Consider the following 72,089-nt stretch of genomic DNA (forward strand, 5'->3'; position numbering starts at 1 on the left):
AGAACGCGCTGGCTACAATTAGTGCAGTCAACGACCAGTCATACAGCAAATATCACTCCTTGTAATAACGATGCAAGTCTCCTGTCCTACATCTGTCATAGAACTATATATATATATTTATACACACACACACACCCACGTTGAAAGCCTTGAAACAACTCTTCTGAGCTTTTCCCCCTTTACTTTCTGCTTCTCTGCTATGAGTCCCAGTGAAACAGTACTGGACTGTTAAGTCTTTGAAGTGCTTCATTCCTTCTCTCCAATACCAAGTAGGTTTTTCTTCTCTGCGTTCAGTGTTTCCTCCAATGCACACACATACACACACAGAGGTACATCCTGCCCCCAGTCAAACATTCCAGAGCTAACTTCAAGAAAGGCACAACAGCAACTGCAAAAGGTACATTAGTTCACATTCCACTGCTACCTTTAGCTTTTTTTCCCCCCCAGTTTAAGTTACAAGTTTTTAAGGCGTTTATCAGACATGGGCTCAAGAGCTATCATTGTAGAATTCAATGCATTTCACAGCACGCTATAGATTCAAACATGCAAAGATGTGGAGTAGGAGAGCACTCTATTTTAGCACGCTCACAAAACAGCAAAATTGCTTCTCTGTGTACGAGGAAATGCAAACTCAAAGGCATCTCAAGCTATTATCAGTCAGAAAACAGATGCTGAGACTTGTAACAAGGAACTACAACGTGCCCTTTGCTTAGCAGTAACAGAGAAAAGCATTAGGAGGTATTCAAGAAGGACAAGGAACAAACCAGCAAATCTCTGTACTACTTTATAGACTCACATTGTGCCAGCCTTTTCAACACCACATGCAGTTCTAATTCCTCCACTTAACAAAAAGACAGAGAAGAGGAAGCTGCATAGAAAAGCATAACAAGGATGCTCAAGAGGTGGATTGCACTGACTAAATTGACTAGGGATCTTCAACATGGCCAAGAGACAAATCAAGGAACAATGCAGTACTACAAAGCCAGAAGCATCGTGGAGAGAACTGGGGAATAGCTGTTCACCCCTTCTTCTAACTGGACCAGATGGACCTGGCAAATAACAAGCTCAGAAGAGCTATTTCTGCACACACGTAGCTACAGCGGGGAGTTCAGTGTCACATGAAATTGCAGCTATCAAGTTTGTAGCTGAACAGAAGAAATTCCCATCTAAAATTATTATAATGCAAAGATCACTCTAATTTAAATTCTGCAGCAACATTCAGTAGTGTAGGCTGTGAGAGCACACCAAAAGTACCATCATACCCATGCATGCCCCGATTTTGCCTATTTCCCTTTGCAAATGCCCACTGCCAGAGACTGAATATTGCTCACAGCTCTTCAGTCACACTGTACAGATACTGTGCCACTGCAACGTGCTGGACATGCAGTTGCTCAGCAGTTCCTTTCATCCCAAACCCTCCCCGCTTCTTGCAGAACTGTACAAGCCAATGTTCCTCTTCCTCCAGATTCCCTCTAATCACATATTCCTCATCCCACTACAGATTTAATGAACTACAGATCTCTTATACAAATAGCTCATAAGCTTATAAAGGGTGAGGGAGCTATGGGAACCAACCACCCAAACTGAAGAAAAGCATTGCTTTACTATTGCTGTGGGTACAAAAATGAGTTTGACTACAACTGCTTTTTTGGTCCTCTTTCTCTTACCTGCCACCTGGTGCTTTAAGGCATCAGATGTTACCTCTGGGTCAGTATCTGGCAAAGCTTCAAGAGAAAACAACATGCAAAGTGAAAGCATTTGCCCCCTCCACTCCAGTATCATTCAAATTAGAACAGGGGGGCTGAAGAAAAGAGATTCCATCCCAACCAAGTACTCTTTGCCTTACAAGGACTTAAGAGTCATGCAGGCAGCATTCCTCCTAAGTATCTGAATCGAAGCATCTTGAAGTCACTGCAGGACAGCAGTGCTGTCCTGTTCACTCATGCAGAGGGAGGCAGCCAAGTGCTGAAGCTGCAATTTGTGAAGTAGAGCCATAAGCTGCGTCAATGCAGAATCAACGGCTTAATGTAGGTCTTCCTCCACTCTAAGTACTGCTCAGACCTGCCTATTACCTCCCTGTACAGTAGCATCCAAACATCCCTGGCCTGGGCTAGCAGTTGTAAGGCTTCCAATATTTGGCACACACTAAAAAAATACACGACTGAATGGAGAAACAACAGGACAGAGATGACTGGGATCATCTAAGGTTACTGTGAACAGCACAGCTTGGCTCCCATAGCTCAGTTCTCATTTACATCAACCTCCAAGCCATGCCCAAATATTCCAGGTGAGTGCTAGCTGGCCCAGGCGCTACATTAACCCTCCAGTGGCACTGATGGTCAGATGTCAGTGTCTGGACTCATGCAGCAGTGCTATTTGACTAGCAAGGACATTGTTGATCACCTAAGAGGGAAAGTGCCTGATGCAGCAGTTGCAACACAGCTTTCAGGTTAAGTGTTCCATACTATTTAATAAGTAAGCAAACAACCTAAAAACCCTTTCAAGCATGGGTGAGCCCAAATAACTTTGCATCTTCAAGAACCCTGTAAGACTTGGCTTTTCTTCTTTACGCTCCTTGCGTACAAGGCATAAGTGACTATATAAACACAGTAAATACTATCAGGACCCGAGGTTCTGCTTGCTGCTTTCCAGTAGTCTTTTGGAAGACTTAATCTGTGCTGGTGAAATACTGAGTTGGCCCTTATTTTGGCTGGCAGACATAACCAAGCTTAATCTTTCCAGCTCATGCAGAGCAGACCAGGTATTTCTTCATAGTTTTACACAGGGAAGTGCAGACAACATAACCTGTTCTCAAACCTGAACAAATCTTGTAATTTAATATGGGAATAACTATTAGCTCTGCATTATGCTGCTAGAGGTAAGCAGTGCTCTAGTTATTTAGGTAAGCCTTAATTTTGCTCAGCAACTGGGCATTAGAAAAATTAAAAGTGCTGTTTAAAGTTTTCAGCCCTCTTTGATCTGCAGGGGATGTGAGGAATATTATTCTTCCAGTCTACCTCCAGAAAATAAACTTTAGAAGTCTCTTTGATCCTGCAATAATATAATTCTGGTGGGTATCTTAGTTGAGATCTTAAAAGGTAGCAGCAAATAGAAACAACTACAGTGAAGTTTCATTTTTAAAACTTAAATCTACAAGGGTCAGTTAGAAATAAAAGTCATACTAGATTATCACTACTTGAATAGCTAACTGATAAAGTAGACTTGTTTGCATTCCAGTAACACCAATACACTTCCAGCATCTCTAGGGTTCTCTTCCTTGAGTTCTGTACCGGAGGACAGCAATGCTCAGATATACATACAGGAATCAACGCGATTGTGAAAATATACATTCATACTGCTAATAGATTAACTCTTAGTTCCTGCAGGATCAATACAATGCATCCACAAAAACAGCTGTTAGAATTACTGATGATAGTTAAATGGAGGAACCTCTTGAATTCTCATAACCTCCCAGTGTAGGTGTTTTCAGTTTACTGCCACATCCACTGTAGTGGTTTGTTTCCATCCCAGGGATACATTATTTATATTAGCAGGTAAATGCCTGCAATTTAGCACCAACATTTCCCCCCCAACCTGTTTAAATGTCTATTGAAAGACTAGTCTAACTTAAGTGCACAGAAGTCGCTTACCAATTTCAGACTACCAGTATTGATACAGACCTGCTGGGGCCAGAAGAGGCTGTAAGCAATGTGCACAAGAATCTTTTAGTTGGAAAAGATTATGCAACTCTCCTAGTCCAAGGACACAATGGAAAAAAACAAAACAAAACAGAGTGCTACTGAAGAGGAAACATATTTACATTCAATGCACATTTGATGTAAATACCTACCCAAGCCAAATGTGAGACGCTCCAGCTTAGCTGTTCACCCGCTTTCTATAGCTCAGAAGAGACCACAGAATCATTGAGGTTAGAAACAACCTTTAAGATCACCAGGTCCAGTGGTTAACCCACCCCCACCATGCTCACTACCCACATCCCTCAGCACCACATCCACACCTCCAAGGATAGCGACTCCACTTCTCTGGACAGCCTGTGCCACTGCCTCACTACTCTTTCTGAGAAGAAATGTCCTCCCGATGTCCAACCTGAATCTCCCTAGCACAGCTAAAGCCTATTGTCCTATCTCTAGATACCAGATAGTTTCTTCTACCCTCTGTCTGAGTTATCAGGGTTGATAACACACTAGTTTTTCCTCTTGGGCTCTTTCTCACTCCCCAGTAGCTAGCCAGATCTCTTATGCAAGCAGTCCATCCTCTCCAGTAAGAAGACTAGGTTAACATAAAGATTTCCACTCCCCTCCCCCATACAAAAAGGAAGGCAGTCTCAGACAACCACAAAAAGCAAATTAATTTCATGGATAACTTTCTGCAGTTTGGCCCAAAACAGAAAATCTTCCACATTGTTATTTTCTCTTAATGGCCAACTTTCTGAGAGAAGTTTGATAGGAAATAAAGACAGCTGAGGAAATGTTTTTAAACCTCTTCATCATAATGCTAATGGACGCTCAAGCTGAAGCTCAGAGTGCTTGCTTTCAGGCGAGATGCCAGTTCTCTCCTGATAGCTATTTTGCTGCTGGAGCAGTATCTTCACAGATCATTTCTGCTTTTCCAATAATCCCGAGGTGCCTCCTTTACCCGGCCAGACCGCAGAACATTCCAGGTGAAAAGTGCCAAATTCAGAGCCTAGTTGTAGAGAACTGAGTTTTTTTTCTGAACCAGAACAAAGTGAGAATACTATACAGATTACAGTTAATATTTTGCCTTCTAATACCCCAAGTAGAAGGTTTTTAAATAAAACTCACTTTTACCTTTTCTGGCTACTTCATTGCCTGGAACTTTCACATATGGGGAGCCCAATATCAATCCCAAAATGGAAATGTTTCTATTCTGCACCTGAAGTCCAAACAGCTCTCATTCTTCACAGATTTGCAGTTTACCAAATCAGCAACTTATCTGTAGGCTCTGTTCATGACTTCTGGAGAGCAAATCACAGCTGTCATGTCAAATCAGTTAGAGGAACTGGTTGTGTTTCACAGCCCAACAGGTGTTAGAGTATTATTAATTTCTCTTTGTTACAGACAAAAACAAATTCCTAGTGACCTTTCTTTCCTTCAATAGAGACTCACACTGGAGGCTCATGTAATTACCTTTCATAATTTTATATTTTCACCTTGATTCTTAGTACATAATATCCGGGAAGAGCAATATGGGACAGATTAACATGGGATAAAATAAAAGGGGGAAAAGAACCTTGAGTTAGCATCCAATACTTTTGGACACCAAGGACCCAGTTTTGGCCAAGAGTAAGAAAGCTCACACTGAGAGAGAGCTCCAAACCTTCAATAATCTACTGCAATATCTAAGAACTATAGATTCAGGTAAGAACAGATATACAGATACCTTCTGTCTGCTTCAGTGCCCTACTTGAGAATCAACACATTTTCATGTTTCCTGACCACAGTTTAGCAGTAAGGTGTTAACTGGAACATACAAACTGATCCCTTATGTAAAGCAGCATTTCTTTTAGAAGGAGAAGACACTTCCAGGAGTGCTATCTCAGAGAAACATTAAACCTCTTTGTAGACTGTTTTCTTCTCATTACGGGTAGGTGAAGATTCAAGTCTCGTGATGAGCAGTGATCCCAGGCACTGACAAGTTTCCTCAGCTTGAAACTGAAGCTAACGGGCTTTTTTCTTTCAAAGCTGGTCAGGTAAAAGACATCACAAAGTCAATGGTCCTCACACAACAGCTCACCGGTAATGTACTGCTCATAAGAACCTTCTAACTGTGTCTAGAGGCAATTAAAACTTGAAACCAAAAGGGCCAAAGAAGGGCATCAGCACAGTATAATTCAGAATTGCTGCCCTAAGGCTGCAAGCGCTACCTGGCATCTCATTTATTAAATGAGAGTAGAAAGTTAAGCTAGTCTTACTGCTTAAGGCATAGTAGTATGGAGTATGAAATCCTGATTGACAAGACCATCTTTTTGATTCCTTTGGTGAAAAATCTTCATTTAGTATTGCACATTCTGCTTCTCCAATATTAGACTTGAGAGTTTTAGAACACCTACATCCTGTAGTCTTACAAGCAAAAGCTACCTTTCTCTCCAATACACTGTGTCACTACAGGTTGCCACATTCAGACAGATCTAAGAGGTTTAAATGTACTTACCGGTGCTGGAATTGTTCTGTCTTTTCCAGTTAAAAACTACTAACTCATAGATGGAAGTCATTCTATTTCTACCCATCATGGCAACTTTTTCACAAGGCAAAAAACACAGCAAAAATCAACGCTGCCTAAAAGTCTTTACACAAAGACTCTCTTACGCAGAAAAGAACCTGTTTTCAGTGGCCCTATTGCCTGCAATCCCAACTAGCAGAAACTACAATCGGTACCAGCTTAACAGAAAGCAGAAGTTCAAGGGCACAGAAACCCAAATGAACTACTTTTGACATCTGTAGAAGTAATTCAAGAACACTTTTGTTTTCCAAAAGCCCAGGTACTGTTACTTCTCATCAAGTTTCTGTAGGAACATCCTCAGCACTGTGATGCCCTAACAGAAATACTACCTTAAGACGTTAGGAAGGTAACCCCTATTCTTGCTGCTCAACTTTTTACGCTGCGGTTAATACTGTTGAACAGGAAGATGGGGGAGCATCAGTTCCCACAAACCAAACCATGTTAGTAAGAGCCAATTGGTAACTTAAATCAAGTACACTGTAGCTGCGTATTCTTCCTCTCCAATGACCTTTAGATGATCTAAAAATACAATCTTTTCACTCAGCCTACCAGCTTCAAAAATAAGGTCTAAGCATTTGAGTATTAATCTGCTAGCTTCTTTTCGCATACACAAAATAACTCAGGTTTACTTCAGGTCAGTCTGTAATAATTCTCTATCTACCATCCATAAACTAGTACTGTCACTGCTAAGACAACGTTCCTACAGTTACAGGGAGCTTCAGTCCTAAGTAAAAATAGTACTGACTTGTTACAAGCCTGAAGTATGGCTCGGGGCTACTGAAGGCGAGAACACACATCAGTAGGCTGAATTTTCATCTGCACTGTAGTTCAAACAGTAATGCTGACCAGGAGCAACGCTGCCTTAGCCAGTCTCCTGTTATTGCACTTTTCACATCTTTTTAAATGGAGATGGGCCAGAATTGCCAAGTAACACTCACATACAATGAATATCTCTTTAGCAACTTCCCAAGCAAATCACTAGAAAAAATCTCTATCCTCCTGTTTCTTATACTGATCACCCTCAGACAGAATACTGAGCAAAGCAGATTTTCTCTTACTCCCTATAGTCATTCTTCTGAGAGAAGAGACTGGTTAGCTTGATAGAATACGTTTCTGTTGGCTTGTTTTTAACTCACTGCATGGGTACCTTGCAAAAGTAACTGCAGCTCACTTGGAACTGTTTATGATCTACCGTCTCCACAGGCAAGACAAATCCTCCAGACAAAACGTTCTGCCTTAAGCATGGCTTCTCACTTAAATGTTAGCAAAGCATTTATGCACAGCCACTCTTCTGCTTCACTGAAGCTCCAAGACACTCATCTAAACACAACACTCACTTAACTCAGGAGAATGCTGATCTTTTGCCCAATTACTAAGACCAACATAGCTAAGACCAATACTCCAGAGCAAAGTTTGTCTAACCCCTGATTTTGGGAATCACAGCCCATGTTATAAATTGAACACTAATGACAGCGCAAGATTTTAATAACTACTTCAAATACAAATGGCAAAAGGGCTTCCATGCTATTTACTGCTACATCTGAAACCAAAGCTTTACATCTAGCAAGTGATTTTATACAACTGAACTTTAACATACCTTCCAAATTCATTACATGCCAACTTCACAATTGTGTAGAAGTATCACACACAAAAAAAACACCATACAAAAACTGAATCCACACATGGTTCTCAACATTACCCCCTGCCACCGATTTGTGATGTTAGCTTCCAACACCGTAACCATCCATCTCATTCTCAAGACTGTAAGGCAGTCTCAGGGTTAAAAACTTGTTTGGACTTTGGACACATTTTTCTCTGGTTACCCATATTCTGCATCCCAGTGAGCATTAACGTCAAAAGATTCACAGTTAACAGGCTCATCGCTGGCCATGTCTTTTTTCAGAGCTTAGTGAGAGTCACACACGTTTTCATGACAGAATAGCTTCTGGAAACAGACTTCTACCATCCCAAGCACAAACGTAATACAGTTCTTTGGCCTCTTTTATCTATTACTGCCAATTCAAGATTAGATCACCCCCAGTAGTTTAGATTAAGATTGAAGTACTTTGAGTAGTCAAGTACCATTTAGAATCCTGAAACTATCTCCAGCCTTTTGATGTCAGAAATTAGAAGAGCAGCTCATCCTCACCAGTTTTACCAGATGCCCACGTACTTGGAGCTCTTCAAAAGCTTCAGATGCTGTGTATTAGCTTCAGCCAAAACACATTGTTACAGTAAAAACATATCACAAATAAAATCTTGCCTTGTACTGTTATATAAGCTACATAAAAATCCCTTCAGAATAGCTAATACACTACTTACCAAACATTGCTGCCCTATTACCCTTTTCTGGTTTTCAACATGCTTCTTCCCCTCCAGAAGACACGTTGACTGTCCTAAGACTGTCAACTTTGGACTCACCATCTGAACAGCTTCACTCAACATTGCCAATAGAAAACAGAATAGTAGGGGCAGAAAGGGACCTCCAGGGAACAATTAAGACCAACATGCCTCTGTTTAAGCAGGTTCCCTACAGTAAGTTGCACAGGCAGATCTTGATAAACTCTAGAGTCCACAGTCTCTGTGGGCAGCCTGTTGCAGTGCTGTCGCTTTCACAGTAGAGTTCTTCCTGAAGTCCATATAGAACTTCCTGCATTCCCATTTCTGTCACCCCTTGTTCAGAGGTGTGCACACCACTGAGAAGGGCTGAAAATGCAATGGACTTAAGATGGGACACTGATCCCTCTGCATTTCTGAATTATATAACTGCCAGCGGAGCTTACACTGTCCAGGAGCCAGTCAAGCAGTGTGTGGAATGTCACATGTTCAGCATGCCCTGTACCAGTACAATAAGGCCACATTGCCTCTGCAGCCCTTGCAAAACATGAGCTGTCAAGAAACACCTTAAGTGACTACAGAACTAATGTTCAACAGCAAGTTAAGTTTTCCACATCCTCATCTTTATTCAAGAAAGAGCATGTACAAAACACAACAAAGAAATACCTACCCTTCTCAGCAACATTAATGGATAATAAATACTGATGAAAGCCATCAAGGGAAAGTTTTCTGTAGTAAAATTCTGCAGCATCTGATGATATATTCAGTAGACCAGTTCACATAGCTAACTCACTGAGAAGCAGCCTCTGACCAGCCAAAGCAGATGGTTATTACTGAATAACCAAAGCAGAGGTTATGCAGTAAGCCAAGTCACTCCTGGACTTCAGTCACATCACTGATGTATGTTTTTTGCAGTCAGACACTTATTTCTGACCTTCTCACTGCTTCAGATGCTGCTGTGTTCTGCACTACTACAGTACTGCACCAATAGGAAAACGGGCCTTTCAGATATCTGTTGTTTAGAAATAAGTGTAGTTCATTTAGTTCTTTCAGATCCCTAAAGGAAGTAAACTGCTAGCATCTGATGCTGTCACTTTTGGCTGCAAGCTACAGAGTTGTTTCTGTCTTTTGGTACATTCCAAAACCATTCAGCAACCACAGCACTACCGATCATTGGTCACCATGCACTTGTCACATTCCCTCCTTTAAAAAGCATTTCTGAGAACACAGTACAAGAGCCACACCTTAAGGTGGACTGTATCTTCTGTGCATAATTTGTCTTTAAAGGCAACTTCTTCAGGCAACCAATTTACGATCCCTCTTTTCCTCAGTGGAAGAGAGATGATCTGCTTAATACAACAAACACGATGTTAACATATTACCGTGTGGTTAGTGACTGCTGCAAGCAAAAGTTCCAGTGTTTATACTCCTTTTTCTGCCACAATGCAAACAGATAACACTGCCAATGTCTTCTTCAGTGAGCACAGTTCCAGCTCCGATACCCGTCTTTTCATTCTAAATTGGCAGCTCATGAAAACTCCCCTTTCCTTCTCTCCCCAACCAGATGCAGAAGAAAATGAAAGCTTTAGTCCACGCCTTTTCTGTAACCACAACTTCCCTCATGCCACCTGAAATTTCAAGTGTTTCTTTTTGCAAGCGCTTCATGTTGGTGCTTCCACTCCACCTCATTTACTTCCTTCAATCTCCCACGTGACATCTTCAAGAAGCACTCAGTAGTTTGAATTTATGTATCAATGCTGCATGGCCTACCTGAAAATTCCACTGTTTTAATTACAGATGTTCAGTATCAAAAAGTCTGCATAGCTTTACATTTCCTAAGGGTCAATATTCTGGTTCTTTTTTATACATTGAAGCTCACCACTCATTTCTCTATTGCTACCGTTATCCTTCCCAAAGGCAGTTTGAGGTTTTGGGAAAAGCATTATTTTAAATACACAGAGACAGTCATTTTGGTTCACGTGCAGTTTTTGATCACAGCATCTGCTAAACCATTTCAACAACTGTTTCAGCAGGATTTTAAAAGCACAGTCCCACTCCAAGCGAGAACATCTCTCCAGGTGTTACACTTTCTTCCAGTTACAGATCATCCACATTTGTCAAGCAGCACTGACAAAAACGTTCCAACTCACTGGAAAAAGGAGAACAAGGTCTAAATATAATGGTTCATTTGAGGAAGAAAGTTAGACTTGCAAATAAGCACAGAATGGTATATTTTCTACTTTTTTTTTTTTTTGCAAAAGCCCCCCAAACTGCACAGAAAATGTAATACTTTTTAGTAAGTTTAAATCTAATCTTCTGATCTCATCTCAGATGCCGGATCCGTAGTAGGTTTTTCAACAGAGAATTCAGGTTCGGGATAGGATCATCATAGATGAGATGCAGAAACTGTACCACAGAAGTAAATCTAATACATGATGCACTTTGCTTTTCTGATAGCGTTGCTGACTGCAATGAAAAAACTGAACATTCTTCATCCTTCCACACATAAATAAGTATTAAAACTTCACAGATAGATTTTAAGGTTAACAAAAGCTAGGCACAACTACTGACACATGCAATCCCTTGGGTAGTAAGTGACCTTATACTTAGTACATATACACAGTAAGTTACCATGCAAACCTACTGTATCGGTTACTAAAGCATATTAGCAACAGTCATGGTACTAACAATTTCTAACTTGCAAATACAGACATTAATTCAGATTTGATCGTAAGATGCTCAAAAGCTTTTCAATTACATACCTGAACAAATTAAAAGCATTTGTTCGTACAGTTGTGAGCATTTTCCTGTTGGAAAAGAGACATTTATTAGCTCAGAAACATTTTCTTCCATCACTCAAAACACAACTTACTCTTTGGTCTCTCATTCCACAGCACGCTTAGTAATGTATAACATCAGTACTTATTAAGCTCCACAAAACTTAACCTACAAGTTTTCTCACATCAAAGTAAAATTTTTCTTTGACACGTGTTGCCTGGACACTACTTAACTTTGCTATAAGTGACAGACTAATCTGTTGAAGTCTAAGTCTCCCTCTACCATAATCAAACGCTTAATTTCTGAAAATGATAGTGAGAATGTGGTTCTCAGCTCGTATCAAAACATTAAAAGCTAAAATCTATCAACAAGCATTATATTAAAAAACTATTCTTCTGTGCAGGACAACTGAAGCAACAGGAAAAATAAGCATGGTGTTTTGAGCTGGAACTGATAAAACTTACAACTAAAGCCAATATAGATGAAACACTTCAGCACTCTCCACAATGCACACAAGCATCAACTCCACAATTTCAGATATGCCATCTGCAGTAATTGTTTACATGTCACCTCATACTTTCAGATGTGTTTGACATAATAATGCAGTTTGAAGTAGTCATTCAAACCTAGTTTGCCAAGTTTTCAAGGTCTGAAAGAACTACAAAGTGTATCATCTTTCATAGTACAATAATCTATTTTCAAAAGTCAAGCTACATGCATTTTTACAACTTAATTCTATTGTTAGTGAAGTCATACCTTTAAGAAGCAGCCTTCAAGCATCCCTGCAAAGACAAAAATTACACCAAATAGTTTTATTAACAAGCTTTGCTACTTTCAGCTTTCCTCTGGACTCCTGTCTAAACAAGACACTGTTTTACAGGTAGCACTTCCACACAAAAAGCTTCACTTCTCTGATTAAACTTCACATACTAGAACAAACCTCATTCGCTAAAAGAAACTAAAAGCCTTTCTTTAGGAAGGAGTGAAATAAAATTATAGCTGGGTAGTTGGACAGCAAAATTAGAACCTCACATTTCTAAATTTTGACTTTTTCAATCTGAATTTGCACGGAAATTGTACTTCAAAACCCACATTTCATTGAAGAAAGATTAAATTCAGAAAAATGAGAAGAATGAAGATCTTGAGGAAAACAGCTACCAATACTACATGAGTTCCTGTGCACACTTTTTGCCTGCTGCAGGTAAATTCAGACTAGCCCTCCTGAATTAGTTTAACACTAGAGCTGAAACAGCTTTAAGTCATTACAATTCACTTCTGATCATTAACTTCAGCAATCCTTAATGCCCGCATCAGAATGCATCCTAACTTAACAGTGCTTTCTGAGTCATAGTGCTAAGTGCCATCAGCTAACTCAAAACCCAGCAATGCTTCATTTTCTTACAAGGGCACTTACAATACTTGCTGTGTTCCTTATTTGTAATCTCCAAGATAAGATACCTCAAACTACAGGGATCTAAGCTTGTCCTCTCTCTTGTCTTTAAAGGTGCTACCATTTGCTGAGCAACAGGATGCCCATAAGCCAATTTTCAGTAGTGCACCAAAACCCTTATTCACAATATTGAGCTTGTATATGGGGACAGCATAGAACTAACTGGGAGAGTGACAGAAAGATTAAATGACTTTTGAAAGAAAAGTGGTTTTGTCTCAGAAGCCAGATCCGTATGACATTTTTCATCAACAAATCAGGTATGGCAACTTCATCACAATCCACCACTTAAATAATTGTACTGGAAAGAGAATACACATAGCTTTAATAGGGAACACATCAACAAAAAGTTTCAGCAGTTTAACAGTAAGCATTACCTCTATCTGTTGTAGCAAGTTGCCAGGACATCTTTCATCACAATGATCACCTTTTCCAACATCAAAACCTGTTCATACGTCATCCTAGATAGGAATAAAGCAAGCAATTAGAATATGTTCATTCAGTAACACAACCCACTTGGGATGACTAAATTTTAGTCTTGTGAAACGTCCTTCCTCCCCATTTTTACTTTCCAGACACAGCTGCTGGTTGTAGGCATTTGAGTTTGACAAGTTAAACTGAACAGATCCTAATATTGTTTCTTAGCATTTCCAGAAAGTGAGAATATGGACTATACTCTTAAAAAATGAGTAATACATTTCAATAGGAAACTTGGAACTAGATTTGTCTGTTTATACTGACAAGGAACTTCCAGCTGTCAACTTCATTTTCTTCACCTCAACTCCTATACTAATTTTCCAATGAAGTGTACACTGACAGATCATTATATCACCTTGAGGTAATCTGTCACATTTACGATGTAAATCTTAGACATATTTTACCAGCTCCTTCACAAGCAGTTTGAAATAACTGAAACTATTCACCCGCCTTCCTAGCCTACACATTTCAACACACATCATGTCAAATAACATGCCCGAAATACACTAATATCTCATTTTAAAGCTAATGACAATGTCACTAATTTCATTACAAGCACATTGCTAAGCCGTTTAACAAGATCCCCACAGATCATTCAAAACATACACATCTTTCAGGAAAATCCACTTGTGTGTACCAAATACTCTTCTAGTTCCGACGGTGCTTCCATGATGGGCTAAAATCAAAATTAAACAAGAATTAGTTCAAGCAGAAAACCTGTTACGATGTTCTAAGCACCACCTCACACAGCACCACTTCACATGTTAAGAAGTGATCAGCAGGAACTGAACTTTCTTTTCATACAAAGAAGAATAAATCAATTTGTCTACAATTGTCTGCCAAGAACTTGCAGTTTAAATTCTATACACAGTAGAAAAACATGGCCTGAAATCATTTTAGGATGAAGAACCAAGTCATTTAAGCTTCTGTTTTATCTTGCACATTTATTCACAATGTTATTCCTATTTTTTGTAGATTTCTTCCAACTGAACTAGTTTATACAGGACCAGTAGTTAAACTCAAATATGACCACGTACAAGGGTTCACATTAGCTCCAATACATGCCTAATGCATGACTGTTGACTTGTAGTAAGTTACACTGATGTCAAAGATGGTGCAAGTTAATCAAGTGATCCATCATGCAGGCCCTCATGCTCAATGCAGTGGTACAGAAAAGATGATAATTAAAAACATATGACCTCAGCACTGGTTTTAACTTATGTAATTCCTCATCAGTTTAAAGGTGACCACGAAAATGCAATGTCCTGCAGCTGTTTTGTTCCACTCAAAAGCCATAATAAGACAGCAATCTGTGGCACCTTACACATTCTATACTTACAGCAGACAGAAGCATGGAAACTGAAATGGAAACATTTACATGCAGACCTATTCCTATAGCAAAAAAAAACAACAAACCATTACCTTAATGCTTGTGTACAACATACTGGACACCACTGAAAGTTTCTGCTTCATACCTAAAAATAAACAGCAAACAAGCTTATCACTTGAAACAAGCAGATACTTAGTACTAGGCCCCTTAATAACAAACTTTAAGGCTTTCTGAAGTCACAGAAGCAACGATATGTTGTGTACTCAAGCCTCAGTTTGCAGTTTTTTCAGAAGGCAGCAAGAACAGCCATTTAAGCACCAAGGAAACAGCAAGCTATATTCATTCACAGGCAAAGAAAATATTTGTTTTGTTATATACATTTCAAACATGTAGCTTTGTCTAACAAAAATGTTTATTACTACACACCGTGCAGACGAAATAAAGGCCGCACTCTGTGACAGATGGTACCAAGCTTGGCTTTGTTTCAGATCAAAGCAATAAAGTATATTTATTGCACCCAATAACCATGGTGCACTAACAGTAAAGATACAAAACCTTCACTGCTCAGTAACCCAACACCTGACTCGGGATATCACTAGATGAGCCATCTCAAGGCAGTGATTGCGTCTTACGTGAGTACAGCCACCACCTAATTGCTGCTTACAGATAAGCCTACAACTTCGCTACTCTTTTCCTTACCATTCCTGCTCTTCCAGAACAACCACTGCTCCGTGACAACAGCATTCCCACAGAGAAAGGAGTGTCTCAGGCTAAACGTTTTAAAAGAATATGTATTTCCATAAAGCTTCTTTTATCCTGCTTTCATTACCTTGCAAGGAATGCATACCTCAATGGTTAAAGCGTTAAGCTGGCGATTCACAAGGCACAAAACCCTATGCAGAAGTAAAAGGGCCACTGCTTTCTTCATAGACTCCCTAACTCCATGTTAGAATACGTCTCTCCCGTCGTTATTATATGTGTCGGCGTGAGAATTAGTAATGTCACTGACAACTAAGTGCAACGAAGGAGCGCTCTGTTCTAGGAAGGGGCTGTTTCTAACCCTAATGACTCACAGCTGCCGGCGCAGACGTGCAGCGCTCGCCCAGCAGCCCTCGAGCGCAGCGCCACGGCCGCCGGCCTCAGCTCAAAATGGCGCGGGCCACACGGAGCCCCGCCGGGCACCGCCCGCACCAGGGCAAAATGGGACCCCGCCGCCCACGCGGCCGCCTCGTTCACAAACTACACCTCCCAGAGTGCCCCGCGCCGCTTCCGGCGGAGAGCCGGGCCCATCGCTTTCCCGCCTGTCGGCGCGGGGCAGGCCGGGACCTGCAGTTCGCTCCTCCGTCCCTTCGCCCTGCGTGACCCCCGGGCCGCGGCCTCACGGCGGCTGCCGCCCCGCAGCACCCACGCCGTGTGTGAACGGCCCCACGGAGCCAGCCTCGCCGCCCGCTCCAGCTCCCAGCAAACACGCAGCATCGCAGCGCGGTGCCCCCCGGACGCCCAAGCGCGAACCAACAAGCCTACGCGCCCCTCAGCTCCATTCGCACCGCGCCGCGTTCACCCGTCCTACCGCCCCCTTACCGCCGCCGCCACCGCTCCACAGGAAAAGAGGGGGCGGGGGGCGCTGGCGGCCTTTATATGGACTTAGCGGGGCGGGAACGAGGCTGGCCCCGCCCCGCGAGCCGGTGGGTGGGCGCTGCGAGGGCCGGGCTCAGGAATGCGCTCTGCCTGCCCAGCGCGCGCCCGCGCTCGAAGGGGCCGGCGGTTGTTGGCCCGCCCCGGGGCCGGCCCTCAGACACAGGGCGGGGTGCGGGCGGTACCGCGCGTCCGTCGGCGTGCGTGCGTCAGCGCCACGCTTGGGGGACGGGGAAGGAGGAAGGAAGGTGGGGTGGGAGATGGGGGGGTTTCGTGTGATCGCGGGTCGCTGTTGGGATCTCGCCTCACAGGGGTTTTGCGTGAAACGCTGAACGAATAGAGGCAGCAACCAAACACGGCCGCACCTCAGGAGCTCATTGCAAATGCGTCTGCTGAATTCTCGTTTGGTTTTGTCTACGTTCTGCTAGCGTTTCCCAGGCCTTCAGCTAGCTGTTCCATAGCTCCGCCTAAAGCCTTTCAGCTTTCCTTTGTCTCTAATTAGCTGTTCCCGGAATCGCCCCGCTCGCACGCCCTTTCCCTTTATGGACATGGCACTCGCTGCTTTACCACGTACCGCATTCCGAGTCGGCGGGGCTGACAAATCGCCTCGTGCTCGCAGCGGGTTGGAACGCTTTCTGGCACGGCTATTGCTTCCTGCTGCACTTCGTGGCTGGAGGGTCGGATCGCTGCTCCGCGGTGAACCCGAGGGTGGGCTTGTTCCGATTGCAAACAGAAAGCTGCTTGCTTTGCAGCTGGGTGACACCCTGCGCTGGTGTGGCGGTGCTAGCAAAGAGAAATACAGCCCGTAGACAACCTTCTGTGTCAAGGCAAGTGCAGTTGAATGGAGATGAGCAGTTATTACAATTACGAGGCTGAAAAACGTTAACGACAACAAGAAGCCTGCAATTCTACATCGTATTTTAAGATAACCTCTTTTGAGGCTCACACAAATGTGTGCCTGCCTGAAAGGCAGGTGGTAAAGCTACTGCTAGGGATTTTCAGCTCCAGGTACCTTTTCATACTTTAGATGATTTACTTTTCTTGTTATATCTTCCCCCACTTCCTTTATGTTCCTATTTTGAATCTGGCTTCCTTGATGTTCTCCTGTAGCTTTTCAACTTCAATGACTCACATCTCTCGGTTTAGTTTGGGGTTGTTACCAGCGCATCCTTTGGGATACTGAGTTTCCCTCTCAGCTTCCCAGCAGGAAGTCTATTGTGCACAGCTTTAATTTCTCCCTTCTCAGAACTGATAATACCCACTGTGAAGTCCTGAGCTGACTTTACCTTCTTTTGCACTGTGCACCATAAAATGTGTGAGTTGTGAAAATGTCATTTGGCTTATGATTTTGGCCCTGTTATATTTTTTTACAGAGAGAAGAATTCTTCATATAAATTTCTCAGTGGTCTCTCTTCAAAATTCTAGTCACCTTACTGTAACAGAAAATTGAGTACGTTTTGCTCATAGCTGAGATATAAGAATGTTAGAGTGGCTGCGCAGAGTCAGATCACAGGGCCACCCCCCATGTATCCTTCCTCCAACTGTACTCAGAAGTAAATTCCTAGGGAGGGGAATAGGGACAGAACAAGCACATAGGAATCCTTTCCTGAACACGTGCCCAGCTTATGGGAATACCAAACTTAGACTCCTCCCAGAGGATGGTGGTTTTATGTGTGTGTGAATGTAACAATTGTCCAATCCTCAATACATTTGTCTACCAGAAACTTGTCAAACCTTCCATGGGGCTTCGATACAATTTTAGCATCCACATTATCAATGGCAAAGAGTACCACAGCTTGATTACAAAATCACAGAATTGCAGGGGTTGGAAAGAACCTCAAGAGCTCAATGAGTCCAACCCCCTTACTGAAGAAGGTCACATAGATGGATCTTGAGTGTCTTCATGATAGGAGACTACCAATTGGTGTTATGAGAAACTGCACATCCTTTAGTTTGCTTTGGACCTGCTATCTATTACCTGACTGCCCAGTTGTAGAAGAAGCCCTGAGCAACCCATCCACGTGCAGCCATCCCCTTTTATTAGTGACTGTATAAAACTCCATGAGGAACACCTCTACACAGAGCAAGTCTTATCACAGAGGGTGCAGAAACCTCATTTGCTTACTCATTCCTGATATGGAAATCAATTCCAACCTTTGACTTTACTCTTGTTGTTCTTTTCCAGTATTTTTTCTCATATCATTTAGAGGTTGTGATCTGAAAGTGCATTAAAGAAGCAAGCACAATATGGGCTTATGCTGTGCGTGTTGATCATCATCACAGAATGGCCTGGGTAGAAAAGGAACAAAACCATTATTCAGTTCCAACCCCCTGCTATGTGCAGGGTCAGCAGCCACCAGACCAGGCTGCCCAGAGCCACTTATAGACTGGCTTTGAGTGCCTTCAGGGATGGGGCATCCACAGCCTCCTTGGGCAACCTGTTCCAGTGTGTCACCACCCTCTGTGTGAAAAACTCCTTCCTAATATCTAACCTGAACCTCCCCTGTCTCAGTTTAAAACCATTCCCCCTTGTCCTATCACTATCCACCTCGTAAACAGCCATTCCCCCTCCTGTTTATATGCTTTCTTCAAGTACTAGAAGGCCACAGTGAGGTCTCCCCAGAGACTTCTTTTTTCCAGGTTAAACAAGCCCAATTCCCTCAACCTTTCCTCATAGCAGAGGTGCTCCAGCCCTCTGATCATCTTAGTGGCCCTCCTCTGTACCTGCTCCAAGAGCTCCATGTCGTTCCTATATTGGGGGCCCCAGGCCTGGACGCAGTACTGCAGATGGGGCCACACAAGAGCTGAGTAGAGGGGGACAATCACCTCCCTCTCCCTGCTGGCCACCCCTTTTTTAATGCAGCCCAGAACACAGTCGGCCTTCTGGGCTGCAAGTGCACACTGCTGGCTCATGTCCAGCTTCTCATCCACCAAGACCCCCAAGTCCTTCTCTGCAGGGCTGCTCTCAAGGAGATCTTCCCCCAGTTTGTATAAATACTGGGACTGCCTCAACCCAAGTGCAGCACCACACTTATTGAAACCTATTAGGTTTTCATGGGCCCACTTGACCCCAAGTGCTTCTCAAACTTTGGCTTTTTATTTTTTTATTTTATTTTAATTTTGTATTTTGCTATTAGTGTTCATGCAGATGGCAGTTTCACTGAGCTCTCTGTCATCATTGCAGCATCTTTAATACCAAAGCAGTTTCAAGAGAGGGTTCACACACTGCAGTCCATCAGTAAGTCAATTAGCATTTCATCTGGGCGCCTCTACAACACTACCTGATCACGTTGCAACCGCAACATCTTTAAGAATCTTGAAGCAACTTCTGTGATGAATGCCTCATAAGTGATAAGTGGTTGGGAGTGGGGAATTCCCCCAAACTTTCAGCTCTGAATACAGAAGAGAAAAATGAATGAAATTGCCTGGCTTAATTTTCTCCAAACGGGCTTCCTGTGCCTCCTGCATGTGTAAAGGGATATGTTATTAGTTTTGATAGGCTAAACACCTTTATACTGGCATATGTTTAGGCACACTTCAAGCCTTCCTTAATGGTGATTTTACACCTTCAAAATAGTGTCCTTCATTTATCTCCATATCACTTGTGAGGATCTAATGTGCATAGATGCACATTCTAGTTTTGTTTTTAGTAAGCATCTTCATTTTGAGGCAGATCCCCTTTCTAAATTTGAGTTTAGCTGTGGTGGACTTCTAGTTGCTCCTACAAAGATGGAGTGTCTAAATGTACAATGGTTGCTCATACAGAAACCTTTGTTTTACTGACAACCTGATCAGTTTATATGTGGCTGAAATTAACAGTGAAGTATGACTGAGCTTTATACAGCAATACAACCAAAACCAAACCCTCTGCAAGAAGTTACTTAAAAGAAACAATAAAGATGATATATTAAGACAGCCTGACTAGCTAATACTAGTTGTTTTTATTAGCTAGTTTTCTATCTGTTGGCCAAGATCCGTGTCCTAGTTCCAGGAATGCAAGGTTGTAACTACTTTGTTGGTTAACAAAAGTGTTCATTATCTTGACGATATGCCCAAAAATACTTAAGGGAAGTTCTACAGTGAGGCTTTGTTAGTACTTGGGACCATCATCTTTCTCTCCTTGTTCAAATTCTACGTTGACTGTTTATTATTGAAAGACAAAATACTTCAACTGCTGGATGGTTGCTCTTTGTATTATTGCACTTTTCACCTTCTTAAAAGATTTTTTTAAATTCAAAACTGTTTTTAAGATTGCCACCTTTCAAAGTCTTGCTTACAAGTAAAATATCTGACAATCACACCGCTTAAAAAACATAAGGAAAAACAACACGTATTTACCTTACCCTTGCTAAAGCTAAGTATCATGTGAAGTATTACAATGAAGTAGAAGTTGTAAAACTGCATTCCATCATCTGTGTTTGAATCTGGGCATGGTAAGTACAGATGGCTTGGTAAGAAAGAGGCATTCCCTTTGAAGTGGAGCTTTCTTGGAAACTTAACTATCTGGAATGTTCCATCTGATAAAGTAAGAAAAGAAAATAAGCATACACATTATTGTGCTCATAGCATGCATACTGAAACACAAGTATTGGTTGAATAGTAAAGATGTGGGAATCATATAGCTGTGTTAGGAGAGGGTCAGCTGGGGGTTAGAGAAAGGTTCTTCACCAAAGGTTGGTGGGCATGGCACAGGCTGCCTGGGGCAGTGGGCACAGCCCCAATCTGATGGAGTTCAAGGAGCAATTGGACAATGCTCTCAGATGTCAGCTTTGAGTGTTGGGTGGTGCTGTGTGGAGATGGGAGTTGGACTCCTTGAGCCTCGTGGGTCCCTTCCAAATTAGGATATTTGAAGGCAAAAGAAACAGCATTATCTGCAGTGCTAATATATTCTTTTTAATAGATTTAATTTTGCATCACATCTTCACTTGGGTTGGTGAATAAATCTTTCCTGGTGGTCCTCAAGTCTTTTTTATTGTAGAACTGTCTCCATGTTGTCTTGCTTTTAGAAGTAACATGTCTTCCAGGACTGGAAGTGTTAGCAGGCTCTGTGAACATAGCTTGCTCTTCTAGTTGTTCAGTCCTTCATGCAGAGGGAGAGATCAAACAACACTTTATAGAGGTGTATTTTAACTCATATAGGTCAGCAGACCTCATGAGCTGCTGCTGAAAGATGTGACCTTGTTCTTCCCTCCCTCCCTGTCATCACTACAGGTTAATCATCACAGTTCTACAAGCAACTGCTGAGGGTGATAGAGAGCCTTCCTTCCTTCCTTCCTTCCTTCCTTCCTTCCTTCCTTCCTTCCTTCCTTCCTTCCTTCCTTCCTTCCTTCCTTCCTTCCTTCCTTCCTTCCTTCCTTCCTCCCTCCCTCCCTCCCTCCCTCCCTTCCTTTTCTCAGCATTAGTTTTCTAGCAAATCAGCCACCTGAACTGACTCATACTGTGACCACCTAACCACTAGATTAAACAGAACAGTGGTAGAGACACACACCCACAGCTGGGGAAGATTGGAGCAGAGTGGTCTCCCTTGACAGGCAGCTCTCAATATGATGTGGATCCTCTCTTTCAATCCCTCTCATTGAAAATCAAATCAAATTCAGTGTAGGACCTATTCAATTGGTCGTTAATATAAGAATTAAAATAAATATTTATGAAACCATAAAGAAGTCTGTTCTTCTACTGCATGTTAGTCTCCTATTTGCTCTTGTACTGTAAGGAATAAGTAGTTTATCTCTGAATGCAATTAGATTACATTATAGTTGATATTTAGAGCAGTATAGCTTACGGCTGGCATTACTTAAGAGCAAGATAATCATGATGATCTACCCTCGGATCTGTAAGGTTAGTCTGTCTGGTTGTTGGAAGTGGGAGGTTGTACAACTTGAAAACTTGAAGAAAAGGTAAAATAATCTGTTGCTGATGTCCAAGAAGGAAACACAGCACTGCAAATTTGTATTGTCTAGACAAGCACACTACCTTGTCCTGGTATTCCTCTCTTGTGTCCTGAGAGAATGAAACAAGTTCTACATACAGTCTGCGGGCTAAATATGTGGCAAGGCTGCCATTCCTTGTCATCTCAGAGAACAGGTTCTTGGCCTCAAATCAGGCAGTTAATAGGTGGATGAAATTTACTTATGCCCGCGTGCAGTGTTTCTAAGAATGGGTCCAAGTGGAGCAAGTTGTGCTGTGAAGCATGAAATAGGTGCTGGCTATAGATGTGATCTCCCAGCACCCTTTTTTTTCTGCAACTGCTGTACAGAGAGCTATTACTAATCTCTGCTCCTTCTCAACAAACGATGCTGGGGGAGCTTTCAGAGTGGTCAACAATCAGATCTGCAAGCAGGTCACACAGGAAAAGCAGCTGGATAGTCTGGGTTGGCATCCAGCATAAGGACAGAGCAGAAGCCTGGGGTCTTGCAAGTTACAAAACATTTGGCAGCTGCCAGATCTTGGAAGAGGCAAGCAGTTCAGTGTCAATGATGCTGTGTGGGGAGGTTAGGATACCAGGCAGAAGACAGCATAATTCCAGACCCGTTGTGTGGCCTTGTCTGGTGCAGGTTGCCCTGCAGCAGAGTGGTTTCCAGAATGCAAAGTGTAAGTTGCATACACACATGTTGAGTAATGCCATCCTTTCTGCCAGGCAGTGCCAGGTGATGAAGTTCGTTTCCTGTTGAGGGCTGTGCACCACAGCAAGTAGGACATTGGTACCAGGAGTGCCTACTTGCTTTTTCCATATTCATCTCCTCCTAGACCATCTATGGGAGACACAATCCAAGATCCTCTTACAGGAGTCTTAAGTGTCTTGGTTGATCTCTTCTAGCTGTGGACATCCCACTTAGCTCATCTGGAAATTCCTGATATTCTGCCCACATGAGAAAGACCCCAGCAGCAGCTTTTTATTGGTGTACTGGTCAGTAAATTATTACACCTCCCCCCACCAAAGGGCTAAAGTGCTCTGTGCTGTGGGACAAGTGGCTGAAACCTTATAGGAATGCATGAGCACCCTCACTTGTAGTGCCCATCAGAGACATGGCCTGACCTCCCAGCCAAACCCATGTTCGATACTACATTGGATAAATTTTTCTTGCTTTGTGATTTTGAATGGGGTGAACATTTAGATCATTCTATTGTAAACACAAGAGGGCACCCCCTCCTCATTTTTAAATGGCTTACAGCATTTGCACAAGGAAGTCATTGGCAGAATAATGCAGAATACTCACTTTGGTAATATGACAAATACTGTCCCTTTACAAGCATTTATAGGCCCTGAACTTGTAATCCATGTTTAAGAAAAGCACTTTTGGCTTGGTCCACGGGCTTTTCCAGGAGGAAACAAAATAACATTCAACTGCCATATTTCCAACTGCAAAAAGATAAATCAGAATGGAGGAGTGAGCGAACTGTTTCTTTTGTTCATTGCAAACTTCATCATCAGTTCCTTAAACAATTTTCCATTTCTGTTTCCACAAGATGTTGCACTTGAAATTCCTGCAAAGAAAAGAAAGAAAGGATCACATCCTCTAATGCAGCAAATTACTTGACAGCGCTTTAGGGGAAAATTTGTGAGACTCAAATTATATCAAGTACTAAAACAGTAACTCCTGGGAGTGGTTATGTGCTGGAACTAAATGCAAGTCAGCTTCTGCTGTGGTCTCTTGAACTGCATTTTATCTTCATGACACTACTTTTTCTTTTATGGCCTGGCAGATCCATAAATTCATTCCTGACTACACTATGAAGAGGTACAATGTAAAAAGATCGAAAGCAGATATGGTGCTTGTAATGTAAGTTTGTAGAAAAATACTGAGTCTAACTGAATTTCCCGTTATTGGTTGCCTCTCTGAAGGAATCTGTTTTAAAAATGTGCACTTCTTACTTGGAACAGAATGGAACAGTGGCACATTCATGTGAATCAAAGTTTTCATTTCATTTCCGAGCATGATCTTCTCCTCTAAAATAGCAAGTGATTTACAGGTATGCATCTTTCCGAAATGATGAACATAAAACTTGACTTTTGGCTCTATTAATGAACCAGACTGAAGAGACCAGCTGCTGTATAGAAGGCTACCTCTGCCAGCACTCGGAAATTGTTCTCCAGGAAGGGTCAGTGATAACTATTAAAACAGAAGAAATCAATCTGATATGTTAGGAAGACTCCCATGGGCTTTTTTTCTCCCTTCCTTCCTTCCTTCCTCCCTTCCTTCCTTCCTCCCTTCCTTCCTCCCTTCCTTCCTCCCTCCCTCCCTCTCTCCCTTCCTCCCTTCCTTCCTTCCTTCCTTCCTTCCTTCCTCCCTTCCTTCCTCCCTCCCTCCCTTCCCTACTTCTTTTTTGTGTGGTTTTGTTTGTTTGTTTGTTTGTTTGTTTTTATTCAATAGATGTGTATTCATACATCTGGCAAAGATTAGACTTGAAGAGGAACTCACAGAAAATACGTAAATTGCTCAAAAAGTAATGCCTCCTATTTATTTTCATGGAAACTACAATTGATTCAAAGAACATAATAGCACTATTTCACAGAGCAAACTCTCAGCAACAAAACACTGTTTTTCAACATAGTCATTACTGTTAGCTATGCATTTTCTTCCACAATGGACAAGAGCCTGCCTGCTGTGCTCATAAACATCTGCACCAGAGGAGGTGATCCACTGTCACTATCACCAGTGCTGAAATGCATCAGCCACCATCTCACTGTGCTCACAACCCCTGTTGGGTTTCCATAAGTGTTCAGCAGGAGTCAGTGGATGTCAGCAGGTGTGATTTTTTTTTCTGCACAGAGGAATTCATTGACAAATCTTTGCTTCATTTACACTTAATGCACTGACACTATTTTGTAGAACTGCCCCTCTCCTGCCATCTGTCATACGGCAACCAAATGTAATGGAGTACTGAGGGGAAAGTTCAGCCTCTACTGCCGTACTACCATCTGCCTCTGGCATCATGGATCAACATAATAAAATAGGAGGCGTTAATCTTGGAACAGCACTTGTAGAATTGTTTGAAATATAATATACAGGTTGTGAATCTGGCTGTGTATGAGAAATTACTTATTTATTACAAGTATTTGTTAACTGTAATTACCTACTACTATTTATATCTATTCTAATAGGAGGATAGCTATATAGGATATCTGTTGATGAGGCTCACACATCCACTCCTTCATGGCAGACAGACCCAGTTCTTAGTAAAGTCTGCTGTCTTATGACAGTGATGCAACATCCTCTGGCAGGTCAGGCAGGATGTCTGCACTGATTGATGTCTATGCTGCAGGTTGACAAGGCTGACGGTTGCTGGCATTTTCTTCACAGAAGTACTGCTGTGGTCTCTGACTGGAAATTCCAGGAAAACTTGCTGGGATGTAGCAGGAGATGATAATCCTACACCAAGTTAGGTTAAAATTGGTCAGTGAGTAAGCACGGGAATTGAGGAAAGATCAGCCACTCGGGACAATTGCATAAGCCCTGTTGTTTTGGAAAAGCAAACCAATTATTACTGGAAATTCTTCATTTTGATTCATTGAATCAAATTCTTCATTTTGATTCATTGAATCAAGACAACTAAGAAATAATTTTATAAGCTTTTAATATCTGTTTTTCATAGACAGGACAGGATAGGACAGGGGAGAAGGGAGGGGAGAGGTGGGAAAGGGAGGGGAGGAGAGGAGAGTTCCTTTGGAAGGGATCTGAAAAGATCACAGAATCAGAATCGTAGGTAATCAGGTCATCAAAGATCATCTTGACCTCTTCAAGGCTAACAAAAAACTAAATTGTATTAATGACAACATTGTCCATTTGTTGAAATGCACCGTGAACACTAACAGGCACAGGACCATCAACCAGCTCTATAGGAATCCTGACAATTACCTATCAATTAATGTCAATGCCTCCTGGCTGGTCGGGCTTTGCATGCAATGATACCAAGTCAGCCAAAAGAAGAGGCTCAGCTCTTGGTTTTGTGAAGTGCTCTGGCCTTGGTAGAGAACATTGTCCTAGGAGTGAGAAGGAGTCTGAAAGAAAAACCAGATGTAATAGTTGCTAAAAAAGGATGTGACATGCTTTTGCATCTGACTTATTGTTCCCCATATCACACAAGAAAAGAGTTTCACAGGATAACATGTGGTGCAGTGCTGTAAGACACTCCAAGAAGCTGAAGGATTTGTGCTTTGAGGTTAGGATGCAGAGATCTCATTACAATGATCGGCAAAATACAGTGAATATTCTATGCTGTTTTGCATACAAAGTGTTCTGTATATCATACGTTTACATTTTGCATAAGTTATATTTTCATAATATATGTGTGTAAGAGTATGCTCTGTAAGTATATGCTATATAATTTACATCCAGATGACATTAGCTTCACAAAGACTTCCTGCTGGCTGCAAGCATTCACAACCAGGCAGCTCCCCTCCATCTCTACTCAATGTGCCAAGGAAGACAGTGTGAGGTAAAACCATTTCTTGGGGTCTCCCCATAGGCAGTGCTAGAGGACAATCAATAATTTCAGCTCTCCAATCACCCGGAGCAGTAACAAGAATTCTAAGTAGAAGTTAAATCACCTTTATTGCCTATGAAAACATTACCTTTACCCATTCAGAAGATAAGTGAGATGTTTTTGATTAAAGATATACTGACTGATTCTGCTATCAGTCAGTCAGTGTATTTGTTTCAGAGAAAGTGCAGATTTTATCAGTTACTCCAGATTAAGCAATATAAAAAAAAAAAAAAAAATGTTGTATTTCATCATTAAAGTGTTTTGTAGCTGCTATTGGGGAATTCAGCATTCAAAGAGCATAAAGCAGCCTTTCTATCATTCTCTATTAACATCAGAAATAGCAAAGTTTAAGATTTGGGATGTAAGTAATTATGGCTACAATCTTTACTCAGTGGTTACTCAGCCAGTAAACTTCAGTAGATTCATAACATAGAAAATACAGTTTTTATTGCCCAAGGGGCTTTAATTGGCCAGCAGGTTTCTCATGGCAATTGTTTTTTATTGGTTTCTCTGCAGCACAGATCCAGGTTTGAAGACAGCTGGTGGGTCTGCTGTGTCTGCAGAGAGATTGTCCCCGGTGCCATGGGATGCTGAGTGATGGAGACATCCCTGAGAACAGCAAGTTCTCTTTGGGACATCTCCTGTGTGGGCATGAGGACAGCTGGGGACTTCTAGCCAAGTGATATGCCTTTCTGCTTCATCACAAATCATCCCAACTCGCCAATGTCAGCCCTGGTTGCTGTAATTACAGCATTTCAGAAAGTGCTTGCATTGCTGAGCTAGATGATTCTGCAGTGGCCACAGAACTGTGCCTTGCCACACTTGGACAATCTCTTTGTGATACTAACTTTCTGACATGACCCATACATCCAGTGTCTACGTGTGGTGCTTTCAACACAAGCAAACCAATGGACTGATGCTGCATTTTGGACCACTGTGTTGGGCTGTAGATCTGGTAAGGGCAGCCCGTAGTTATTAATTCCCACGCATAGATGTAAAGCAGTTATTAAACCAAGTGGATAACTTATTCCTTGACAAAACCTGGAAAACCTGTCAGAGAAGGTTCATTTTGAATAACAGGAAAAATTTACACCTGAAGGTGTTCAAGAACTGTGTGAGTGTGGCACTGAGGGACATGGTTAGTGGGCACGGTGGGGGTAGATCGACAGCTGGACTCAGTGATCTTAGAGGCCTTTTCTATGATTCCACGATTATGGGAAGGAAGGGGCAAAAACACATGCACTAGTTTGCACGCACTGTGCCATTTTAACTGCACAGTTTCTCATGATTTTTCATGTACTTGAATCAAACAGAACACCCATGGCTTCAGAACCCAAATATCATAAAGCTCAATCGTGGAATGTTATTCAAAACCTCCCAGCTCCTCAGTACTGTTGTAGATCTCTGCAAGACACAGACAATTTGCACACAGCCTTCAGGTGCTCAGGTGCCAGCTCTGAGCTGGGCTAATATGTTACTGGTAAATGGGGGGATGCACTGGGTGAACTCTCAACAGACATGGGGCAGGAGGAAGCAGTTATGGAAGCAAAACTAAGCCGTGGTGGTTTGATCTATTTGGCTGGGAAGGAAGATTTTTCTTTTTTGAAAATTTATTTTTGAGAGGGAAGAGAGAAAAACAGAATTTGGGACTTACAGATCTAGGAATCAGGCCTATAAGCCTGACCTTTGTGTCCCAGGATTGCTTTTCTTAGTACAGACCATAAGCTTTGTACTGAATTGCGAGGCAGTAGGGCTGCAATCTGTTGCTCTGTCTGAACTTTTCTTGACATGCCTGTAGGTTTGTTTCACTTTGTTTAGCTGTGGCAGCAACTTCTTTAGTCGATCATGTGTCTGTGGTTAATTTATTTTGCTTGTTTGTCTTTGTGTGGTACAACCACAGTTCTGTACAGATAGTGCAACAAGCAGTTATTCTATCTAAAGTGAGATATTTATGTCTCTAACACAATGATGCAGTGCAGAGAAACAGAGCTCTGATGATGGCAGAGGCCTTGAGAGGTGGAAAAGTGGGATGCTTACTGAGGAAGGAGAGGCACGGTATGATAAATCGGAACATAGCTTGGAAATGGAGTGTGCACACGGCTGTCAGCAGGTCCCTGGTGGGCAAATAAAGAAATGCAGGCCTGGAGCTGGGCAAAACCAGTGGCAGGTAACAGGAAAAACAAAGAAAGAGTACGTTCTTGCTGCAAAAGTGATGTCTGAAATCTCACAGTTCTCTGATCTGTGACGATCTGCCCTGGAAACATGAGGACAACCACACAGCCCCCTCAACCCCTGCGAGGTAGGGACCAGCATTACCTGGGACCCTCTAATGGCACAGACTTTAAATTAAAATGTCAATGTCTCAAGATCATTTCACACTTTATAGCAGGCACTGATGCAGACATACCAGCTAGTAGCACCAGCATTATGCAGTAGCGTATAGCTTAGTACTTGTATGTTTGCTACTGGGAGAATACAGTGGCTGTAAACTGATTTAGTCTTTCACACTTATTCTGTGTAAGCTAAGCATACGCATTGGTTTACAAGCTGTGATGCGTTAATTTCTTATGCAGCTCTATACATTGTTTACAAAATGCAGTGCAAACACCTTCTGTTGTCAGTTGCTCAACATCTGTTTCAGAGATGCTTCTATAAATGAATATCCCCTGTTGCTGCCCTTTCTGATTTTCCTCAGGGAAAGGTGATAGAATGTAGCTTATCTCTGACATCAAAAGAGATTTGCTTTATAGGTCTAGAAATGCCGAGCACTCACGAGTTATTGCTTCTGGCTGGTTTGTTAGTCCACATGATTTACAGCAACCCTGCTGCTCTGCAGTGACAAATGTGCTGTCCCTTTCAAGGCACAGTCTCTTACGTTGTTGATGAACACAAGCTGTGCTGATTCCTCTCTGGGTCTGACCATCATACAAATAAGGACTGATACATACAGGAAATCTCAAATCTTGATGTCTTATGTGCTTGCATTTTACATTGCTTTAAGGGCATCCCCTCACTGTAGTAGGGTTATCCTCCAGTGGTTTCAGGAAAAGGCTAGTTGTGCTTAATTTGAGTAGGTTGTTTTCTTTTGAGGGATATGTTTTTGTTGTGCCTGGTTATTACAGATGTCTGTATTTCTTGCAAGCAACAAGCCAAGTTTCTTCCCTGATGCTTAGCTTAGACAAAGGCAGGATCTGCACTTCTGTAATTCAGAGTCCCTCTGGTGGGGAAATGTGGAGGACACATTAGTTCTGATTTCATGATAGACAAAAGCCAGACTAATGGTAGGATGTTGTTCTCCCTGCTATTGGAGTGTGTTCCCATCACCTCATGACTCAGCCAGACCTTCCAGACGGTAAGCTTAGTTTCTGGCCAGACCACAAAGCAGCTTCCAGCTCTCTGCCAATGTCACCGCTGCTGAACTTGAGGTGGTGGGGGTGTGTGGCTGGTACACAAGCAGCTATTTGGCCCCACACCATGCCGTGGTGTAGGGCTACAGCATCAGACAGCCGGGCATCCTGTCCATATTTTCAAGACTGACAGAAAACTACAGGAGCCAGAAACACAGCGTGAGACTCTTCATCATAACCAGTGGAACTACTGAAGATTAGTTTTTTGCAAATGTGCATCTCACAAAGCCTCTTCCCTCTCATTACAATATCTCCGGATCCTCCATGTTCCTTCCCACAGTTTCACCGTGTTTTCATAGCTCTTTTGGTTAAAGAATTTAAAGAACACCAAATATCAGTATATTAAATTATCTTTAAAAACCTGGTATGAGTGTGAAGGATAGCAGTGAGTTGCTGTGCCATGGCTACTTTCACTCTAGCACACTAACAAAAACAGACAGAGTACTTTGTGACAAAAGCATTCGCATTAGTTGCAAAGGGTGCTCATATTGCTGAATGCTAGGAACCAACAAACGTGTTCCTAAAAGGAAATGTTTATCTAAAACATGTCAAATAGATCTCAACTCAACCTTTGCAATATAATGTTCTTGCTTAAATTAGCCTGTGTGGAAACTTTGCAGTAAAGTCATGGATTTGTCTAAATGGATGGCATTTCTTTATGTATTTTCTATAGTAGCTCCCATTGATTTGATGTTACTGTTATATGTTAATGCTTTGTTAAACGTATTCCTTAGCTCATTTTTTTCCCCCATGCCCATGATAATACATTGTCCCTAGCACTATAGGCAGCAGAGAGATACAATTCCAGAAATGCTCCTGTCAAACTGTTACACAGTCCTCATGCATCACAAGATAGATGACAATGTGTGCGTGCAATTTAGAATGGGTCTTTGTTCCCAAACGCTGTGACAGCACAACTTAGTTGCAACTAATCCCTGACCCCAGAGACTGAGGGGAAAGCTTGGAGCAAGGATGGCTTATCTTGGGTTGAAGATCAGGCTGGAAAATACTTAAGCAAAATGCAGAGACATAAATCCGTAAGCCCTAGTGGGGTGTGTTTACAAGTACAGAGAGAGCTGGATACGTGCACACTGAAATAAATGCTGTGATTAGCTCTGTTACTTCAATTTTTAAAATGTAGCATAGAAGAAACTTACAAAATGGGCACCACTGCCGTTCCCGTTGCTTTTCCTTTCTTGTACAAAAGGACATCCAAACCATTCATCATGTTTTTCCTGAAGCTCCAGTGCTTTCAGCCCATTATGTTAAGATATATTGAAAGAGGAATAGCTGTATGCGAATATGGAAATTTATAGCAATTTGGAAACTGACTAAGAGTGTGTCACATTCCCTTGCCTTGGGGGAAGCAACATCCATCAGAGGGGCAGAGAAGAAGCCTGAGGAAGGTTGAAAGGTTAGCCAGTTAATTTCTTATGTTGCTATATCACATCAGAAACCTTAGGTTTCTCTAGCTTCCTCTCATTTCTCTGTTTGCATCTGCAATCATTTGATGCTGTTATTTTGGTAAAACAGCCAAGTTTTGTTCCTTTCCCCTCCTCCCATGTTGACAGCTGTAGCTACCAGACTCTTTTTTCCCAAAATATTTCATTTAAAGACTAAAGACTAGAAAATATAACTGAAGCATTATTTTAGCTTATGTGATAATATGCATATATACATCTTTTTGGGGGGGAGGAGGGGAAAGGTGTTGTTACAAGAGCCTATAATGCTCTGCCCTGTTTTAATGAAAGCAGATGATCCTTATCACAACAGATACAAAATTTTCACCTTAAGATGCATAACTCTATGATATTCTTTTTAACGTTAGTAGTCAGACTCAGCAATGGAGGAAAAGTCTATGTAACCATTAGCTTGGATTTAAAGACAGCTTTTCATTAATCAGAAAGCAAACAACAAAATGAATCTGATCAGATTCCTGTTGCAAGAACAAAGAGTTGCAACAACTAATGAGTTCTGTTTTCTAGGGCATCTCTTTTGCAAAAGCTGCCTACCCATTAAGTGTGGTAGGAGATACATTAAAGCTTTAAAGTGTATCTCAGAATTGAAAGGATTTGAAACAACAGTAAGAGTCAAGTCTGATCAGCCACAATCCGTTTCTGACGAAAAACTCATCCTCTTCTCATTAAAGCTAATTATAGGTGGAGTGCCACTCTGACTGAAAAGCAGACCGTTACCTTTGATCTTTGAAGACTTGCCTCCTAATCTTGAAACTACAGTGTTTCGTTTTACAATACGTTATTTTTATGCCCTTGAAGAGAAACGCAACAAAGTGTTGTTGGTCAAAGTGGATTCCTTCCTGACTTACTGAAAAAATAACGTGCCACCTCGGCACAAGTTCTGCTGCTCTTTTGGAAGATCCTTGCTGCACGCTTCGCTTTGGTCATTCTGCTGTACCCGTTTTGTCTCCTCTAGGGGGCAATTTAACACAAGCTATATCGAACAAGGCGTACAGATTGGCAAGAACGGATGCTCCACCATTAATAGTGGAGGCTGAAGAACTCATTTCCATTTAAAAGGCCTGGCCAAGCTGAAATAAAGTTTCTGTGGCTGCTTGTCCGTGCAAGCTTTGTAAGGGGCTGCTGAGAATAGTGCACATCACTGCACTACTGCTTTTTGCTTCATGACTGTCTTAAATAGAAGCTTGAGCTCATGGCTAGGGCACTCAACAAGCAAGCAACACTGGGACATTTCTGCTTTCTCAGACAGCCTCCTGCCTGCCCTTGGGAAGCTTTGTCATCTCTGTGCTTCAGTTCCCATGAGAAAAAGAGGACAGCAAACAGCTACATCTGATTAAAACTGTTTTTCATAGACCTCTCCAGACTCTCTAGAAGAGGGCTTCTGTAGGGTTTTACATCGGCTGAAGATGGCGGTCTACTTAATGGGAAAAAATAATAATAATAATAATAATAATAATAATAATAAAAGCATAAATATCAGACAATTTAATGGCCCTAATCTCAGAAACAATTTGCAATAGAACATTTAATCACCCTGCAGTATCACTGTGTGTTGACTGAGTTTGGCCCTATTAATTTTTTTTCTCATGTATGTGCTTTGTATTTCCATACTACTTTAACCTCATGCCCTGTATTTTTACAAGATTAATATATTTTTCTTATCAAGTAAATGTTGTAGAAATAATGTCAGTAAATAAACTCATAATAGTATAATTCCCCAGAGCTCAGATTCTTCAGAAGTGAGAATTTATCCATACTGTTTTCAAAAGGAAAATAGGAAAGTATACTAGAGAATGCTCTGAATAAGAGTGCAATTATTATTTTGGGAAGTTGGGCACGCTGCATGAGAAGGCAGCTGAACACACCATCCTTCCCTGTGATTTCCCGCTCATGAATGTTCAAAGCTTACATCAACTGCTTGCCTGTTTGGAAAATTCGATCATGAAGCAACATTTGAAAGCCAAAGAGGGAGAGCCCCTGTGCTCTCAGCAGGGAGAGTCAGAGCGATTAATAAAAGCACTTGGAAGCCAGCAAGTAAAGATTGAAGTAGTTCTAAGTGCATTTTGGCTCGGGTAGTAGAAACTGCAGAAATGTACAGTCCCCAACACTGCCAACATAACTGGCAGTGTAGAAAATCTCTTGAAACAGGTTGACTCTTGTTATTAAAAATTACCCAGAGCATCAAAATCCATTTATAGATATATTTATATATTATATATATACATTATATATATATAAATATCTGTATATTTATAGATTTCTATGTTTCAACCTCATCTTTCATTTTCAGACCCTGCTGTTTAAAATAATAATGAAAACATAATTTATGCTACTTACATGAAAAAGAAGAAAGGGAGAAGAGGTAAATATTATCTCTAAGTAGAAATTCTCTGAACTGAAACAACTTCAGAACAGTATTTGTATAGCTTGTTCCAATGTCGTCTTTTAAAGAGGACCAGAATGGCAAACTAAAATGACATAATTTGTAATAACATGTCCCAACAATCCCTGAATCATAGAATCCTTAGATTTGGAAAGAACCTTTAAAGGCCATCTAGTCCAACTCCCCTGAAATGAATGGGGACATCTACAGCAAGATCAGGTTGCCCAGGTTTTGATCCAGCCTCATCTTGATAGCCTTCAGGCACGGGGCATCCACCAGCTCTCTGTTCCAGTGTCTCACCACCCTCACTGTAAAAGACTTTTTCCTTATATCCAACCTAAATCTACCCTCTTTAAGCTTGAAACCATCTCCCCTTGATCCTGTAGCTCCCCCTTAGACACTAAAGGTCACTATCAGGTTACTGTGGAGCCTTCTCTTCTCCTGGCTTCAGCCCCAGTTCTCTCAGCCTGTTCTCATAGGAGAGGTGTTCCATCCCTTGGATCATTTTTGATCCTCTTGTTGTGCTCCAGCAGGCCTATGTCTCTCCTGTACTGAGGACTCCACATCCTGATGCAATACTCCAGACGAAGCCTCACAAACACAGAATGGAGGGGCAGGATCACCTCCCTTTACCTGCTGGCCACACTTCTTTGGATGCAGCCCAAGATAGTTTTGGCTTTCTGAACTGCAAGGGCACATTGGTGGCTCATGTCCAGCTTTCCATCTACCAGTAGTACCCCCAGGTGTTTCTTGGCAGGGCTGCACTCAATTATTTCATTCCCTGGCTTGTATTGTTAGTGAAAACATTTGTTTGGTACTGAAAACATTTGCTACTCTTTATAGATCAAACCAATCTGAATGTTTGATAGAGACTGACCCTACTCAATAGCTCTGATAGCACCATCAAACTAAGGGAGGCTATGGTCTCATCTAGCAAACAGTGATCCTCATCTAATGCAGAGATGAAGCAGATGGGTCACAGTGACCTTCAAAAGCCCTTCCTTGGAGTCTTTCACATAAGGAAGCGACAGCGGGCTCTGTATGATACTGCCTGAACTGGAGCTCAGACCAGATGACCTCCTGAGGTGCCTTCTAACCTAACCCATTCTGTGATTCTAGTTACCAATGGTTCTTGATGCAGAAGACACTGCTGTGAGGTTCAGCCTGCTGCTTGGTCTGGCAGCTGTTACCCAGGAACTGGATGTGGGTGCCATAGAGTAGAGTATCATAGTGGAATTAGCATTTCCCGTTTGTATACTCTGCCACCAATGAGGTTTTCCTACTACATGTGGTTCCATTTGTGAGAAAATGCACTAATACCCACTTTTTTTTTTTTTTTTTTTTTTTTTTTTTTACCTCCTCTTTAGTTTTTTCTCCTGGATATTTGTAAGAGTCACGAGTCTGAAAGAGGTCAGAAAAGCATCTTGAATATTCCCTGTTATTTTGCTGGAGTCAGGTGGTACTGTTATCCCAGCAGCAGTGTACAGCACCCTGATATGCTTCATGGTGACATACATAGCTGGAATATAAATCTCCAAAGGAAAAAGAGAAAAAAAGAACCAAGACCATACAAAAAAGCTTTGAATGGCAACTCCCTGACATTTTAAAAGGTGTACTGATAGAGGTGAGCAGTCATGGGAAAAGTGGGGCAGTCTGGAAAATGTTGGCATTTGGAATCAAGGCAGAAAACATCAAAACTGCAGATTATACAGCTGAAGGGGTTGTATACTCAATAAAAGAGGTTTGTAAATAATCTGGAAGCACTATTAATGAAGTAAATCACACATTTATTCTAAATATTGCTCATTAATTGACATGAATACCCTTACTAACCTTTGGTAGTAGATCTTTCCCAGCAGTGTAGGTAATCTTAGCTGTCCAAACAGATGAGGCTGACTTGCTGCAGACTCTAATGAGTGTGGGGGGAGCTGGGGAGCAAGTCTGAAGAGCTAGCTTTGGTATGTGCTAGTGCCAGAAAGCAACAGAAACCAAAGAGGGATTGGTGCTTCTGGGAGAAGACTGTCTTCCACCTACCTGCAGCTGCCACCACCATACCCATTTTTCAGCCTGGCAACAGTAGCACAGCTAAGCTTGGCTCTGGCATGGGCAAAAAAGGGAAGATAACCTGCTTGTTTTATTGTACGAGCAGCAACTGCCATAAATATCACTCTGTTTTGCTAGTTACTTGAATAAGTCCTGGTAATAACAGCACTAACTATTCTTCTGAGTATCCAGAGTATGAGTTAGAGATCAATAATTAGTTAAGAAGTTTAAGAAGAATTAATTAAAAAGTATTTCCATTAGGAAAAATGAGTATAAAGGCAAAGCAATTGCTAAAATGAGAGAATCTCAACATCCAATTCTAAGGAGTTCCTAGCATTAGTATATTGAGCTAGGTTCACTGGAAGGTTTATGTTCACTATGACTCGACTACATGGGCCTGCACTGCATAAATGTACATCTGGTAGATGGTAATGAAGTGCTAGACTAAACTGAGCATTTTTCTTTAGATATTAGGTCAATAATTAGCTTTTCACATGCTAATTTTGTTTGGTTCACCCCCCCCCCCCCTTCCTCCCCTCCCTCCCCCTTTTTTTTTCAAGCTGTTATGTAGTCCACGGGGAAAATAATCCTTCAGAACAGCTTATATGTTGACATTTATTGGCAAATAATGCCTTTCAGAGATTTCCTAGACTTCTATATAGGATCTTTAAACTCAGGAGTGTTAGGACCTGAAATGAATCTGTTATCCATACCTATTATTATAGCATGGGTTTCTGTGAGGTGGCTTGAAGAAGAGGAGACTGGAGCACAGGCAGCAGTGGGGATGATGAAACAGCATAGCGTCTTGAGCTGGCCTTTAGTTCTGGGGAGATGTTAGTATTTTTCAGAGCAATTTAAATATCAAGGATTTGTTTAATTTACAAGAGCAATTGTAAGAAAAAATTATTCACCCTTCAAACTATCAGTCTGCTAAATTCTCTATATTGGACGGTATGGTTGATCTGGCTTTGACGCTGTTTAATGTTTGATGCTGTAGAAAGAGTCTGAACTTCTGTAATGCTAATTATACCTGTTTTTTTGTTTTACGAGGTTGTTTCTTTTTTCTTTTCCCCACAGTCTTTACAACCGACTGATCTGTACCTTTGATACAAGAAGCTATATTTTCTCTCTATATTCGGATTCCTGTCCCATTACCCAACACCTCTTGAGGACAGTGGAAATGTGTCTGTTGATGTTAGGGGTTACTCAATCAGTTGATAAATGAAACCGTCAGTATTTCATGTACAGAGCTCAGATATTAATAAACACTTAGCAGTGTTTATTAATATCAAAAGTGGTGCTATAAGTACATGGAGTATCCTAAATACTGTAACTTCTTAAACAATCATACTGATATGAATTTTTGCAGGAGAACCAGACTGCTCTGCACATCTTCAAAGGTGCCAATTAAACCCAGTCTTTACAGCTTTGTAGAAAACCAAATCATGTGAATTCAATTTGGTAATAGAGGTAAGCATGGTAATAAGTCTGATTTGAAACTGAGGTCAATGGTGACTACTTAATAACACATGATATGTGGCATACCAAATATAATGCAACGACTTAAATGTATCAAACAAGTGTGGGAAAGCATCAACACTGACAAGATAATAAATTGCCTCCTGGCATTACAATATGCTCTACAGAAACCAAGTTTTGGGAGAAAATATGTCTGAGTTACGTGCATTTCTCTTTTATGTAGGAACAGCTGGACTGACTACCAGAGTTATGGAAGTTGTCTGGAAGCAGAATTTTACACATGAACGAGTTGAAAATTTTAATTAGGCTTTTAAAGATCACCAGTCTTTGTGTGGCATGAACTTGGTAGTCAGCTTGTTCTATAAACCAACTTCAAATATGACACCTTCAGTATATTTGACAAAAAATGTAGTGTTATTCACATGTATGACTTCAAGCATGAATTTATTAAACTCAGCTTCACTGTCTATCGGGTAGTCTTCTCAGCTACAGGGTGAGAAATGGGACACTGAACATTTAAAAGTTAATGTGATCCCTTTGCTGTCAGATTTCAACTTAGTGTCTGGAAAAGAAGTCATGGAGAGTAGGCAAGAAGGCTCAGCACTTTGCATAAAGCCAGAGCCATACGCTTTCTTTTGAAGTGACATAATTCTTCTATGTGGAAGCTAACAAGTGGAACAGACAAAGGGAAATAAAAAGAAAGGAGTGTTGAAGGGATGAAGCAGAAGTTCTGGCTAGAGCAGTAGGCTCAGAAGTGCTTCTGAGGTGACCACTTCCTCCGTCTTACCTCCAGCTTTGTCAGGTTAGCACAAATCACAGGGGCACCTGCAATATTCTTCTTCCCACTGCCACCGAATATGATGATGGGTACACGAGCAGGCCAGCTATGCCTGTGAGATTATCAGGCACACTGTGGTCCCGAGGTCCATTCTCTGTGTCTGAGATGAACCACGGATGTGTCTATGCTACAAACTCACCTCAGCCATTAGCGCAGGGTGGCCACATTTCAGCCACCTAGTGGTAGACCTCACCCATTCTACTTCCCAAGCTGTGCCTGAATTGTTTGGAAAGTGGTCCAGGACAAAAGTGTGCCAGAGACAGGCAGTGTGTAGCTGAGAACCCATCATAGTTTAGTGTGCCAGAAACAATGCACCAAGAGAGGTGCATGAAGATTGGGCTTTAGGTAGTGAAGGTGCTGCTCTTTATTGGTTGGCTGTTACTATATACTATATCCCAAATAAGAATTAGAGATCACTTAATACATCCCAAGCTTATTTTGAGGGAGCTGCCAAACAGAAGACCTCAGGAAGGCGAAGACTAGAGAGGGACAAGATCTGAGAGAGATGACGGTGCTCAAGAGAGACATCTGACTCAAAGCACAGATGCTCTGGGGAAAAAGAAATGGAATTAATCACACCAAAGAGATCTATTTGTCAAAGCTTCTCCAATGATTGGTCTCATAAGTCACAAAAAATTTGAAGAGGGCCAGTGCTTCAAAACTCAAGGACTTTGTGTGTCTTTGTTGATCCCAAATCACACAAAGGAAAATAAATACAAATTTAATTCAATGCCTGGCAGATGCTCCACATCTGAAGATTCTCTTTTGCTTTCAAACGCACCTTGGTGGGAATAGTTTGTCACATCTATCTTTCAAAAATCTCAGGATTATACTATTATCACCATTATTTTACTTTTTTTTTTTTTTCCACACTGACTCACCATAAATTATTAAGTTTTCTCTTCTCATAAACTGCATCAGATGTGCATTGAAGAGTTACATTCTATGTCAAACTTGTAATTAAATACACAGCTAGCAAAAGACTTGCCTATCTGAACTTAAATCTTTCATGAGCTTACCAGTATGATTTTACCTTTGAACATGAACTTGTATGTAAGGTGTTACGAGTTTCACAATGTGGCCATTTCAAGCATCGCTTTGCTAAACAAAACTAGTACTCACTTACCAGAAAATAGTAATGATTTAGTGTAGGACAGCTAATTTTCTCTAAGAATAGATTTACACTCTTAGAAACAAAACTAGGTTATTTTCAGTCTGACTTGGAGAAAAAGCCCAGACTTATCAGACAATCTGCAATAGAATTGCAAACTTCATTTTGCTATGTTTACAGACTTCAGCCGACCCTTACCAGTTTTTATGACATGGTGCCCTTTTGTGTTGGCTGCTGTGCCATGTGCCTGGCTCCATTGCACTGCTTTATTGCTTCACAGGCACTGAAGCATAATATCTCCCCCCGTATGTACCCTGCAGCTCTGCTAGGGGTCATTGCTCAAGGCACCTGCATACTTTGATGCTTTCTTTTTTTGGCAATGAGTGGAGAAAAAACACTGTATTCATGTCCTTGCTGAGAAACTACTGACACATCTTTATGTGAATCACTCTGGCATTTGTGAGAGGCAACACAATCCCACTGAATTTAAATAAACTTTTAATAGCGATTTAATAGGCAGCTTTCCAACAGTGATATAATCCATTGATGCTTTATGTTTTACCTCATTTTTACCTAATTTGTTAATAGCAGAATTGTAGGATTTGGGGTTAAAAATAGTCACTCATGTATGCACTCATTACTGGATGTATGACATCCGTAGTTACCCAAGATAATACAGTATTACATTTACATGCACACATGGCCTAATTGCTTTATCATTTAAACAATGGAAGCTTTTCCTAGATCTCTAATAAATTAATGCATCCTCTACAAAGTACTGCAATTTATGTCTGTATTGAACACTATATACTTATTTTGAAATGAAACATTAACAAGCCCAATATAGCTAAAATGAAAACATGTCTTTTTTTTTTTTTTAATATATTAACTATTTCTTTATATATATGTATATATGTATATATGTATATATATATATATATGTATATATATATATATATATATGTATATATATGTGTGTGTATTTCTGCTGCAAAGCCAGGAATCAGATCTTAATTATATTAGTTTAACAGTCTATTCCTTTCACTGATGCACTCTGGTCTGTGCTTTGCTTTAAGTAAGGTGATTTTTTGGCAGAGAAACCTGGAGCTGATTCCACCTGTAAGCTGAGCAACAATTCAATTTTATATTTTCTCCTTCCAGTTTATTTTTTGTGTAAGTTTCTCTGGCTTCAGATGAAGGAACAAAGGTAAATAAGCACATATCTAAGTGATCTGCTGAATTAGTGCCTCAAGGGCAAAGCTACTGCTGACAGAACATCATTGACTTCAGTGAGACCTTTCCTGGTCTAATGATCCAAGCAGCACGGGCTACTTCGGGCATTCTGTGGCACAGTGCAAAATGAAGCTAATTTTCAATATTCTGTCAAATGTGCTGTCACATTCAAATACTCTGCCATGGTCAGATATAAATAGCATCTGCAGTTTTGTACCTCTACAACATGAATGCAGAACGTGGAAATTGATGACGGTGCCTGACTCTGTGAAAAGATGACATGCTAGGAAAAAAAACAACTGAGGATGGGAGAACAAATATCCTTGAAGCAATACTTGGTGGATTTTATAGCTTTTCATCTTCCTCAAATTGAATGCCTAGCAACTGAAAGGATGGGCATACTTTTTATTTTGTGGGTTCTCCAAGTAAATAGCCAGTTTAAAACTTCAAATCCTGACAGCTGCTAAATGCATTTTGTGCTGGTAGTGAGATGACATTGTTCAGAGCAATTTGTTCCCACATTACCTGGGAAGAGATCAGGCTAAGGGTCAGCAGCTCTTCTAGAAGCACTGTAGCTACCTGAACAACATCAAGTTAAGAAAAGTAGTACAATATTGCATAAATAGGGTTGCTGCAGTTTTAATTAGGACTGAAATCACAGAAACACCAAGGTTGGGAAAGCCCTCTGTTCTGCATAAGAAGGAGCAAAATTGCTCTTGAGAGGTTCTTGGTGACACTAGGCAAAGTATTCATGGGCAGACTAATAGTCACACACAGAAAGACCTGAACTCACTCCCACTGGCAAAGGGTCTGTCCTGCAATACAGCACTCCTTCTCAAGAAAAGAGCTCAGGCCCAGGAGATGCTCTTCCTTCAGTGGCTGCCCTTATATGAGCACAGGGTTAGGAGCACAGATGCAAAAAACGTACCTGTTCTCCCTAGGCCAGCCACATCCCTTTACCAGGTGCTGAGTCACAACCACTTCAAGCCCTGACCTAACAATTCTCCTACAACCTCCAAGATCATGCAGTCCAACCATCCACCTATCACGGATACTTCCCCAATAAACCATGTCCCTTAGTAAAACATTTAGAAGTTTCTTGAACACCTTCAGGGACAAGTACTCTACCACCTCCCTCAATGGGCAGCCCATTACAGTGCTTAGCCACTCTTTCAGAGAAAGAATTTTTCTTAATATCCACCCTCAACCTCCTCTGGCTCAACTTGAGGCCATTCTCTCTATCCCTGTTTCTCGTTGTGCAGGAGAAGAGGCTGACCCCCACCTCAAGACAGCTTCCTTTCAGGCAGTTGTAGAGAGTGATAAGGTCTCCCCTGAGCCTATTCCAAATTAAACAATCCCAGTTCTCTCAGCCACTTCCCATAAGATGTGTGCTTCAGAGCCCTCACAGCTTCACTGCCCTTCTCTGGGCACACTCCAGGTCTCAGTGTCTTTTCTTGCACTGAAGTGACCAAAACTGAGCACAGTACTTGAGGTACAGCCTCACCAGTGTCTAGTACAGGAGGACCATCATCTCCCTGCTCCAGCTGGCAACACTGTTTCTGACACAAGTCAAGATGCTGAAGATGGACCTAGCTGCACTGTTTGGTTCTCAGTTCCTTCCCCAACAAGCAGTAATGCCTAATTTATACCCGGGCTGTGTGCGGAAGTGGCTTTAATAGTACCCAATCTAACAGTGAGATCTTTTAAGAGACAACTTTAAAAAAAAAAAAAAAAAGCTCATCACTTTCTATGTAAAGCTGAAATTGTTTAAAAGGTTTTACATAAACCTCTACTGAATTTTAGCTGCCACTTATTGCCCAGCACATGAAATTTTTCTGAAGTTTATTACATTCAACTTTCATCTTAACCATCTTGATACCATCAGCAAATGCTTCTGCTTCTCTACTCATCTCTTCTCAAGATCCTTTATACTAAAAGGCACAGGCTACAGCAGAGATCACTGTGAGGCTTCATTAAGCATCCTCCACTACAAAAATGTGCAGCTCATTTCAGCCACATTTCTTTTCTTTTAATCAGTTGTTCATCTAATGAGGATATTTCTCCTCATCTAAGAACAACTTTGTTTATTTGAGAGTTACTGGGGAGAAACTAATTATTAAATCATTTTGCATTCATCTTTCCCTCTGAGTGTAGCCAGCTTTCTTCATTTCCAAATTTATTCATTCATCCCTTTCTGCTTTCTTAGTGATTTTCCAGCTCTTATGTTCAAATTCCTTATATGCAAAGTCCTTGTAATGGCGCTCATAAATGTTCGGAGTTCTTGAGAGTCAGAAGGATTTCTCTCTTTCCCGAGCTACAAACAGGAATAGTCCTATTAAGGGCTTGCACTACTTGTATTGGAGGTATTAGTGCCTATTAGCTGCTAGATAGGCTTATGTCAGTCTTCTTGTCAGTAAATAGACTGATTTCCCTTCATTGATCTGAACTCCCTCAACTGCTCTTGCTTTCTTGATAAAGTATTTTCTACGTCTCTTTAAATATTTGATGCAAATCATTTCCATTTGCCATATTCCAAGGATTATTATCCCCAAGGATTACCTATTTTCAACAACCACATACAAGAGTACAGAGTTTTAAGCGCATGTCTCTGGTTTAACCTGACTCAGTTTGAAATTTGCTCCCAGCAACGCTTCCATATCCTCCTTTTAAAACCCCAGATACATAGTTAAACCACACTAACTGGTTTGACAGAGATTTGAAATATCTCTGAAACAGAGTGGTGGGGTCCAGGGCAGCCCCCTGGGAGGAAGGGGAAGGTTGGTCCTTCCCTGGGTAGCATTAGGATGCGCTCAGGGACAAAAGGATCTCAGAGCTGCCCTGAGCAAAGTGGTGCTGCTGCTGCTGTGAGGGAGCGGGAGATAAAGAGAATATGGGACAAAAACGATAGAGGGACCATTGCCAAGTTGGCAATTTGAATATACAGATATCCTGCTTAGAGAAAGGGTGGAAGAACATTTGTCCCCGTGGATGTGATCCACACATAAATACCAATTGCCTTTAGGGCTGTGGAGTGGTCCACACCTGCCCTATGCACTGCCCCAGGTTTTGCCTGTTTCACTGATGACAAAAAAGAGAAAATGTCTTCATTTGGGCAGAGTTTGCTGCAATTCAGAAAATCCCTATATTGACTTAAACAAACAGACGAGCTGGAAACAGGGTCTGGCTATGCAGACATATCGGATAAGGAGTTAAGTCTTATATTAACTTCTTCTTTATTTCTATTGTTCCTGACTGAGTCCTACAGATATTCTCTGCAGAAGAAGCTGATAAATTATGTTTATTATAGACTGACTTTTTGAGCTTAAAATCTTTGTACACTCCCTTGGAGAGTTCAACTTTGGACAGATCCTCTTCAAAGCTCCAGCTAACTTGCATTCCTGATCCAACATATGACACGGCCATTTGAGTAAGAGCATTTGAAACCTGTGTCTTCTCAGTCTTCAGTATCTTCAATTAATTTATTGAACTCATATAGGTCATTCAGTTTTTCACTGCTTATTCAAACATCTGCTGATAAGGTTTGCAATGTGCAGACAGTTCACTAGACCAAGAGCAGAGGGCTAAGGAACATATTCTGGCCTTAAAAATCATCTGTGCCCTCTTGAAATCCAGCTCCTCTCACTGCCCAAAGGTGGCTGTCAGCAGCATTGTCTTCTCAAAGTGTCCCTTTGAGCTGCTGCACTGACCCCACTACAGTGCAGTGTGAAACCCTGAAGCCACTGTTGCCACTAATAAAAGACATAGAGTCATGTACCAGCTGTAAGAGCAAACTGAGAAACAACCCAGAGTAGCCCAGCTGGAGCTGTGTGTGGCTTCCCATGTGGAACCCTGCTCTTTTGGCCCAGAGCTACCTGCCCTACTGCCAAATGGGTGCCAGGTCATGCAGTATTGTTTCTTTGGCAGGCTCGAGACCCAAACAGGCCATCTCTTTTGATTTAGAACAAGTTACTGAGGCAAAGCTGCTCTCTGGAAAGCTCATGCCATGACACTGGCAAGCAGAGTGTACAGAAGGGAGCAGAAACTGCCAGGATGCTGTAGCCAAACTGCCTGAGCTGCAGACTCAGTTTGTCTCTTCTCTCCCCCTGCAGTTTGCAAGAGCTGCTTTCTTCAGTTTGACTCCAGCTTAAATTGTTTCCAAGCTAAAGTTGCTGAGTTTTGACAAATCTGTGATTAGAGCTGAGATTAACTCCCCATAAGCATGTGTATCTTTCTAATCAAGGGTTGTCGTGCCTTGCTTTGAATGGAGTTATGTGATCTTAAAGCAAAATGCTGTGGATGAGCCCCATGCTCTGCTGAAACGTGGTAAATTCATGTTTATTCATTTAAAGTCTGTCTTCTCAAGAGTCTTTTTCTTCTAAAATCGTTAATGCATTTCGATAGCTGTTGTTAATGCTGTCATTTTCATTGGCTTGCTGGGAAGGTTACATGTCACTTACAATCTACACAATATGTTGTTTAAAAGGCATAGATGCTGTTTCATTATTACAGGGAGTTTGGAGAAAGAACACGGCTGAGAAAATTAGCTGTAGATAGCTTCTGGAGATTTATGCAGCTCAAGGATTTTGTGATCTCTTTTTGATGAGCGTCATTAATAGTGTTGCATGCTTAGTTACACCTCCATATCTGCCTGCTGATCCCAAACTGTGAAAACATGAAAAGGTTACAGTGATCAGAGCCCCAAGTTGCTGCCGAAGTCACTGTACCCAATCCTGCATGGGACAAACCTGCTCAAGGAGCTCACTATCACCACAGGTTTGTTGGTATTACACATCAGGTGTAATGAGTGTGTTTATCTCCATTTATTTATCTCTATTCCAGATGAAAAGAGGGCAGAGAAGAGCCAGTATAGCTGGGTCAGCTGTACCTGTGGGGTTTGGTGTTCTCTGTACAGGAAGACAGTGCTAGGTATGTTTACAACTCATAGCAGCAATGCGCACCATAAACACAGTCTTCCTGTCTGTATTCACACCGCTTAAAAATGTAAAGACACCACTACCAGATCAAAACCAGTGTATACAGAACTACTGTTTGAAGTCTTTAAAAATACTGTTGAACAATACGATCATTCTAATCAAATATCAGTCCACATTTCTAGCAATTAGCTATTCTGATAGCAGGATGTTTCATTTTAGCTCACATTACAGGTAACATGTTCAGAAGTTTGATGGAGATTCAGACAATTAAAACTGAAAAACAATAAGGTTGTTCCAGCAGTACATTATATCGCAGATAAAAGCCCACGCTTAACACACCGCTATAACATTAACTCAATCAGACACACTACAGGAAAGCTCATTAAGTTCTGGAGCCAGCAACAATAAACCATTAGCATTTTCTGCTTAGGGCTAAAAGAAGAATGGAGATGACAGACCTCATATTCAGAGTGAACTTGTGAGGAAAACAAGAAGAATCATGTTAGGATAATGCAAGGACATGCCACAATTTGGAATGCTCCGAGTAATGCATACAGTCAACTTTTGTAATTTTGTAATTACATTAGAAGAGGTTATTCAAAGGGATGAAACTGCACTCCTTATTCTGAAGCATGTAATATGTCAAAGTTAGGAGGAGTTTGTACACCAACCACATGGAAACTCTGGTTCTGTCACTGGAAACATCTACTCAGCACTGGTGAGGCCACATCTGCAGCGCCATGTCCATTTCTGTACTCCCCTGTACAAAAGAGACATGGACTACTGGATAGAGTCCATTGAACGTCCGCTAAGATGATGGTCCGCTAAGATGGTGAACCCCCAGATCTCTTTCCACAGGGCTGCTTTGCAGCTTCTTGTCCACTAGTCTGTATATATATGTACCTCCATGGCAGATCCATCCCAGATTCAGAATCCAGCACTTGCTGCTGTTAAACTTCATTGAGTTGGTGACTGTTCATCCTCCAATTTGTCAAGATCTCCCTGCAAGGCCTCTCTGCCCTCAGATGTAGCTCTTCCCAATTTATGCAAACTTAGTATAATTTCAAGTCCTCTATTCAAGTAATTGATCAAAACATTATAGAGAACTGGCCCTAAAATAGGGCCCAGACTGCAGAAACCCACTAGTGATCAGCCACTGGCCCCGATGTAACCCCATTTTCTATTATCCTTTGCACATGACTCGTCAGCTAGTTGTCTACTCATTTTATCATCTTCCTTGTGAATTCGATGTTTGTACATCAAGAACCCGAACCAAACCCACTGAATTTGATGAAGTCTTACGGACTTCAGTGGGCTTTGGATCAGGCTACTTAATTTAACTTTTGATGCCCTGCAAGTTATGGACATTAAGTTTATTTTCAGTTAAGTAATTATCTGCGTCAGTTCTTCAAAATTCATGCAAGTCCACAATAAGGCTTTTGAGTGATGTACAGAAAGTTCATAAAACGTCTACTGTGTCAGCCTGGAATAATTACTAAGGCTTTGAGTGAAAAATAATTACTCTGCTTTACACCTTGCCAGCAAGGAGCTAGTGCCTGCAAAAAGGCAGAAGGGTTTCTTTTCTTCTCTCTCTCACTTTTTCTTTTGTTTCTTTTTCTTTTTTTGTATTAATAGCTGAGAAACTTTACCAGTTTGTTCATGATTACAAGGATCTGAATTCTGTTGTGCCCTGCAGTGAAATGAAATAGCATGTCTAGAGTTTCAAATTGCCAGCTGATGTGAAACTGAGGCTGGAACAGAACATGATTCTATGATTAGAAAACACTTTTTTATTTGAAGAAATTGCATAAGTCATGAGAAATAAAAAGTTCTTTCAATGAACTTTTTGTCATCTGATTGTGAGTTACTGTAACAGCTGCTCTGCAGGGTGCCATTTACTAAGCACTGCTTTGAATAATAGGCTTCTCACAATTGATGCTATCTTGATTCATAATAAGGAGGAATCTTGTAGTGTTAAAAATCCTAATTTCACATTGTCATTAAAACTACATCTGAAATAGCTCTAGCTCTTTCTGTTTTAAGTTTCTGACTTGTTGTGGTCATATTTCCCCATAAAGACAAGAGTCACTGCCATATCAAAAGAAATTAGTTTCAAGAGGAACATTTCACAACTGAAAATGATATACGCCAAGAAGTCTCCTAGTATATAGCAGATTTTCTCTGTAATTTATTAGCACGTGTTCCAGCACAGCCAGTTTCTGCCCTACTTGGAACACAGCCTTTCTAGCTGAGCAGAATACAGATCAACTCTTTGCTCGTTAAATTATTTTCTACACATTTTAAATGCTTCTGCAGTCAGCTGAATGACTGCAACCACTGTAAAAATCTCAACTCTTTGTATATCTCCAAGAACCTGTTATAAAACCTAACCCTAAGCTTTTGTGACATAACATCTCTGTGAAAGAGCCAATGAAGTTCTTTCAGTGGGAGAGAAGCAACTTCTCGCTGCTTCTTCCTGTTGTGCTTCTCAGGCCTTTTACAAACATTCAACCAGATCAGGAGGAAAGGGCTTTGTCTTAGGTGTGTGAGGCTACAGACATCCCTGTTCACTTGTCTGCTGTAAAATAGCAGAATTTGTTCTCTAGAACATGACGATCATATGGACCTAGCAGAGGTCCCTCAGTGGCTTCCTGCACTGTCTGTGCTCCAGCTGGTCTACAGCAAAAACACACTTGAACACCATAAGCCTCTGCGCAAGGTAGAAACTCCTTCCACCTCACTTAAGAAAGACTTTTTAAAAGCACCGTTCTCAAAGTAAGTACTAGGGTTTTGTTTGTTTGTTTATTCTTTTTTTTTTTTTTTTTTATAAGCAATTTAAATTATTGTGACAGTAGACAATTCTTATTAGAAAATGTTATTAAAACAACTAAAATCATTGTGGTAGCAGACATTTCATATTAGAAAATGTTATTAAAATAATTTGGAAAAATACGTTGAAAATATTGTGAGGGGAATTATTTCCCTGAATATCTTGAAGTATAAAAAAACCTTCTGTAGGCTGTCTGAGCAAGTTTTTCATCCTGAAGTTTACTTTAGAGCAGGAACAACAAAAGAAGAAGGGGTGTGATTTGCTCATGATTTCAGAGAGCTCTGAATAATTTGTATGTATGATCTGCTAAGTGAAGGACTGGCTGAATGGCTGGTCTCCGAGTCGGGGTGAGTGAAATTTAATCCAGCTGGCAAATGGTCACCAGTGTCAGACTCCAGAGCTCAGTACCGGGACCAATTTTGTTAACATTTTTATCAATGTTCTGGATGAGAGGATTGAGAACAGCTTCATTAAGTCTGCAAATGATATCAAATTAGGTTGGACTGTCAACCTGCTTGAGGGCAGGAGGGCATTGCCTCCTCTACTGAGGACTCCATATCTGGACACAGTACTCCAGGTGAGGCCTCACCAGCACCCTATTTTTGTCTTCCTCCTTATGTAGCTACTCCCTTAGTCTTTCTTGGGAAAACTCCATAAAATTAAAGGCAGTGGAGTAAACTTTGGGGGTGCTCTGAGAACATTTGACTTGCTGCAGATTATTACTATGTCTGAATTTAAAGATTGATTACCCTGTGATTGACTTTCTTCCATGCTATGGCAGAACACGTAGTACCATAAGACCTTTTCATTGTGCATGTATGCTTGAAAGCACACAGATGTATTAATTAGATATTGAGAAATCAGTAGTTTGAAAATGCATATCTCACATCTTTTCTCGAGTGTAAGCATTATTTCAGGTTTTGGCTGTGATCACCACTCTCCTCTAAAATGAGTTGTTTCACTGACGCTTGAAGAAAACTGTCTTTATATTTCTAGGAAGACTTGAGGATGTTTGAAAAAGCAACTACTCTTTCTGTTTCACCCAGGGGATATAGATCGGTCCAAAATATGTCAGCTAATGCTTGTAGCATTTGGTGATTTAAACAGCCATAGTCATCAGAGCATAAAAAGAGTTTTGCTTGGCTGGAAATGACAATAGAGCTATGCAATTCTGAAGAATTTTTCTATTAAAACTGCTTACTGAAGCACTAAAGTTTGGGGCTGCTATGTGATCAAAGGAGGTCACTGAGTTCATTTTGGGATGGCAAACTGAAGAAGGCAAATTTAACTCCATTCCATTACAGTCACAATGATGTGAAGGTTAGGGATAGCCTTGATTGCAGTGACCCTGGACAGCTGTTGAATGGGGAATGGAGACTGGTGACAAAGGAAAAAGTCCAAGCACACTATTCCTTCTTCACCTTGGGCTTTACTAAGACTGTCCTTCAGGTATCCTACATCCCTGAGACCTGAAAGGTATTTTTGGAATGACTGTTGCATTGAATAGCTTTGCACTTTTTGGAAGTATTATTTGTATGAACCATCACTGTCTGCTTCTCTTCTGTGGCTCATCTGCGTAAGTGTGAGTAGCTGATTCTCAGTGGATGTTCAAGGACAGTCCTGGTTACAACGTACAGTAGCCCACAGATGCCACTGCGAGCAGGTCAGTGTGTTCCATGGGCTACAGGAAATCTGACAGCTGACAGGACATCCTTGGGGTGAAGATGTATGAGATAGGATCTTTCTCATTACCATTCCAAAAAAAGCAATTGAAAAACAGTATTTTCCCCTTTGCCCCAGGAAAGTGAATCACCTTACCTAATCTGGTACTCAGCCCCAGTGTTGTCTTACACCAACATAAGAGAGATTGCTCCCCTATGTGAAAAAAAATACGTTTTTAATGGGCTTTCAGTTTGCTACTTAGCTGTTTTATTTCATATTTATTGAATTTACATCAAGAAGAAAGAGAATAAAAATAATTGCTGAAAGATCTAACTGCAGGAGGAAGATGCTTTCAGTCTAACTTAATCAGCTTTACAAAGAGCTGGGCAATAAAGAATATATATATATATGTTTCTTTTGGAAACACAGACCTAAAAATAATATTGGTACAGGTTTATAGAGTGGCACCTTCTTGAGCTATCTTTAAGAGGAGGGCTCTCTGACACTCAAATGTTACTACGTAAATGGCAACACTCTTCTAAGCTCTGAATAGCTATACGACCAAACAGTCTGGAGGACATTGAGAAAGGAAGGGAGAAAGTTTTTTCCCTGGGAAAATTATCATCCTGGAGGAGATGTTGTTTGCAGGAGTCCTGTTCGGACAGTGCCATGGGGTTTAGAGACCCTTGCTGCTGCTGCTGATGATTGATGGAACGCAAAATTAATATTTCACAAGGGAAGCCCTTGACAAAGCTGTAGGTACATATTTGTTGTAAGTGGTAGCACATGTTTGAAGCCTATTTTTGCTACTGGTGCTGGGCTCAGACCAGAGCAATGCTCTCTGCCTGGTGGGGCAATGATGCTGATCAGAACAGAACCTGGTCTCTAGTTGCTCCTTTCTTTGTCATGTTTCTTATTACTACACTTTATGTAGGTCTTTCACAATCTAAAAAGTCAAGTGTGAAATGAATCATTGCATTGGGTTATTGGAAAGTGACTGATAATTCAAAATATGTAATAACTGGTTATGAATCATTTATATTGCACCAGCAATGCTTTTTTTGTTTGTTTGGGTAGCTGTTACATTACTCCAGATGTTCAATACCTTTTAAAGGAATGAACATTTTGGAGGTTGAAATGACCTCTCAGAAGTCATTTTACTCTGGCAGGTGAGAGTCTGTTAAAACACGGTCATCAGAATCACATTCTCTGCCTTTGGCTGTGGAAGATAAAATTCACTCACCATCACTGCCACGTCTCTGAACTAGAATTCACACACAATCCTGTCATTAGCTTAGCAGGATGTTTCAGCTGTAGTTAATTTTCCTCCAGCATTTCCAGCCCTGTGTGCTGCAGTTCTGGGTGCCCCTGCTGCTTCAATATAACTTGTGAGGGCCAGCCTAGAAACTGCTATGTGGTTTCTACACTTTAGTAGAATACGGTAAAGAAAATCAAGCACTGAGATACTTGAAAATAGAATAAGGGCTGCTTTTCAAAAGAACACCCTGTGCTCATATATTACTTACAGTATCTATCCAAGACTGACCAGTGGCCCAGTAGGTGTCTTAAGAATAACATGCAGGAGTCCTTCTGTTCCTCCAGGATGCTGAATAGAGCATAATGAATCCCTGTTGCACAGAATCAGGCTGAGGCTGTATCCAGCAAGATTACTTCATATCTTATATTTGGTTGGTAGGGTTCTCTCCAGGAATGGGGGAGTTTAGTGGTTTCTTTGAGGCTGTTTTTCAGAACAGGTGATGACATCCATCCAGGTATGGTGTCTCTTTGCTATGCAAACAGTCGGTGCTCAGAGCTGAGCATGCAAAGCGAAATGCAAGTGAGCTGCTTTAGTGTCTAGCTATCTTATATTGTCTCAATACCTTTAAAAAGCCAGAGCCTGGCTTTAAAAAAAAATAATAAATCATATAATATATCTGTAGATGCAGTTGTAGTTTCTGGATGTGCCTATTCAAGCAACCACCTAGTCCTTGTAGATACTACTGTGATGTCAGTGGCAGGTGATGAACTGCTATGGGCTGTTAGTGACTCACTTTTTCTCTAGAAGGGTGACAGATCTGTCAGATTTCAGTAGGTATCAAACCTGTATGAACATCTTAGTTTGAGTCTTCAACCAGTGAGCTTCAAACTGCTTTTTCTTAAACTCTTAATTTATGTGAAAGAATATATTGCAGAATGGTATTTATGAATACTTGAAAGAATCCCCTGATAAATAATGTCTATTACCACCAAAATAGATCATTTATGTTCTATTTGGGCCATTAGTTTTGTTTTGCCAGAAAGCTGAAATTTGCTTGGGACGAGTAGGAAAAAATTGCAACATTAATTGATGTAGTTGTGTGCACAAGCCTTGACAATAGTAATATATTTGTAATGCAGTCAATGATAAAGCATTTATGTTCTGATATTTATAAAATGACTTGGCTTATTTGCATAGAAATGACTAAACAAATAACTAAGAATTCCTTAGGAACAGTAAATGAGGATAAAGTTTTCTCACTGTTTTGGAAAAACAGATGTGTGATCACATTTTTTGCTGCAGTGAACGCTGTTGCAATTTAGTGCCCCACCAATCTGCCCCATGATAAGCACAGCTGATAAACATTCCACTGCATATTATTGGTCCAAGACTCTGACTTCTTCCAGGTGAATATTACTTCTTGTAAGACCCTTTCTTCCTATCCAATAGTTCTTATCTCTCAGATTTTGTTTTCCACTAGTAAGATGTTGGCTTCTTGACGAGGTAACTTTCCTTCCAGTTGAATTATTCCTGAGAATTCCATCACAGTGAGCAAAAAGAAATTATCTCCAGATAAATAATGGATATTGAGTCTGTGCCAGGCTGTCTGTTGGGATCTGAAGCTCTGTGGCCTGACAACAGAGCTCAGTGGTGAGTATTATTAATTTTTCTGGGTTATTAAATTACTTATTGATGTTGTCTAAATGAAGAATCCCGGGGTTTAAATAGTCATAATAAATTAGAAAATTGTACACGTACATATATAAATGCTAATTGTATCAAAATAGATGTAGTGTCAATAAAGCATTCAAAATATCCAGTCAAAGGGTTTGATGGAAAAAACTGGCAGAGCCTCGCTGACTTCCACTGAGCCACTGTAACAGTGAATTTGCATAGTGATTTAGCTATAAGAAACACCTGAAGCACAGAACATAAAACGTCGCTTACAATGAGAACACTATTGCCTAAATGGAAATATGAACACTTTAGGGATCAGAATACAGAAAATCCTGTTAGGAAGAAAAAGAATACAGCAGAATTGATGGGACAGGGAATAGGGGAATGAGAGCTGGCAGAAAAACATTTCTCTAACTCATTTTTGCTGCTTCCTGCAATAGTTTCAAATTAAATCTGAGAAAGATCTGAAAACTGAGTTGTTGTCTGCACGGAGCCAAAGGAAGCTGCAGCTGAGCAGAGGAGGCTACTGCAGTGGAAAAACAAAAAAACAAAAACAACCCAACAACCCCAAACAGTGCTTGTGGGCTCATGGTGAATTTAAATATTTGCCAAAGAATTATGTGCTGAAGCACAAAGATAAGGGACAAACATTGGCTCCCCAAGGTGATAATGCAATCAGCTGATAGGGATGAATAAAAACAAGGCTGTTGCTAGAACTAAAATCCTGATACATATTGAGATTTCAGATGCTTCGATTGATATAGCTTCTGAAACTTTGCATCAACATGATGATCTTGAGGAAAGATAAAGTTCTCAAAAGATAGACTCTGGTCCTGACAGCCTTCAGATGCTGAGCCATGTCAGACTAGGAGCACTTGCTAAGAGATGTGAATTGAGTATCCTTAATGTGCCAAATGACTTGGCACACATCATGGAGAAGAGCGCCACATGATCCAGCTGTGTAAAATCTTTGGGAGGATTCAAGGAGCTCCATGTTTTGGTATGAAGGTGGCTACTCCATGTAAGGCTGGCAAACCAGAGGTGATGACAGCCTAGGTGATCCCTAGGGCTTGTCATGAAGAAGCTTATGGACATTTTGAACTCCAAAGGTAAAAATTCCAAAGATAAAAGAATCAATGGAGAACTCTGATCAAACCCATAACATTAATCTACCCTCTCAGAATTGTGAGAGTTACTTTGTGTCCTGGTTTCAGCTGGAATAGAGTAAATTGAATTCCTAGTAGCTGTTATGGTGCTGAGATGTGGATCTAGGTTGATGCCTTAGTTTCAGCTGGGATGGAATTGTTTTCTTCAGAGTGTTTGGTATGATGCTATGTTTTGGTTCTAAGTGAAAACCAATGTTGATAGCACACTGGTGTTTATAGTTGCTACTAGTAATGTTGGATAGAGCCAAGGCCATTTACAGCAAAAGACCCAAGGAGCTGGGATCAAACAGAATTAGGATAACTGACTTAAACTAGCCAAAGGGATATTCCACACCACATGACATCATGTGGAAGGAGTTTTCAAGGAGTGGGAGCTGGTCTCTCTCTTTTCCACTTCTTGCGAGACTAGGTAGGCATCAGTCAGGGGGTGGTGAGCAATTGCTTGCATATCACTCATTATATACATTCGTGTGTGTGTATTTGCAGTTATAACTATTAATCTTGGGTTTTTCTCTATTTTAGTAAGTAGTTTTATCTCAACTCACAAGTTCTCTCCCCCATCCCACTGGCAAGAGGGGAGGTAGCAAATAACTGTGTGGTGCTCAGCCACCTATCAAGTTAAACCACAGCAGATGAGAATAACCTTGATAATACACCAGTGTTTTAGTTGTCATGGAACAGTGCTCACACATAGTCAAGGACTTACTAGATTCTTATAATGCCCCACCAGCAAGGGGGCTGTGAGTGCACAGGAAGCTGGAGGAAACAGAACAAGAACTGACTCAAAGTGGCCAAAAGGATGTCTTATACCATATGGTGTCATAAGCAGGGTAGTTTGCAAGAAGGATGGCCATTGCTCAGGGACCGACTGGGCACTGGACAGTTTTTCTTTCTTCTCAGTCATAACTACCTCTTACCCTTTCCCTGCAGCCAAAATGATGGGACCTAGCAGTTGAGAAGAGAGCCAACTTTCAACATTGTTGCTGAGGACAGAAAAGCTTCAGTGTTCTCATAAACAAGAGCAGCCACCTAAGATAAATATTATTCTTTAGCAGACATTTTGAAAATTTTGAATTAGGAATTTATAGTCATTTTGTGGTTGAAGAATGAATTTCACCCTTCTATGATTAAAGGAATCTTTGCTTCAAAAATGTTAATGCTCAGAAAGAAAATCTTGGAATCTAGGATCTTGGAAAATCAAGGCTTTGCTGATGGTTAAGAGGTCTTTTCCTTTGAGCCATAATTTGTCCACAGAAGGTCCAATGAATAGAAAAATAAACTTTACAATCATAATGGAGACAGATCTGTGCACATTTTTCTTATGTCTAAGAAAACAGAAATTGCATTGAATCTGTACTTGCATGTGCTCTACATGCCTTTCTTTTCAATCCTGCTTAAGCTAATATCATTTGTAACTCCTTGAATTTAGGAGTTTGCTTTTAACATCAATGGAAATTATAAGCTAGAACTTGATTAATACTCCTCTGCAGCTAGTTGATTTCCAATGAAAAACATGCCTTTTACTCTGTACTCTGCACTTTTTACAATCTGCTGAGCAAACCATTTCTAAATGATTTGTGATAAATGCAGCATGTAAACAATTTTTATTGGATTTGTTAAGATTCTATGTTTGAGTTCCATGATTTGTGTCACTAAACCTGAGATTCCCCAAGCACAGGAATCTAAAAATTATATATCTACATCTGAATTAGTTGTCTTGATAAATGTACAGTAATATTTCGATTCAGAGCAGCAGTGCAATTCTGAAACAAATCTCTTAATCATATCTGATAATGGCTCAGCTCTCATAGCAACATTTGCTAAATTGAATTCCTGTTGAAAGAAACTGTTCTGTCAGATAAAGATCCTATGGAAAATCTGTGCATGAACCTATTATGAAGAACTCTCAGAGGATATACTATAGATTAAAAAAAAAAAAAAAAAAAAAAAAAAAAAAAAAAAAAAAAATCCTACTACCTTAGTCTTTCTGGTTCCTAAATTCCTTATGCTTGGTTTCACAGCAGTAACAGTGCTCTTTAACTTACAATATCTTGAGCTTTCTGAGCTCATTAAACACCTCCACATTTTCACAGAAATCAGTTGCATCCTACTAATACTGCAGCTGACCTTACAGCCTTCTGCCCCATTGAGCCCACCTGGGGTCTGTTATCTCATAGACCATAAATCATTCACTCCCCATTCCACCTGTTCAATCCACTGTACAATCAACAGGTGTACAACTGACAGGTAAACAGAGGTTAAACCAGATGTTTTGTACAAAAGATCTTTGTGATAGAAGGAAAAAGGGAAAATTGCTCACTGATGTTAAAGGGTCACAGTAAACTCCGCAAAGGATCCATCTCCAGAGAAAGAGATCCTGCCTTAGTGGTAGTCAGCCCTTAAATGAGAACTGGGAGAGGTGGAGCCAAGCTTCACCCCTTCTGGTCACACAGCTGAATTGCCTTCACCTGTACTCCCACAGCTGACTTATTGCTTGCCTCAGGTGGTTAATCAGAGGTTCAGGCTGTGATCAACAGTTTCCATACAGCCACCCACCCTGTCTTTCTTTTAATTTTATTTTATTTAAGGTATCCAACTATGTATCACTAGGTAAGCCTCCTTTAAGTCTTGCACTACATACGAAAATACTCCTTTATTTGATTTTCTGTACAAATTAGTGGCTGATTTCCAAGAAGGATTATGATGGTGCTTTATGTCTTGATTTAAGAAATATGTGCAAGTGGAATGTCTGGGAAGGAGAGACAAATGCATCATCGCACAGGTGCTTTCAGCTACTTTGCTGGCAATTTAGCAGACTAATTGAGTATTGATAGCACGCTGATTATCCAGTGTTAGAAACATTGTTTTACTTACTTGGAACTTGCAAGACTTAGAATGGTGATGCTTGAACTGCTAGCTGTGATTGTTTTTTTGTTTTCCTTTTGGTATTTTCAGATTCATCGCTTTTTATGGCACCGCAACAAGATGCTGTAGATTTGTTTGCGATCCATTTCAGCTTTCTGTTGAAACTGTAGAACTGTAATTGACATTCACTGTCAGTGCCATCTGCAGCAAACATCAAAAGAGTTCCAGCACCTTTTAACTTCTGCTGTTGTCTGCTGAGCGGGCAAGCAACTCAGCCACACATGAAAAACTGTGTTAAACCATCTCTGAGTTAGAGCTGTAACTCTGGAAATAGTTAAACAAGTTGTGTTTGGGCTTTAAGAAAGGCTTTGCAGCAGGAGCTGCTCACTTTGTTGGCAGGCAGCAGTGGGAAGGACCTGTCTGGAAGATGAGGGTGCTCCGTGCCAGCTGGCTCATTTTCAGGCAGTAATTAGTAGCCAATGGGTGTGCAGAGCTGGGAAAGGTGATGCAAAGGTCTCTTTGATCTTGCTGAGGAGAGATGCATGGCTTTGCTGTAAGTGCACCCTGCTAAGCGAGGGTGAGGCACAGACAGCACTTGCAAGCATATTAGCAAATCTGAGATCACAAACATGCAGATGTTTTTCTTAAAGAAATGTACTGTCCCATCATCACTGCTGAAAGACAGAGAGCATGAAACAAAACATGTTACTGTCAGCGCTTCTATCACTGAATCATAGAATCATGGAATCACAAGGCTGGAAAGAACCTACAAGATCATCCAGTCCAACCATCCTCCCATTACCGTAGCAATAGCAAACCACTAAACCAGATCTCATAGCTTCTCATCCAGACTCCTCTTGAACACTTCCAGGAACGGCGACTCCACCACCTCCCTGGGCAGCCATTCCAGCGCCTGACCACTCTCTGAGAGAACAAGTTCCTTCTCATGTCTAGTCTAAACCTCTTCTGTTACAACGTGCGGCCATTTCCTTGGGTCCTGATTGTTGCCTGGCATAAGAGGCCAAGCCCCTCCTCATCACAACCTCCCTTCAGGAAGTTGTAGAGTGCAATGAGGTCTCCCCTGGGCCTGCTCTTCTCCAAGATAAACAATCCTCATAAGACTTGTGCTCCAGCCCCCTCACCAGTTTTGTTGCCCTTCTCTGGACATGTTCCAGGGCCTCAATGTCTTTCTTGTAGTGAAGAGCTCCAAACTGAACACAATACTTGAGATGTGGCCTCACCAGAGCTGAGTACAGGGGGATGATTACCTTTCTGCTCCTGCTGGCCACACTATTTCTTATACAGGCCAGGATGCTGTTGGCCTTCTTGGCCACCTGGGCACACTGTTGGCTCATGTTCAGCTGAGCATCAACCAACACTCCCAGGTCCCTTTCCTCTTCACAGTCATCCAGCCACTCAACCCCAAGCCTATAGCACTGCATGTGGTTATCGTGGCCAAAGTGCAGGAAAATCCAAAGAGAAAAATCTTTTGAAAAAATCAAAATTCTTTGGAAAATCCAAAGATATGGTGTCTGATTTTTCACCTCTTGGGTGCTCGCTCTGTGCCTGAGCTCAGCTTGGAATACTCTGCCTACAAACCCAAGTTGGAACTGGTGGGGAGCAGAGGCCCCAGCTCGGTCCTAGCCCTCAGAGAAGCCTGCAGACAACTGTGGCAAGGGTCAGACTGGGGCCAAATTGTCTATCTGGTGGTTTTCCCCCAAAACAGGTAATTACGTCAGGCAGCTTTAACCAAATTTGGAGAGGACTCTTATTTTCTCTAAGTCTGTCACTTGCCACCTGCTGTTGTCATCATCTGCCTCCTAAGTCTTGTGTCAGAAGAGATAGCGATCTGTCACTGCCTCATGCCTTTTCTTTGTGCTTTTGTTACTCATGGCCTATGTACAAACTACAGTCAGCAGAGAAATCAGAGTGCTAAATATTTGTCAACTGGACAGCTGAATCATTAAAGTTGGAAAAGACTTTTAAGATCACCTAGTCCAACTATCAGCCCATCCTCACCATGCCCACTAAACATGTCCTACAGTGCATATTTCTTGAAGACCTCCAGGCATAGTGACTTCACTGCCTCCCTGGGCGGCCTGTGCTAGTGCCTCACCATTATTTTTGAGATGAAAGTTTTCCTAGTTTTCCAGTTTTCAGGTGTTCCTGATCCCCCTCCCGCCTCTTGGCACAACTGAAGGCCATCACCTCTCAGTCTCTTCTTCTAGGTAAGAGAGATAGGATGGCCTGCACTTTGCCACAACCTCTTTTCAGGTTATTGTAGAGATCTCCCCTAAGCCTCATCTTCTCCAGACCAAAACAACCTCAGTTCCTTCAGCTGCTTCCCATAAGTCGTGTGCTCTAGACCCCTAACAGCTTTGTTGCCCTTCTCTGGACATGTTCCAGGGCCTTGATATCTATCTTGTAATGAGAGGCTCAAAACTGAACACAGTAGTTGAGGTGCAGCCTCACCAACACTGAGTACAGGGGGACGATCACCTCCCTGCTCCTGTTGGCTGTGTTTTTTCTGACACAAGCTAGGATGATGTTGAAATCCTTGATATCCCATGCTGTCTAGTCTGGCACAGTTTTGTTTGCTTGAAATGTGGCTTAGACTGAATGCATGGTGTTTGAAGCATCCCCTGCAAGACATGCAGTGAACTACAGCATTCAGATTATAGGGCTGTCACCCATCAACAGTTCATTTCTGACAGCATGGCATAGATTTACCACTCTGCTGATCTAATTCTCACTGTTCGCAGTGAAAGAGGACAATGTAAAAATAGTATACACCTGAATACAAAAGAGCCAAACCTTACTGCGTTCATAAACAAAATGAGGTTTTAGTTCCATAAATACGTATCAAAATGAGTCTTTGAGAGGGGAAAGACACTGGCAAAATATGGTTTGATCAGTGATGTGGAATGAAGGAGGGAACTCTGCAACCCAAACCCAAGGTGTTCCATGGGCTGACCTTCACAGGAGGCACAAGCACAAGATATCTGTTTGTTCTTTGAGAACACAGTGAGGATTCTGTACCATCTACACCTAAAGGTGGTCATATCCTTGAGTAAAAGGTAAGTAAACTTGTAACAGGTATCAGAAATATACTACAAAAGAAATAGGACACCAAACACTTCCATAGCATATAACTGAGGTGAGGATGTGCAGTGAGTTTGAGACTGATCTGGGACAAGAGGAGATTTTTTTTATTAATACAATTAAGGAACATTTAGAGTAAATACCCTTCATGAAAAGCAAAATTAATTACTATCATCCACTATTTCTCTATATGCATACATATCATCAAAGCTTGCACTTCACAGAGGAGTCATTTTTTCTCCATATAAAATACTGCCCAGTTACACTGTGTACTTTTGTGTTCCTTTTGTCTCTCATTGATAAATGAGTGCAAGTTTGAGAAAGGAAAATCACAAGACTCATTCCAGGATGTATTTGCCAGTCATCTTTGCAATGCTGATGATTTAGATTTGTAACCTAAAGCTGGTAGCATTAGGAAGTAATTAGATCTGAAAGATTTAAAAAGTAGTATTGAATTAAGAAGACAGAAAAGACCAAGAACAAAATCCCTGCTCTAGAGACAGTATGCACTGTTTTTTTCTACCAAGTGTGCCTTCAGTTTCATAGCAATTGCAAACCATAATAAAGTGCCTGAAATACAGATAAAAGGTTGGCTCCATTGTTAAATAAGATATCATCTGTCTCATAAGCCCTGACCTAACTGCATAAATGATGACATTAATCATCCTCAGAAGGAAGCTATGCATAACGAGTCTGTGTGAATGACAACAAGCATTACCTCATTAACTTCCTATATTTAATACAAAAGAAAGCAATTTTGAGCTAATTCTAAAATAATGATTCTTATGACATCTAGCTTTCCCCGATTTTCCCTGTGTTTCCACCATAATCATCTCAGAAACACATTCAGTCCTTCCAATGCTATCTGACAAGCCTCCCTACTGCCCACAGGACTTAATTCCTTTGGGGTGTTCTAATTGCTCTGGGACACAGACAAAGGATTAGAAAATTGCTAAAAAACACTGGCAGGGGTGGGCTGGCTGGCATTAGGAGCCTGATCTTCTTATGAAATGTTTACATTTGCTTGTGTTTGCTCACTGTTCCAGCTGCAACCTCTGGCTCCCTTTGATGTCCCTGGTGACCCTGCAGAACCTATGCCTTTCTTCCAAGGCATTATTGATGCTGGCCTTGCATTGCCTCATCTCTGGAGGCATTCAAGGGCAGGTTGGTTAGGGCCCAGGTTGGGTGTCAGCCCTGCCCTCAGCAGGGTCTTGGAACTAAATGATCTTTAAGGTCCCTTCCAATGTAAACCATTCAATGTTATGACCCTGTCATAAACATAGGACCCCTTTTTAGCCTTCTAAGCATCTCTTGCTTCAAAAAGAGCTCTCTGTGGAAGCCAAGAAGGGTACTGTGAAAATGTGTGTAGCAGTGAACTGGGACCAAGCCAGTCCCATCGCCGTACAACAAGAACCTTCACCCACCGCCGCTCCAGGCTGATCCCTTGAAGGTGAATTGCAGACAAATTACTGACAAGGGCAGGGATTATCTGTTTGGTGTGCATAACATAAAGTTTGTGAGAGGGCCCTGATTCATCTTTGGCCTCCCTGTGAACTACAGTATTATGTGCATAACGATATCCTGGCTTGACTTTGCACTCCAGCCCACCCTGCACAACAGCAAGGTAAGACAAGTAATGTAAAATATAATAATTGGACTTCCTATCCCACTAATAATGCATAATATATCTGGATGTGTGAAATCTGCAGTTTTACACTAAGTCAAGGCTGAAAGTGTGGTTAGGGTTGAAAAGTAGCAATGTCATTGTGTCTGCCATATCAATGCTACCCATATTTCCAGTGTGATACTTATCTCTTTGCTCCCAGTACCATGTCCATGAGGACACAGATTAGTGTGTAGGCACAGAGACAGGTAAAGGTGAGTAGGTGAAGGAGCGTCTTGCTTCCCCAAACTGTTATTTGTGCCTCCTTTTATCAGGTTTGCAATTAGAAGAGTTGGTTTTCAAAATAGTATTGTGAATAATAATGTGTGCACTCACAAACAAAAAAAAAAATGAATGTATGACCATGCTCCCTTGCACAGTGTAGTGTCCTTTTTTATGTATGCTGCTATCTCCATATTGGATTTCAGGTATTTATGCCTCTTATCGTGCTGTGTGTAATATGCAACATTTTATCTGTGCTGTGGAAATTATGGATTGTGTGCTTATTTGCATCCTAAAAGAGAAAGAAATGCTAAAATAAGCTCATTCTCTACTCAAAATAACTTTTCTTTAAAACTCTATTCCTCTATTCCTGGCCCATGCATCCACAACTTCGGCCTGAGTTGGTGAGACTTTTCCCCTATATGATGCTGTTTCATTCAGATACACCTATTTTGAAAAGAGATAATTGATTTCAGCTTTTATAAGAAGGTCAGGAATATATACTTTATTGGCCAAAAGGAAATGGAAAGCTGTGCCAGGCGTTGGAAATGAAAAACTAACTGACGAGACAGAACTTCACCACTGTTCTATTCCTACCTTCAGAGTTACAGAGATTTATTTTCCAGCTCCAGCTCAGGCTGCACACTCAGCCAGCAGCTATCATGCATGTCAAAAGCACATCCAGTCTGAGGCTGGGTGCTCAGCAGCAAGCTCTGCTCTGTTTGCATGCATAGCTGTAGAACTGGGGAGGGTCAGATTGGATATCAAGAAAAGGTTCTCCACCAGATGGTGGTTGGGCCATGGAACAGGCTCCTCAGGGCAGTGGTCAAGGCTTAAAGCTGCCAGATTTAAAGGAGTTTTTAGACAATGCTTCCCATATTTGTAACCCATAGGCAGCATCCAGAAGTAGATGTAAAGAATAAGAGCAGCTATGCAAAAGTGTAAGTGCTTTCCAACTCCACCAAAATTGCAGTGTAAATAATATAAAATGAGCAGTCTCTCCCTGGTGCACCTCTGAAATCCCAACAAATAATGAAAGCTAAATCTAAACTTGTGTGGCGAAACTAGTAATCCTTCTCTCATACCCTTCACCCCTGATATAAGAAAAAGGGTGTGCCGGTGTCCTCCAGCTGGCAGACATGCCTGGGTCACAGGACAAATTCCCAGTGGGGTTCTTTGCACCCTCCTCTTACTCCTTCTACCAGTTTGCTTTCAGATCCTGTACTCAGATTTATTGCTTCCAGCTCCCACTGGGAAATGTCAGCAAGATTTATGGGCAGGTAGCCAAGGGCAAAATTCAACTGTGATAATGAAAAAGCTCCCAATTAGCGTCAGATAAAGATGACAGACTCAATCTGTCTTTGTGAAAGCTGAATCCTTCCAAGTGCCACACTGCCTTCATGTTGCTCTCCCAGGTGCCTTTCTCTCACCTTAACTTACATCAGCCATGACAAAATGGAATAGCGGAGGCAAAGTAATTACACTGGAAAGTGCTTGTTCTGGCTTGGCCCTCTCTTGTTATGTTAGTGAGTACTGGACCTTCTTGTGACATAGATGAATGTGGTCTGTCTGTATCTCTCCTTCCCACAGAATAAAAATGAAATATGAAACATATTCAAGGAAATTAGATCACAAAGCTTGCCTTGTCTGCTTTTATACTCATGAATCCTAGGGCATTTAAACATTTTATGGCCCATTTGGCTTTCATAGCTCTTTCAGTCTTGTTTATGGCTAGATCTCTTCTGTACCCATGGGATGTGTTCACTTTATTAAGGAGTATAGGGGAAGACAGAATGGAACTCCTCTTTGATGTTACCTCAGAGGTATGCTACCCTGAACAGCTTGATGCTATTCTCTGAAGGCAAAACCTTTGGAGTGAAATTTCATAGGGACCCACTAGAAGGCTGTCATGGTGAGAGATCTGGGTTTAAATGGCTATTTAATGGAGAAATAAGCCACCCTCCTGGCAAACTTGAAGGTTCATCAGACCTGTTGTGGAAATGTCTAATGACTTGGATTCAAATATCTAATATTTGATGCAGTTGGAATCTTCACAGGCTAGAGATACGTGTTGACCTCATAAAGTTCAACATTGGACTTCTGAGGCCTGTTGGATGAGCAACTAGACATGAGCCATCAGTGAGCACCCACAGCTCAGAAGGCCATCAGTATCCTGGGTTGCATCAAAAGAGGGGTGGCCAAGTGGGAGTGGGAAGGGATTGTCCCCCTCTACTCTGCCTTTGTGAGGCCCCATCTGGAGTTCTGCAACCAAGTCTGGGGCCCTCAACACAGGAAAGATGCAGAGCTGTTGCAGAGGTTTCAGAAGAGGCTATATGTGGAGTGCTGTGTCCAGTTCTGGGCTCCTCAATACAAGAGAGAGCTGGAAAACTTTGAGAGAATCCAACATAAATCCACCAAGATGATGGAGAGTCTCTCCTCTGAGGACAGGCTGAGAGTGCTGGGTGGGACTGTTCAGCCTGCAGGAAGCTCAGGGAGATCTTACCAATTCATAGAAAATACCTGTAGGAAGGCTGCAAAAATGACAGAGGCAGAGACAGAGAAACCTTTTGCAGAAGTTCCATCTTACTCCTTTATTTCTCAGTTGTTCTGCTATACTAACTTACCGCTAGCCCCATACAAGTCATTTTTCACTTGGCTGCTCTGCTCTTTTCTACACATATTCTTGCAGTATCTGTTCATTACTGATTAAAATCCCAGCTACCTGTTTCCCCTAAATCATGATTGACAGTGTTAAATTCAGCTGTGGTTTTCCTGCTGGTTGTGTGGAAATTTAAGTTCAGCTCAAATAATTGGTCTGTGATCACAGTTTTCCTCATTAGTTTGCAGTTATTTCGTGTTCATTGATACCTTTAATCCTCCTGCACTGGCTTTATTCTTCTGAAGCCTTTCTGTGTGAGGATCTGCAATGTGGCACAAAACCCACCTGGAACAGGAGAAAGATTTCCACTCTCTGTGGTTAGCCTTGAGACGAATCAGTGCAAAAGGAACCTCTCAGTCTTTGGGTAAGTGCTTCTAGCTCTCCCTTCCCAAGAATATGGAGTTTTAAAGCTGAGTACATAAGATAAAACTACAATGTAGCTCTCATCTGGCTTTTATTCAAACTGGGGACAGCATGGTCTGACAATGATTGTTCATTTATTTAGATCCATATTTTTCCAGTATTTAATCCCTATGTTTTGTCTGTAAGACTTGCTCCCTTCCACCATCTCTATCCTTCATAAAACAGTGCTTTTCTCCATTGGCTTATTTAATTTAATGAAATTTTCCAAGTGATTTAACACAGACACTTTTCAAATCTCTTGGGATAGAAGTGTCTGCATCGCATTTGTTGTGTCTCTTATTTCTTCCCTTTTTCTCTGGACTATCAGGCATAGACCTTGCAAAAACCACATTCTCCAAGTCTCTCTTGAAGGCTTTATGCCATTTCTTTAAATAACTGTAGTGTTTAATGAATTGGAAACAATTTGTGTAGGTATTTTGCTGCTGGTCTTTTCCCCATCCTCTTGTTGTCCTATCAAGTTAGGTCCCTTGTCTGGGAAAAGGTCTTTGTCAATAGCAGTGATTCTGAGCTATGAGCACCAATCTCCAAGAAGCAAGCAGCAGCCATGCAGCAGGCCTCCAATCCTCACTGTACTCTGCAACTTGTCCTGTTTGTGCTGTGGGACTCCAGTCTGTAGCCCAATGTCTCAGGCAAATGTCCTGCTGATGGGAGAAGTCCTTCCACTACTCCATTCACAGAATTTCTGCTAAAAGACATAGAGCAGAAAGAAGTAATCTCTCTTAGCACATTTAAATTCCTATCACAACAGGATCTAAATGCTCTAAAGTCATGTCAAAATAAGTTCTAGTTACAGATTTATGAGAGCATGTGAAACACAGCTGAGGAAAAAAAAAAAAAAAAAAAAGAGAGAGAGAAAGAAAGAAAAAAAGAAACGAAACAGAAAAGATGTCCTATGGGAAAGATAGGAGTATGTGAGAAGCTGAGGGAGTCGGGACTGATCAGCCTGGAGAAGAGACTCAGGGGATCTCATCAATGTCCAGGAATACCTAGAGGGAGGGTGCAAAGAGGATAGAGACAGGTTCTTTTCAGTGGTGTTCAGTGGCAGGACAAGAGGAAATGGGCAAATTGGGACACAGGAATTTCTCTCTCAACACTGGGAAGCACTTCTGTGCTGTATGGGTGATGGAGCACTTGCAAAAGCTGCCCGGAGGACTTCTTGGATATGTCCAAAACCTGCACAGATATGGGCATGGGCACCTTGCTCTAGGTGTTCCTGATGGTGCAGGTGTTGGAGCAGGCAGACCCTTCCCACCTCAAACATCCTGTACTTCTGTGATACATGCAGTCTCTGGATTGGGAGGTCATGACCCCTTCCTGTCTTGTCCCACAGCTCACACTGCGTTGCCAGTCAGGGTGGGAGCAATTGCTTCTTCTGCACATCTCAGATCACTTTTTTATGGCACTGACTAAATGGTGGGAGGATGTATGTTGGCTGTCAGTACAACTTTGATATAGCCAAGCTGGCTCAGCCAAAGAAGATATGAGATATTCTAAATTTGGTTTTCTCACAAACTGTTGTACTGGTAGGATGTGCTGCGCTATCTGCTCTGCTACCAGCACAATGTAATCCGTGACTTACAGTAGGATATTTCCATTCTTTACTGCCAGGTCACTACAAAATGAGGATTTGTCTGTGGCAGAGAAATTGAAAATTTTGGACTGATCTTGCACACAAGTTATATTGTTATATTGTATATTGCAACTTAAAATGCCCCATATAAATTAATTGGGCTTGTTTGAATTTGAACAAGAGTATTATGAATACATAATCTATGTCCTGTGCCAGAGAAAGCTGGTGCTTCACAGTGCTGGTGAGTCCTGTTTCTTGTCCAGACAGTGGTAGTCTGCTCACAGACAGTGTGCCAGTTTAAGTCAGACTATTAAAACAAATCTTAAATTAGATAAAGCAGTAGAAATCTACTTCATTATTAAAAAAAAAAAAAAAAATAATCACTTGATTTGCAGCTTCTGGTACATATTAAACAAATACGAGTCAGGATAAAACCAGTTTGAAAGCACCCACAGGCAGTACCTATCTCAAAATTTAAATTGGCTACAATCACATCTTCCAATAAACAGCTCTGTGTTTGGGCTGCAGCTGGTTCAAGAGGGTAAAAAAAAAAAAAGTAAGGATAACAGATAAGGAGGAGCTGAGCTGGGCTGTTTTCAGCATGAGGTGGACTATGAGATACTGAGAGTGGGCACCCTATTGCCTCTGTAGCACAAGGGGCAGGAGGAGCAGCCCTCAAGTGTGATGCTTGAGGTTGTGGATACCTTGTACTGGAAGGGGCCATGTCTCTCTATCTGTGGTAGAAGTGCTTGGTGATGAAGCCCTGATATGAATACCTGGATGCCATTCATTCCCTTGCTCAGTATTTCAAACTTCTACCTCCAGCCAGCACTCACATTGCTTTGCTTTTTTCTAACATTTTGCTTCACTTCTGTTGACCTTGTTATATTTTCTGCCTCAGCCATCTACTTCTAAACTGTCTAGCTGCAATAGCTCACATGCATGCAGAGCATATGCCCAAATGTGCTCAAAGCCCTTCAAACAACACTGCCCCTTTTGCCCCATTTTGTGTCCTTGACAGATTTTTGTCTCCCTACATCAAGTTATCCTGTCTCTTTGCCTGTTTTCAGCAAGTGGCACAGAGGTATGTGGAAAGTCATCCAGCCCTCCAGGAGCACGCCTGAACCAAAGTGAAATGTGTCAGCACCGCCACAAGTGAACAGCTCCTCCAAATAGCTCAGAGTGAGAGTCGTAATACACAACGTTGAAGTCATCACTGCCTCCATAGATCTGGAAGGTATTGTCTCTAGAGGCTAAGGGAACATAAACAACAATGGCAAAAACAAAGGCAAGAAATGTTGTATTTCTTACCAATTAAAGTGTATTTCTGACACTTTGCAGAGGCACTGTGCACTCAACTCTCTTGAGAGGTCTGCTGCTGAAGCTGCGATGTGGCTCCTGCCTTCACAGCTCCTTTCTGCCTTACCAAGTAATTATATTTGCTGAGAGCTTTGCTTCCTCTTGTTCCCATAACATTCTCAGCATAGGAAAGGTGAGACGTGCCTTTTGGGAGGACAGGAATGATGGGTAGTGAATGAGCATGGCAAGAACTGGAGCTTGCACAATGATCAGTCCTCATGCTGGATAAAGAAAATCAGCAGGAGACATATTCCACTGGAAAATACTGATTTGGCAACGTTATTGAGGATCTGGGAATGGACTAGAAAATAGGCCAGCTGGGAGCCCTACCTGTTGGGCAGAACCTCTGCACTTCTGGCTCCTCCCATTCAGACCTGTCTACACCAAATATACATTTATTTATTTATTTATTTATTTATTTATTTATGAAAGAAATTTCACTTTCCATCTTATTTCTCTGGCTCACACATGATTGTTTTGCCCTGATAAAGGTCCTCTATTTTAAAAATAGAAATTTACTGTAAATGTCCCTTCTGTGAGCGCTGGGGTGAATGTACTCTGCAAGTCCCTGTGTCTGGATGAAGAAGTAGTTGCCGGAAACCAGTTGGACATCTGTGTGTACCAGAGGACCATATGTAGAAGCCCCCCAGGACATGCTGAGCAACAGAATGATCACACTGTGGAAAACCTGGAGCTGATAAGCTCAGAATCCTGCAAGACATTGGATCTGCTCGAGGCCCCCAGCACATGTTGCCATCAAGCTGAACAACCTGAGGCACATCCAAGAAGGGGGTGGCTGCTGTGTGAAGCCAAAGACTGCAGACAGACACCTGGGGGAGCAAGATCTCTGAGGGGCTTTCCAAGCCCCCACCTGGAAATCATGGGTGCACCAGCATAGTTCCCTTCAGTGAGCAGTCCATGGATACTGCTGAACACATCACAGGCATTGTTATATATCATTAATTACATCTTGGTTCTACTGACGGCAACAATTTCTTCAGTAACATTTCTTCTAAGAAGGACTGGATATGATCTGTTTCTTCCTCAACTTATTTTACATCAGGAAAATAGATGTCATTTTCATCGCTGCACATTCCCTTCTAGCTGCTGCACAAAGGGGCAGGAAAGATGAGGCCCTTAATAAAACTATGCAAAATACTAAATTAATAGGAAATTATGCATTAATTTTAATTATTGCCAAATAATTAAGAAAAAGCATCTCGCCTCTCCCCAGAAGCATTTAAGCAATAGAGATAAATACCAAAATAATTATTTTCCTTGTACTATTGCCAAATACAATAATTAAGATGGTTTAAACATCACTGGAGACACTCTGGAAAAGCAGCTGGGAGAGAGAGGACACAGCTGTTCAGATAACACCTCCTCTGGCTGGGAAGGCAGGGGATTTAGCATGAGTTTCTCACAGAGACCATCATGTTTTAATTAGTTGAATGAATTTAAACAGATAACCCACTGAAGGTGGCCACAAGCGGAATTACTGTGTTGGCTGCTGAGATGTGCTATGAGGAGGAATATTTTGGCTTCTCAAAGAGTAGAGAGAACAACCAGGGAGAAAAAGCTTCACTGGTTGAGTTTTGAGGCACAAGCAGATTTAGTATCAGGATCATTTATCCCTTTTACAACCATGTCAACCAGCAGGTGTACACTTAGACTCCTGCTCCAACATCACCATGCCTCCCTGCAAAGAACAGCATGCCTTATCTGGGGGATAGTTTCAATGCTGTTGGGATGCATCTTGGATTTTCCTTGTTTTTTTTTGTCTGCAGCATCAGACCTGGGAGACTGTGTTCTGTGGTTAAATCCAGTCATGCTCTGTATGAGGAAGGTACAGACAAACTGGAGCTCCCACTGCTGGCTGCTTCTGCTCAATGGGTCAGAAAAGGCAAAGGGGAGAATTCAGTCTAGAAATGCAAAAGCCTAACAAATATGTGGGTTTTATCCCTCTCATTCTAAAGAGGATGAAGAGCCTGATTTTCAAAGATGCTTTCCAAAGAGGCAGAAAGGTGCTCGACGGCATTTTGAAGACACCAAGGACTTCTCTTCTGTTTGACACTATTAGCAAATATTTAATTTTTTTTTGATTAAACTGCAGGCTAAAATATTGCTTTAAAATATCCCAGCTTCCAAGCCTATAGGCTTATAAAAATAAATATATACTGGGAAATGTGGAATAAGGTGGTGGAAGACAGTAAATGAACACAATGGAGTTTGCCTCCTGTAGTACTATGCAATGCTGACAAATTGCCATATAAACATCCAGACATGTCTTGAGTAACTGTATGCAAATTAGACTTGAAATGGATGTGGTATTTCATTGCTGTAACCAGCTTTCCATTTTTATGGCAACTATTAGAGCTGCTCTTGGCTTTGGGAGGTACTGAAAGTGAAGTGTTAGTGCTGAGCTGAATCTGTAGAATAGGGAGCATCTCCTGTCACCTTTTCAAGAAAAAGTCATGAAAAGCATATATTTCATTACTGGGATTTTATTGGTGTGTTTCATAAAAATGAAATGATTCTCAACACATTGAAAGGAGTCTAAGAAAAATGATTTTCATACTCCAGGTGTTTACATGTTTACATGTTACTACAGAGCTGGTAGTTCAGTATTTACATACTGTAGCTTTGTGGAAGGTACTGGTTCTTCTTAAAATGATACCTGAAAATCCAAAGTTAATGCCTTCTGGGGATGCTAACATGTGCAAAAAGATACTGTTAGTGACCATTAATTTGGTTGCACGTGAGAGCTTTCTGCACAATAGCTCAGAATTGGGGTTTCCAAGCTCTCCTGGAGATTGTTGGAGAGCTGGATGTCGGGGTGAGTGGTGGTGAACAAACCAAATGGAGGACTTTGGCCTAGGTGAGGGACCTTGTGAGGTCTGCATTCTGCAGTGTTTCACACACTGCAAAATTCATAGCTGAACATATGACAGAGTTGGCGTATGAACTGGGCAACTGGCAAACACCAGTGGTGCCTACTCTCTATGTGTTGCTGGACCTTAGATCAAAGCTAAGGCAAGACTTCCAAGGGACCTTGTCTCCATGACCTCATTAGAAAGTAGACCCAAGACAGTTACAAGATGCCCTGATGAATATTCAGTTTCCTGAGGGACTCTTCATCAGGGAGCCTATTGATAAGACAAGGGGTAACATCATTAAGCTAAAAGAGGGGAGATACAGAATAGATATAAGGAAGAGATTCTTCACTATTAGAGTGACAAGGGCACTGGAACAGGCTTCCCAGAGAAGCTGTGAACGTTCTATCACTGGAATTGTTTAAGGCCAGGGTGGGTGAGGCTTTGCGCAACATGATCTGGTAGATGGTGTTCCTGTCCATGGCAGAGGAGCTGTAACCAAATGGTCCTCATGATCCCTTCTCATCAGAACAAATCTATAATTCAAAATCCTTGATAAGCTCTGAGTGCCTCACTTCTGTAACAAGTAATTGTATATTTATATAGCTCAAGGCACAACAAAAAGCAAAAGAAAAGTCAGGAAAACATATCACCAGCAAAAGCCACTTCTCACAGCACAAGGACAAAACATCTGCACTCACAAAATGCCATTGTGAAAGACCTACATCTTTTCTTAACAAAGGTTCTCTTTTCCTGCTCAGATGGATACAAGTACTTGAAAACTTGCTGAATTTGGCAGGATTGCATGCATGTTCCTTGAGGACTACCTTGCAATGACTCTTCTCTTCCCCCTGCTCTTTCTGTTTGACCTTTCTTCATGGATATCCACAGGGGTTTGGAGAACACATCCATATGCAAACCACACCACTCAGTGAGTCAGGGGCAGGAGCTGCATGTTCTTAGGCTACATTGACGTAATTTCAGTTTCTACAGGATCCTCCATTGAAGCAGGGCAAGTATATAGTGAAAGCTCGAGGAATTCATGGCATAGGCTGAGGGACAGGCTGAGGGCCTGTTTTTTTTTTTTTTTTGTTTTGTTTTTTT

The 72,089-nt window shown here is 41.4% G+C and overlaps 1 long non-coding RNA gene and 2 other non-coding genes across 3 annotated transcripts; all 3 read right to left on the reverse strand.

Moving 5' to 3' along the window:
• Positions 1-9,201: 9,201 nt before the first annotated feature.
• LOC140250128 (uncharacterized) lies at positions 9,202-16,240 on the reverse strand. The gene is made up of 7 exons (XR_011903114.1): positions 16,212-16,240; positions 14,723-14,775; positions 13,907-13,976; positions 13,201-13,284; positions 12,133-12,158; positions 11,361-11,405; positions 9,202-10,747 (listed from the first exon to the last, which is right to left on the reverse strand). It is a non-coding gene; the product is annotated as an uncharacterized lncRNA (long non-coding RNA).
• On the reverse strand, positions 10,923-10,993 carry LOC140250849 (small nucleolar RNA SNORD50). Its single transcript, XR_011903305.1, has one exon. It is a non-coding gene; the product is annotated as a small nucleolar RNA SNORD50 (small nucleolar RNA).
• Positions 13,039-13,106, reverse strand: LOC140250850 (small nucleolar RNA SNORD50). The gene has a single exon (XR_011903306.1). It is a non-coding gene; the product is annotated as a small nucleolar RNA SNORD50 (small nucleolar RNA).
• Positions 16,241-72,089: the final 55,849 nt, after the last annotated feature.

Source organism: Excalfactoria chinensis, chromosome 3 (genome assembly GCF_039878825.1).
Source record: "Excalfactoria chinensis isolate bCotChi1 chromosome 3, bCotChi1.hap2, whole genome shotgun sequence".
In the NCBI taxonomy this organism is placed as follows: domain Eukaryota; kingdom Metazoa; phylum Chordata; class Aves; order Galliformes; family Phasianidae; genus Excalfactoria; species Excalfactoria chinensis.